This window comes from Gadus morhua, chromosome 23 (assembly GCF_902167405.1).
Source record: "Gadus morhua chromosome 23, gadMor3.0, whole genome shotgun sequence".
NCBI lineage: Eukaryota > Metazoa > Chordata > Actinopteri > Gadiformes > Gadidae > Gadus > Gadus morhua.
Window position 1 is genome coordinate 1781268 of NC_044070.1, and position 71752 is coordinate 1853019.

The following is a 71752-nucleotide window of genomic DNA, read 5'->3' on the forward strand; positions in this document are numbered from 1 at the left end:
TTCCTTGGCTTTTTGAGTCTTAATGTGCTCTGGTGACTTAGGTCGTTTTGACTGGGGTCCAGCAGGAGTACATTGATCGGGCTCCGCTCGCAGCTTCACCTTAGCCCATAAGGCGAAGCCTAGACGGCGTATCCTACATGAAATAGAACGATAGTTATGTTATTATAACTCTAGTTCTATGATTGTAGGCGTAGCCGTCTAGTTTCCCACCTGCTGTACCCTCCAAATGCTGAAAGAAAAGCGTGGAGGATGAGCGACGGTATACACCGCGTTATATAGACACGATACCGTGGGAAATGTGGGCGGTGCCCACGCTGATAGGTGCATAGTTTGAATTTTCAGCGCGCACGGGCGCGCGCACGGGACAAGCCCATAAGGCGAAGCCTAGACGGCTACGCCTACAATCATAGAACTAGAGTTATAATAACATAACTATCGTTTTCCCTCTGTGCAAGGTCATTAGCCCAAGTCCTACAAAAAAATAACGACTGTAATAGCAGATGTTGAAGTTGTTAAATCGTTAACTAACCATTTGTATGGAACAATCGGTTAAGGTAAGTTAAGTGCTTGAGTCTCGACACTTTAGAGAATGTCTAGCGCGCAACTTGAATAAGCCATGTGCGATATTACCCAGGCTCCAGCGCCACTTTCCTTACCAGGTGAAGCCTCAGGTAGCCTAGGACCATTCATACAGGAGCAAGCAAGAACGTTACCTTTTTCTGTCCTTCGGAAACGAAAAGACGGATAATCCGTTTCCACTGTAAGTGCAGTTTATCATTGCACATTTACGAGGCATTTCTTTTTTAAACTATCTTTATTTTCGAAAAATAGACAATGACAGATTAAATGATATTGAGCGGGATATTGACTGTATTATTTAAGGTGGTCATACCGTACCTACCATGTATATAACCTACGGAAGAGGATTAGGGCCACACATGTAAAAAATAATTAAGTTCTGACTTTATTCTCAGAATTCTGAGAAAAAAGTCAGAATTCTGACTTTAATCTCAGAATTCTGAGAATAAAGTCAGAATTCTGACATTAATCTCAGAATTCCGAGAAAAAAAGTCAGAATTCTGACTTTAATCTCAGAATTCTGACTTTTTTCTCAGAATTCTGAGATTAAAGTCAGAATTCTGACATTAATCTCAGAATTCTGAGAAAAAAGTCAGAATTCTGACATTAATCTCAGAATTCTGAGAAAAAAGTCAGAATTCTGACTTTAAAGTCAGAACTACGGGTATCTGTAAGGACCAACCTCCGTGGGAGAGACACTTTGCTTTATGCAGTAGGAGGAAACCTATGGAAAGACTGAATGGCGCGGTAAAAGTGCAAAACCTGTGCGGTTTGGCAAGAATTCCGTACGGTTTTGAATGACTAATAGCCGCGGCTATTAGTCATTCACTCCGGCTATTAGTTATTAACTCCGGCTATTAGTTATTCACTCCGGCTATTAGGTATGCAGAAGGAGCCCTCCCTCTTCTTTGCTTGACCACTAAGTTTGAAGGCTATGGAAAGCCAAGAAGGCCACAATCCGGACCTAGATTGGCGCGGTAAAAGTGCAAAACCGTACGGAAACCGTACGGTTTCCGTACGGATTCCGTACGGATTCCGTACGGTTTCCGTACGGATTCCGTACGGTTTTGCAAGAATTCCGTACGGAATCCGTACGGAATCCGTACGGTTTCCGTACGGTTTCCGTACGGATTCCGTACGGATTCCGTACGGTTTCCGTACGGATTCCGTACGGAAACCGTACGGTTTTGAATGACTAATAGCCGCGGCTATTAGTCATTCACTCCGGCTATTAGTTATTCACTCCGGCTATTAGGTATGCAGAACGAGCCCCTCCCCTTCTTTGCTTGACCACTAAGTTTGAAGGCTGTCTAACCAATCAGTGAAGAGAAAGACCAGACTAAAGTAACGCATTGTCGAAACTAGAGCGGCAGTCAGTGCCTCCATGTTTCGCCGTAACATAAGGCTGTGTTGTCTTTACTAGTTTCACTACAATGTAATGACCACCACTAGCTAGTGGAAAATATATTTGTGTCTAGTACCCCAGCTAACAAAATGACGTCCCTAGGACGTCCCCTGAACGTCCCCGAAAGTTATAAGGACGTCGCAAGGGAACGTCCCCACAACGTCTTTTTGTAGGGTTCCCTAAAGGTCCCGGGGACGTCGCAAACAAACGTCCCCGGGACGTCCCCGGTACGTCCCCATGACGTCCTTTTGTATGGTTCCCTAAAGGTCCCGGGGACGTCGCAAACAAACGTCCCCGGGACGTCTATGTAACGTCCTCACAACATTTAGGGGACGTTCAGGGGACATCCCCAGATTTTGGTAGCAGGTCATGCTTTGGACCTTCATATATGCAGGATCAATTTCTCAACCTAGTCACATGCATTTAATGGATATTTTTCTGTATACAAAGCATATATGCATATTAACTAGTAAAATGTAGCCTATAGTGAAAAACTAAACTAAATGTGTTCACTCAACAATGTTATTTAACTTCTTTATTTAAAATAAATCTACTTACAGTATAACAGGCTGTATTGTGTATGTAACTTATTATGTATATGCTTATAGAAGAAAAAACACTTTTTAAAGTATAAACAAATTCTTTATTTATGGGTTAAAGCCTGGATTGACTCCTCTCCCTCCTCCTCCTCCTATTCCTCCACTTCGTCCTCCCCCTCCTCCTCCTCCTCGTCCTCCACCAGGTCGTCCGGAATCAATACCTGCAACAATTAGCTACAGTTAGACAACAGAGCAATTTTACCTGCTTTTAGTGAGAATTATGATGTAATGTAATGCATTAGTATATTAACATAAAAACATCCGATAATGGAGGATTCACATGGAGTAACTGCAGAGCAAATGCGAACATTAAGGCTTCAAGAACATTATTATGAAGAGTTTGCCTGATCTGATCTGCTATCATTTTATCCCATTGTAACGACCTAGCCGGTGACATAATCATGTCGAGCCATTAGTTGAAGGTAGTTTTAATGAACCAAAAACCAGGTCACTGAAACCCGTAACGTTGTAACAACATTGTCACCAACAGCTGGAAAACCGGACCAAAACAAACCCCAGTTACCCCGGCAACCCCCAACACGGTCTCACTCGGTGATTATTCCTTACTTATATCACTGCTCTTTTCATCACAAAAATGCCATTACATCTTTATTACAGGCAGCATTACATAGGAGCAACACGACTGGCGCTCCACTCGGCTCTCCACTCTGTTCGACGTAGCAACAGTAACTCAGAGAGCATGCGCGTCTGAGTCCGTAACCAGGACAACAATGTCAAATGGCAAAGGCAGCCAACTGTCATTCTGATGCTTTTCTCGCTTAACGTCTTGTGGCTCTTGTCAAAAAGTAACTAGCTTTTGAGCTACTAGACTATAGCAGTAGTCTTCACCTGTCCAAAAGTAGCCAATTCAGCTGTTTTTGTATTTTATATATCCTTAATGGGGCAACACAACTGACGTGTAGGCATATTCCTACTTAGTGCTATCGATAACATTGTTTATACGCGTGTGTCGCGACATCTCAATTTAGCCGTCTTCTCTTCAGTTTGAGCTAGTTGTACAGTTATTAATATCGATATTCATAGCTATGGCATTTTCACGTTAGATAAACATACAAATACATAGATACAGGTAGAACGTAAGTTTGTATTAAAATGTATTTACCTCAAATGATGTCCTTCGGGTGTCTGTCCTTCCCACCTTCACAAAAAACTAATCTAAACTATTCAACTATAACACTATACACTATACTAATAATACTATACACTCAACTACACTATAACATAACACAATAACAACTAAATAACTAAACTATCAATACTAAAACTTAAGTTAAATATATATTTACACAAAATGATTATAAAACGGTACTTTTACTAGCTGGATGTGGGATCAAAAAATTGGTGTCTCTCTCTCTCTCTCTCTCGACGTCTCACTCTACAACAGGGTTCACGAGCGTTGATAGGGACCCAACCAAGTAACCAGGCAGGTCCACGAGACGTCATGTCAGATGTCACGAGCAGCCAGGGAAGTTTCTGGAACGTCCGAGTGTCCCTCGAAAACTTCTAACATAATGTAATTTCATAACCAACCAGGGACGTTGCTGGAACGTCCCGAATGTCACCCGAAAGTTTTTAATATAATGTCATTTCATAACCAAACAGGGACGTTGCTGGAACGTCCCGAATGTCCCCCGAAAGTTTTTAATTTAATGTCATTTTCTTAACCAACCAGGGACGTTGCTGGAACGTCCCGAATGTCCCCCGAAAGTTTTTAAAATAATGTAATATCATAACCAACTAGGGACGTTCCTGGAACGTCCCCTGAAAGTTTAAAATTAAATTACTAATTGTGACATTTTAGGAACTTAAATAACGTCTAAACAACGTCCTAAGGACGTCCTAAGGATAACGTCACGGTATAACCTATAGGGGACCAAACAGGGACGTCCCCGAACGTCCCCAGGACGTCCCTTGTTAGCTGGGACAGTGATATATTTGTATATGTTAGGCTATATATTGAGATGGCAGTGTGCGAAATACCCATCATTATTCGGGGATGCCCTCATCCCCAGATTGTTCGCGATATGCAGTAGCCAGCTCGGCCATAACATTACAATATTTCATGGATGCAAGCAAGCCAAGACAATCGATCTATATCTATAGCCTACATGACAACACGCAGACACACACACGCAGACACACACACACACACACACACACACACACACACACACACACACACACACACACACACACACACACACACACACACACACACACACACACACACACACACACACACACACACACATTAAGCACACATTAAGCACACTGGTAAAGCAATAGGAGCCTGCATTGGCTGAAGTTGTTGGGATGCACCTTATTTTATAACAGGGAGGGGCAAAGTTGTGCATTACAATGCAAACACGACAATAATTGGCACCGTTCTTGCGCACTCAGAAGAACATGCAGTAGGACCGATCTTGTGACATTATTTAACCATCCATCTACAGCTAATACGATCAGACAGATACATCATCGATCACATAAAAGCCCACAACAAGCCCAACATCACCACGGCAGGTGCGATCTCTCTCGCACATTCACACAATCACTCCAACTTCTCCAACTCCAAGGCAAGGCTGTTTCACTAAGACCACAAACAACCACAACTAACCAGCCTACATATCCACAATAATGCACAACAATCAGTTCTATACATTGCGTCTATCTTCTGTTTGGTGCACATGGCTAATTTGCATAGTTTGCACCGGACTCTCGGCTCCGCTTGTCAAAAAAATGGAACGTATTTGTGAATAAATGCTTTGAATTCTGAATACTGGACTTGGTGAGCTTGAATAGGCTAAATCTAAGTGACCTTTAGTGAGATGGCCTAAAACGGAATACAAATGAATTATTCTAGGACATATAGGCTTTCAGGATCAATTCAGAGGTTCAACTGTTCGTGATTAATTTTGCTTAGCCAGTGAAAGTGACCAGCTGTAGATTCCGCACTGTTAAAAATACTTCACTACAAGTAGGCTATAAGTCCTCCAAATAATTCAGCAGAATTGCATTACTGCCACACGCATAGGCAGCAGTAGTCATTATGCGCTGAAATGGTCCCTGCCAGTGTTTTTCTATTCTGATGTTTGTGGATGAATCTTTCAGCTACAGCTTTGTTACATTTCCTTGCGATGGTTTGCTGGTTTAACTATACAGCAATAAATCAAATGATGCAAGATGATGTGTCCGTTGCGTGGCTGTCATGTGAGAGCCGTATACGCATTTTAAAAACACCTGTAATCAGCGTGACTATGACTTTCCGAGCGGATCATGGGGGGCTCTTCAATCATTTATTTTTCAGGATTTTCTCCCGTCATCCTCCAGTTTATTGCAAACATCTGGAGATAAGTCGGTTTAATTAAATACTCAAGTGAAATACAAGTGTACCTCCAAATTGCACTTATTGTACAGTACTTCGGTAAGGGCATTTACAATCCATCACTAAAGTTTTAATAGAATATTCTGATTCAGCGGATTTAAAATGTATTTGTATAATCTTCACAAATCTTGCAGCAATGCAATGTTAATATATCATCATGGGAAATGAGTATTCTGATTCAGCACATTTACTATTTATTTGTATAATCTTCACAACTCACAGCAATGAAATGTTAATTTATCATCATGGGAAATAGCATATAAACAAGCTTCATAAAAATTCATTTCTAAGCAGTAGGCCTACTACATATTTCTCAACGTAAGCATCATGACCATAAGCTATCCCAACGTTTCACACCTTTCACACAGTAGGGCAGCATTAGTCATACATGATTAACAACACATCAAATAAACGTTATTGAGGGATAACAGTGAATAAAACATCTGCGTCTTGGGTAAAGATGGGCTATGCTTAATGTGAGGAGCAGAGCCCGATTGGAAGGAAGCCCATTCAGGACGAATTTTACCCGGAGAAGGCAGCTTCCAGGCAGATGAAGATGGGGGGGCTCTACTTCTTATTACCACAACAGGAACAGAACGCAGCCAAGCCAATGAATTCAACCAAGTCACTGAGAAGTCTGTCTTTAACATTTGGAAAATACAGTTCAACCATGTAGGACTTTTCTAATTCCCCATTGTACTTTACAGAGATAGAGCACTTTGTTGCAGTCAGACATTTGTTTTTGTTTACCTTTAACATAGTGAGGCTGGAACACAATAGTTTGACCTGGCTTGGTGGAAAGCCCACTCACCACGTCAAGGTGCAGGTCATGAAAAAAGGTGTGTGTGTGTAATTCCCTATGCAGTGCTGTATTTACAGGTATGCCTAGGTTCACAAATCAAATAGTAAATATTTTTTTACTTCTTATTACCACAACAGGAACAGAACGCAGCCATTCAGCCAAGTCACTGAGAAGTCTGTCTTTAACATTTGGAAAATACAGTTCAACCATGTAGGACTTTTCTAATTCCCCATTGTACTTTACAGAGATAGAGCACTTTGTTGCAGTCAGACATTTGTTTTTGTTTACCTTTAACATAGTGAGGCTGGAACACAATAGTTTGACCTGGCTTGGTGGAAAGCCCACTCACCACGTCAAGGTGCAGGTCATGAAAAAAGGTGTGTGTGTGTAATTCCCTATGCAGTGCTGTATTTACAGGTATGCCTAGGTTCACAAATCAAATAGTAAATATTTTTTTACTTCTTATTACCACAACAGGAACAGAACGCAGCCATTCAGCCAAGTCACTGAGAAGTCTGTCTTTAACATTTGGAAAATACAGTTCAACCATGTAGGACTTTTCTAATTCCCCACTGTACTTTACAGAGATAGAGCACTTTGTTGCAGTCAGACATTTGTTTTTGTTTACCTTTAACATAGTGAGGCTGGAACACAATAGTTTGACCTGGCTTGGTGGAAAGCCCACTCATCACGTCAAGGTGCAGGTCATGAAAAAAGGTGTGTGTGTGTGTGTGTAATTCCCTATGCAGTGCTGTATTTACAGGTATGCCTAGGTTCACAAATCAAATAGTAAATATTTTTTTACTTCTTATTACCACAACAGGAACAGAACGCAGCCATTCAGCCAAGTCACTGAGAAGTCTGTCTTTAACATTTGGAAAATACAGTTCAACCATGTAGGACTTTTCTAATTCCCCACTGTACTTTACAGAGATAGAGCACTTTGTTGCAGTCAGACATTTGTTTTTGTTTACCATTAACATAGTGAGGCTGGAACACAATTTGACCTGGCTTGGTGGAAAGCCCACTCACCACGTCAAGGTGCAGGTCATGAGTGGGAAAATAGGTGTGTGTGTGTGTGTCTGTGGGGGCACTTCAAGCGTCCTTCCCTGTGTGTGTGTGTGTGTGGGGGCACTCAAAGCGTCCTTCCACGGGGGGGAACAATTACAATGAGACAGTGTCTCATTGTAATGCCAGAAGAGACACAACCTCACGGATGAGGTCCAGTCCAAGGTCTCCTCTAGGACCAGCAAGAGGGTCAAAGGTGCTGTTTAGCTGCTCCAAAACAGCATCCCCAATGAGGTACTGATTTGAAGGTACGGTGACCCTCTCAGGCCAGTGCACCTCTCCTGCACCAGCACCGCCCTCTCTTGCTGGGTCTTCCCCTTCTCCTTCCTCAGCAGCACCTCCTTCCTCCGCAGCACCTCCTTCCTCAGCAGCACCTCCTTCTCCACCAAATACGGAAAGCATTGCAGTAGTTGTCTGTCCCTGCTGTTCCAGGCAACCTCTGACGAACATCTGCAGTGGAGTAGCATGCCTTTCCGTCCTCAGTCCATGGTTATTCCACTGTTCAATGAAGCCGCAAAGGTCACGGTTAATCCGCGGGAGGTACACGTAGTGCAGTGCCGCCATGTGCATCTCGTTGTCGATGTCCACGATACCTTCGCTCTCCAGGAAGTTGAAGAGTTGATAGTACACGTTGGACATTCCTCGCCACAAATCCCCCCAGAGCCGTTCGATGCGCTGGTTGTGGGTGCTTCTCCCCCGGAGAGCACTACCTCTGTTTGACCCTCTAAAAAGGTTCATCATGAGGCAGACCGAGTTGTTCTCACCTCCGTGGTCAGTCCTGACCCTCGAAGGCACGCCATACTTCGCCACAGCACTCAGGAAGCTCTCCATCACCGTGCTGCTCCGGTTGTTGTCGGAGGCTCGGAGGAACACAACCAACCGGCTGTATCCATCGATGGCCCCATGGATAACAATCCTCCACCTGAAACAGTGAAAATATAATTTATATGAACAATACATAGCCTACGGAGACAAATTAACCACACCTTTAAAGCGAACACCAAAGTCTGGTATGCTAATGTTAATATCTACCTTATCAACTTGTGGTTGCCATCGATGTGCCACAAGGAGTTTGGGCCAGCAACTCTATATGCCCTTCTTTGCAGAGCCTGGGACATTGTTCGCGCTGCAGCTGCTGCAGGGTTCACCCTCAGCATGCTTGAACGCACTCTGCTCCTCTGAACATTAATTTGCTGCGCACGCAGCTGCGCCCTCACAGACTCTGGGCCGATGCGGTCATTCCCAGCCACTGTCTCCCTGATGAGGTCATCCAAGGCAGCATCTGAGCAGGTGGAAAATGTCCCAGCGCGCCTCAGGTTGAACTGCCTATAACATTTGCACATAGAGGTAATGTTAGACCTACGGTATTTCGATGTGCTTTTGCACCTTTAACCAGCCCTCCAGGATGATTACAACAATTGAGACAAGAGGGAACTGCCATTATTGAAACATACCTTAAACGACGGCTCAGTGTACGAACAGAGACACCCAGAATCTGTGCCATCTGTTTCCCAGTGAAACCACAGGTCCTCAAAAAACACAGTTGCTCCTGTGATATTTTTAACTGTGGGGGACCACGACCTCCGGTCCAAATGAGAGGTGCCTGGTAGCCTGAGAAATATAACAGATTGTTGATGTTTACTCACCTGGCTAGCTAGCTACACATGTTTTAAGTTGAAATTTAAAAAAGGGCTTAAGAACTTTTTAAGACGGAATAGTCAGAAAACAAACCATAAACTGAGTAATTTAGGCGTTGATTAATAATCCTATCAGCAGCCCCATGCAAGCATACCTTGTTGTCCCGGAGTGGTAGGCACAGATCTCCGAACTTCAGCTATAATCTCCCGAACATCTCGAATTATAAGATCAGCTGAGGAGATGTCAAGCAGCCTTCCCCGTGACCACACTAGGGTCCTCTCCATGGTTTCCAACCTGAAAGTTTGAAAGGTTTCGTGAAATTAGGAAAAAAATGGTAAGTGTGAAACTGTGAAGCTACCCCACACCTAGTGGTAAGGGCGCATTAATATCTGCCTGAGCGAATTAACACGCAAGCAAATATATATATATAGGGGAATTCAGAACACCCTTTTTTCGTTTTAGGGGGAACAGTAAAGTGGTGGGATCAGTGCAGATAAGCGACAGCATGGAGCTATTATGAGCGACAACTGTCACTAAACGACGCGAGTTTTGCATGGGCAGAATTATTTCATGAATTTTGGTTTGCAATGAACATAGAAAATAATAAACTGCTTGTCACAAAATAAGTTGTTAACATTCATTCTTGGAATCCTAAAGTTCCACCCACGCCAGAAGTGACTGGATAACGATACCCATCTAAGGAACGGTTACTTTATAACTTATTAGGCCCCGTCCACACAAAAAAAAAAAAACGGCCGTGACTTTTTCCAGAAACGCTCTGCTCCATAGGAATATAATATAAAATAAACGCTGGCAGATTAAAAAAAACGCTAGATGTGAACACGGCCTTTAGTGTGGAAGGAGTAGCCTTTAGGCTAAAATTTAAATTCTTGAGCAATGTCCTTTACATGTTGGCTGGAAAATTCCCAAAACCTACCTGGTCAATGTAGATTGGACGTCTACAGCATCTGTTTCAAGCAATCTCATACAGTCATTAAATGTGCTTTTGCACCGCATTATGAACTGTCTTCTAGACATTCTTGAAGAGTTCCACCTGTCAGTCCGATGTCTACGGCTTCAACTCACTCGACTCACGACTCAACTCACGAGAAATAAAATTGGAGCAACTCGTGGACCAATTAGAAGAGCTTATTTTGAGGGGGGGGGGGGGCGGATGGTTGGCAACAACCTCACATTATGCATTATTTGAATTCAAATTCGCCAATAGGCTTGCAAGCCAGACCCATGTCAAGTTCATATTATTTGAATTCAAATGCGCCAATAGGCTGGCAAGCCAGACCCACGTCAAGATGTTGAAATTAAATTTACTGCCGCTAGGGGCGACTAACGTGTATAAATACGTTGCGATCTCGGCGGGAGTTTGAGTTGTTCAAAATGCACAGGCGACTCTCTGAAATCCGCAGACAGGTGAACGCAAACTTCGATCGAGCCATGGATCGCAGTACCGAGGAGGCCACAGACGGACTTGTGGATAGGTAATATATATAATAATGATAATACATTTAATTTAGAGGCGCCTTTCAAGACACCCAAGGTCACATATTTCATTTTGATAATAGCATCGCTGTTAACGCGCGCTAGTTGAGCTGATCGGTTGACAATTCCAAAATGCCTTGCATTCGTTTAATAAAGACTTGCTTTCACGGTGTAAACGTGTCATTACTAGTGTGAGAAAAAATTGACTTTAACTGTCGGGCAAGCTAGAACAAATATCAACCAAATATCATTACATTCAGAAATCTCAAAATGCTACACGCAGACAAATAGCCTACAGCAGTGGTTTTCAAACGGTGGGGCGCGCCAGAGTTCTTCAAGGGGGGCGCGACGTGAGAAAAAAATAAACCCGAAAAAAACCTGAAAGTCGATGATTCAAATCATCAGTCGTCGTACTTCAACGTCGCCTTGTCCGGGAAAACGTTTGCCCGCCAACGGTGCTACTTTGACAATTCATTCTCAACCATGGCCGACATAATCACCATTGCATGTCTTTACCTGTTGTGGAAGAGGGAGAGACTTCGGAGAACCCGATGCAGTCTATTCGTAATATTGCAATGACCCCGGAAGAGGCAGTAAATTAAATATTGGTTAGACAGCGATTTATTAGATACCTAATAAACCGTTGGAACGCACAAGACCGGTGTTGTGTCGAGATCTGTTTCCCCGTCGAGATGTGTTTCCCCTAGTCCCAGATAATGACTGTCAGGATGCGTTCCCCCTGTTCTAAATGGTCAAATTGAATGATTTAAGCCTGAAAATCACAGCACTTATCTCTTGTGGGGAAATAAGTCAGCAGTATGAATTTGAAAGATGTGTGAGCATCCTTTCCTATGGAACAGAGGGCCTTTTCGGGTAATTTCGGACGGGGGCGGGGACTAGGGGAAACACATCTCGACGGGGAAACACATCTCGACACAACACCGGTAACCATAGCAGCGCCGGTAAATAAACCCCGCTAAACCCAATCCCTACGAAAGCTCCCCGCGCTTTAGGCCGTGATATTATATATGTAAGGGATAATGTATAGAACGACGGTCATTATCGAGAAAATATCGATTGTGTTTGTGTATGTGTTTGCATATGCATGTGTGTGTGTTTAGGTATGCGTATATATATGTATATGCATCACCCATCTTGATGTTGGTTCTGTTTGTCTTGTTTTTGTCCTTATTTTAACTATAAGCGTCTAAATGCATTAGCACTTTGTAATTATTGTATTTATTGCATTGTTAATTTATCCTGTGTCCTTCAACTGCTGCTGGGCTGTTCTGCAACAAACAAATTTCTCCTACGGGAGATTAATAAAGTATTATCTTATCTTATCTTATCTTATACATATCCCGCAAATTACATTGACAAGTTACCGGACTTGCGGATTGATACTAAAAACGTTGTTAGAGGCAAAAAAAATAATTTGTTATCAAAATGAACACTTTCCTAGGTTTGCACTGTTTCGAAGGGAGGAAGGAGCAGGACCCGCACAAAGCAGCAGGAGGAGAAGACCACGGAGGACACAACTTTTGATAAAGGTCTCCGTCCTTAAGCAGGACATTGCGGTGTACCGCTGTACACAAGGTGAGCAGGGTTGAAGAAGACTTTCCCTGAAAAGAAAAGGGGACGTTTGTTTGATGATTTCATTATTGAACACGTGTACAATTATATTCTACCAAAGAAAGTAGCCACTGAGTATAGTACTACTACTACTAAATAATTGTTCTCATGTTTTTTTAGAAATCTTAGTCACCTGCACAGTGGTACTGCAGGACACAATGTCCCGCGAGGAGTTCCTGCACGCCCTCAGGGATAAAGTGCCGTACATGCCAGAGGCCTTCGACCTCTGCAGGCTCATTGGCCGTAGATTCATCGTTCTGGTCGATGTCTGCCCGAGAGACCTTCGGGGACGTGGCATGATGGGCCGGTCCAATCTGTACATCCGACCAAAGGTAGATGAACATTAACAAATAAGCACAACAGGTCAAATAAAATAAACATCGACCACTGTACCTGGCATTAACAATTTATTTTACAGGGTGCTGCGGCTGCCATTCCCTCAACCAATGAGGTCCGGCACCCTCTAAATGCACCGGTCTATGTTGACAGTATTCATGTTATAAACTGCTTCAAAACGGTTATTTTCACAATATAAGTGAATACTTTGACTGAGTACTCATTCAAGGTTTGTAGGTGTCTAAGAAGGAAGAGCAAATGTGGAAAAGATAACCACTCTTGCACTAGCAAGAATTTTTTTGAAAACATTAATTCCAAGTCTGTCGTCTGTTCATTGAGAAACTACTTTTTCAGGGTTACCATATAAGATCCCAGGCTCATCTTCAGCCAGCCAGTGGCCTGAAGTTGTTAGCTTTTGTAATAGGGCTTTATTTAGACCGAGCCAGTACAGAATATCTGCATAGGTAAAGAATACTGATGGTCTTCACTTTTCAGGTACCTCTGCCACCTGCTGGCCAACCCCAACCTGCCGGCCCAGAAACCCTGCACACCCTGCCCGGCCCTTCTCTACCTCCCAGCACTTCTCCACCTCCCAGCCGTTCTCCACCTCCCAGCCGTTCTCCACCTCCCAGCCGTTCTCCACCTGACAGCATTTCTCCACCTCCCAGCCGTTCTCCACCTCCCAGCCGTTCTCCACCTCCCAGCCGTTCTCCACCTGACAGCCCTTCTCCACCTCCCAGCCGTTCTCCACCTGACAGCCCTTCTCCACCTCCCAGCCGTTCTCCACCTTCCAGCCCTTCTCCACCTCCCAGCCCAATCCCATCTGCCAATAGTCTGTGAGTAGTGAACCGTGTTTCCCATTAATAACTTAGAGTCTGGTGCCCTGTCAGAATCCCAATTTTTCCCTCCATAATTTAAGAATAAACTGAAATTATCTTTAAACTTGTGACAGTATCAAAATAACTGCATCTTGCCCTGTTGCTTAAGCAAAGCTTATCCAAGTAGGGAAAATGTTTTAAATCAATCCCCCTTGCAATGAGCGTCGAGTCTTCCAACCGAAATCAATGGATTTACAAAATGCCAAATAAAACATGACAGAAACTGAATTTCGCTACCATACTTGATGAAAAAAAAGAAGATGAGGATGTCTGCATTGCCTTTGGAGAGTGTGGACTCTAAACTCTCCCCAGGCAATGCAGATATCCTGAGTTTAAAGTTGTAAATCCAGGGTTAGGGATTATTTACCATCAGTTAAAACGAAGGAATAATGCCTCATATTAAAAATAATAATAATATTGACTGTGCTTAAAGGAAGCAGGAATTTTACCAAATTGTTCACTTTATTTTGTTTTGTTTTTACACATTTGAAGATTCTACTTAAAGTCACATTTGTCTTGTTATCTTATTTGCTGTTGTTGATCCGAAAATGATCCGACCCGTGACTCAAAAACCAATGCACGATCCGAACCTTCCGTTTTGTGATCCGTTGCACCCCTAATTTTAAGTAGTGTTCTTTAATCCTGTCCTGGGGGACTGCTTATCCTGTACAATTTAACCCTCTCCCTGCATCTACACATCTGATAATCAGGGATTGCTAAAATGACTAACAGGATAAGTGGTACTCCAGGAGTGGTCTGAGAAACAATGCTGTAAGGCATATCTGGTGATATAGATTTTATTAAAACCTGAATTGTTATTCTTTGTTTTTCCAGACCTCTGGATGTGAAGGACATCCTTCTGCCACTGCAGGACCTGGTCTTGAGGATGGGTCAGGGAAGCCGGGTGAACTGCTTAAGAGGGGAGGAGTTTCAATGTGCAGCTAGGGCCTTCAACAGGTCGAGTTTTGACCCCTACGCAAAGTTGGATGTGGTGTTTGTGGATGGCGATGGGGTGGCAGAAGGCGCAGTGGATGAGGGGGGACCGACCAGAGAGTTCTGTACCCTCCTCATCCACCAAATACAGAATCATTTAGTATTCGAAGGTCCTGAGGGCAACAAAACCCTGGCCCTGAACAGTGTTGGTAAGCTTTGAATTTAATTTATGGTATTGGGCGTTGCAATTTTGAGTTTTTAACATGCATTTAAAATGAGCAACAAACTTTAATAACCTTGTGCTTTTCCCCTTATCACAGCATTGCAGAAAGGACAGTACAGGCTGGTGGGGCAGATGATTGCCGTCTGCCTGGTGCAGGGGCAGGTCTCTCCCAGATTTTTATCTGAGCGCCTCTACAGACAGGTGTGTAATCTGTCCCCTCTTCCTGCCACTTTGGAAGAGGTGACAGATTACAATTTGAGGACCAAGCTCCGAAAGGCAAGTAAATGGTTAATGTTAATTGAAACCACTTTTTGGATTTTTTTTTTTTTTGTCAGTGTTTTTGTGTCAAGATACTGTGTGGTGTGCTCTATAGTGTACTGATGTTGAATTTCAATATATGATTGATGCCATACAGATATGTCAATGCATTCTTCACTGTTAGAAGATAATTTGTGCCATGAAAGTGCTTAGAAATCCCAAATAATTATTGTTCCTAATGTATGATATTAGATTGCAGATGCCACACATGTGGAAGGTGCCAGGGAGGCTATGGAGGAGGCCACAGACGAGCTCTCCCTCATGGGCTCCTTCTCCTTTGTGAGGAGCCTCCCGCAGAGGGATGAGCTGCTGGGGGCAGCCCTCAACTTCCTCACAGAGGGCCGTATTTTGACTGCTCTGAATCAGTAAGTGGAGCTGGGAATTGACTATTTAATGGACTGAGACCTTTGTGTTGGAGTGAAAAGTTATCATGGGTTCCAAAATAATCTAAATTTCAATTAATTGAAAGGATTTCTTGTCTAATTGATTTTTATCTTCACATTATGTACAATGGAGTAGGCTAGAACAGGCTTCAGAGCAACAGACTTGGATATTCTATCACCTTATATTTTCTCTGATCTATTATCTCATTGATTTTAAAGATTCAAAGAAGGGTTGGAGACCTTCGGGATTCAAGCCCTTTTGAGGTTCCACCCTGAGGAGCTCAAGGGGGTCTTCATGGACACACCTGAGCCGCTGCTGGCCTCCCGGTTGGAGTCCACATTCAGCACGTCTTACCTGTCTGAGCCGGGCTCCAATCGGAGGAGGAAGGAGGCCAGGACCCTTGTATATTGGAGGGACTGGCTGATCGAGGTGGAGGGTAAGGAAGTGTTTCTATCTACAACCCTTATCTATCTAATTGTTCTTTGTTAATATATGCTTATTCTGAATTTGATGCCAGCAACACAATTCAAAACAGGGGACCACCAAAGACTAGGAAAGCTGTAGAATGCTCAAAAAACAACAATGTTCAACTGTTTCAACATTAGTAACTGGTAACAGGTGATATTATCATGAATGGATATAAAAGGGGCATCCCGTAGAAGTTAAGTCTTCACAAACAATAATTGGTCACAATACACAAAGGAAAAATACAATACTGTTTACAGCTCTGCATGAATGAACAAATGCACACATGAAAAATATTTACTATTTGATTTGTGAACCTAGGCATACCTGTAAATACAGCACTGCATAGGGAATTATAGTGAACCAATGCCTAGATTGTGACAGAACCAGCATAACACATTTTATTTATTTTTTTGAAAGAATGACACATTGATTTATTAGTGCACACTTAGGGTAAAACAAGGACTTTTGAACATTTCTATTGTGATCTGAGAAATGCAACACAAACCAACATAAAACAACCTACATTTCTCATTGCTGAGATTAATAAAGTATATATTATCTTAACTAAGGACGACGAAAGATTGGCACATGTCAGGCAGTGTAAAATTCCTGTTAATGTTCACATGCGGTCGTTCCTACAAGTTATCTCTTATGTAATAACAGATGGAGATACGAGTCTCACCCTGGGGGCGGTTTTGGCATTTGCCACAGGCCTTCAAAGAATTCCTGCCGTGGGTTTTCCCATCGGACCCCGGCTTGAATTCCTCCATGAGGAAGATGGACCGGCCCTTTTCCCCACGGCCAATACGTGTTCCCTGGTCCTCAGGCTACCGGTTTATCCGGAGTACACTGGATTTAAGGAGGCCATGGAGGAAGGAATAACCTCCGGTGGGAGTACCTTCGGCGTGGCCTAATTTGGTGCCCAACCCCGTGGAAGGACGCTTGAAGCGCCCCACACACACACAGGGAAGGACGCTTGGAGTGCCCCCACACACACACACACACACACACACACACACACAGGGAAGGACGCTTGGAGTGCCCCCACACACACACACAGGGAAGGACGCTTTGAGTGCCCCCACACACACACACACACACACACACAGGGAAGGACGCTTGGAGTGCCCCCACACACACACACACACAGGGAAGGACGCTTGGAGTGCCCCCCCACACACACACAGGGAAGGACGCTTGGAGTGCCCCCACACACACACACACACACACAGGGAAGGACGCTTGGAGTGCCCCCACACACACACACAGGGAAGGACGCTTTGAGTGCCCCCCCCCACACACACACACACACACAGGGAAGGACGCTTGAAGTGCCCCCACAGACACACACACACACACCTATTTTCCCACTCATGACCTGCACCTTGACGTGGTGAGTGGGCTTTCCACCAAGCCAGGTCAAATTGTGTTCCAGCCTCACTATGTTAATGGTAAACAAAAACAAATGTCTGACTGCAACAAAGTGCTCTATCTCTGTAAAGTACAGTGGGGAATTAGAAAAGTCCTACATGGTTGAACTGTATTTTCCAAATGTTAAAGACAGACTTCTCAGTGACTTGGCTGAATGGCTGCGTTCTGTTCCTGTTGTGGTAATAAGAAGTAAAAAAATATTTACTATTTGATTTGTGAACCTAGGCATACCTGTAAATACAGCACTGCATAGGGAATTACACACACACACACACACACCTTTTTTCATGACCTGCACCTTGACGTGATGAGTGGGCTTTCCACCAAGCCAGGTCAAACTATTGTGTTCCAGCCTCACTATGTTAAAGGTAAACAAAAACAAATGTCTGACTGCAACAAAGTGCTCTATCTCTGTAAAGTACAGTGGGGAATTAGAAAAGTCCTACATGGTTGAACTGTATTTTCCAAATGTTAAAGACAGACTTCTCAGTGACTTGGCTGAATGGCTGCGTTCTGTTCCTGTTGTGGTAATAAGAAGTAAAAAAATATTTACTATTTGATTTGTGAACCTAGGCATACCTGTAAATACAGCACTGCATAGGGAATTACACACACACACCTTTTTTCATGACCTGCACCTTGACGTGGTGAGTGGGCTTTCCACCAAGCCAGGTCAAACTATTGTGTTCCAGCCTCACTATGTTAAAGGTAAACAAAAACAAATGTCTGACTGCAACAAAGTGCTCTATCTCTGTAAAGTACAATGGGGAATTAGAAAAGTCCTACATGGTTGAACTGTATTTTCCAAATGTTAAAGACAGACTTCTCAGTGACTTGGCTGAATGGCTGCGTTCTGTTCCTGTTGTGGTAATAAGAAGTAAAAAAATATTTACTATTTGATTTGTGAACCTAGGCATACCTGTAAATACAGCACTGCATAGGGAATTACACACACACACCTTTTTTCATGACCTGCACCTTGACGTGGTGAGTGGGCTTTCCACCAAGCCAGGTCAAACTATTGTGTTCCAGCCTCACTATGTTAAAGGTAAACAAAAACAAATGTCTGACTGCAACAAAGTGCTCTATCTCTGTAAAGTACAATGGGGAATTAGAAAAGTCCTACATGGTTGAACTGTATTTTCCAAATGTTAAAGACAGACTTCTCAGTGACTTGGTTGAATTCATTGGCTTGGCTGCGTTCTGTTCCTGTTGTGGTAATAAGAAGTAGAGCCCCCCCATCTTCATCTGCCTGGAAGCTGCCTTCTCCGGGTAAAATTCGTCCTGAATGGGCTTCCTTCCAATCGGGCTCTGCTCCTCACATTAAGCATAGCCCATCTTTACCCAAGACGCAGATGTTTTATTCACTGTTATCCCTCAATAACGTTTATTTGATGTGTTGTTAATCATGTATGACTAATGCTGCCCTACTGTGTGAAAGGTGTGAAACGTTGGGATAGCTTATGGTCATGATGCTTACGTTGAGAAATATGTAGTAGGCCTACTGCTTAGAAATGAATTTTTATGAAGCTTGTTTATATGCTATTTCCCATGATGATAAATTAACATTTCATTGCTGTGAGTTGTGAAGATTATACAAATAAATAGTAAATGTGCTGAATCAGAATACTCATTTCCCATGATGATATATTAACATTGCATTGCTGCAAGATTTGTGAAGATTATACAAATACATTTTAAATCCGCTGAATCAGAATATTCTATTAAAACTTTAGTGATGGATTGTAAATGCCCTTACCGAAGTACTGTACAATAAGTGCAATTTGGAGGTACACTTGTATTTCACTTGAGTATTTAATTAAACCGACTTATCTCCAGATGTTTGCAATAAACTGGAGGATGACGGGAGAAAATCCTGAAAAATAAATGATTGAAGAGCCCCCCATGATCCGCTCGGAAAGTCATAGTCACGCTGATTACAGGTGTTTTTAAAATGCGTATACGGCTCTCACATGACAGCCACGCAACGGACACATCATCTTGCATCATTTGATTTATTGCTGTATAGTTAAACCAGCAAACCATCGCAAGGAAATGTAACAAAGCTGTAGCTGAAAGATTCATCCACAAACATCAGAATAGAAAAACACTGGCAGGGACCATTTCAGCGCATAATGACTACTGCTGCCTATGCGTGTGGCAGTAATGCAATTCTGCTGAATTATTTGGAGGACTTATAGCCTACTTGTAGTGAAGTATTTTTAACAGTGCGGAATCTACAGCTGGTCACTTTCACTGGCTAAGCAAAATTAATCACGAACAGTTGAACCTCTGAATTGATCCTGAAAGCCTATATGTCCTAGAATAATTCATTTGTATTCCGTTTTAGGCCATCTCACTAAAGGTCACTTAGATTTAGCCTATTCAAGCTCACCAAGTCCAGTATTCAGAATTCAAAGCATTTATTCACAAATACGTTCCATTTTTTTGACAAGCGGAGCCGAGAGTCCGGTGCAAACTATGCAAATTAGCCATGTGCACCAAACAGAAGATAGACGCAATGTATAGAACTGATTGTTGTGCATTATTGTGGATATGTAGGCTGGTTAGTTGTGGTTGTTTGTGGTCTTAGTGAAACAGCCTTGCCTTGGAGTTGGAGAAGTTGGAGTGATTGTGTGAATGTGCGAGAGAGATCGCACCTGCCGTGGTGATGTTGGGCTTGTTGTGGGCTTTTATGTGATCGATGATGTATCTGTCTGATCGTATTAGCTGTAGATGGATGGTTAAATAATGTCACAAGATCGGTCCTACTGCATGTTCTTCTGAGTGCGCAAGAACGGTGCCAATTATTGTCGTGTTTGCATTGTAATGCACAACTTTGCCCCTCCCTGTTATAAAATAAGGTGCATCCCAACAACTTCAGCCAATGCAGGCTCCTATTGCTTTACCAGTGTGCTTAATGTGTGCTTAATGTGTGTGTGTGTGTGTGTGTGTGTGTGTGTGTGTGTGTGTGTGTGTGTGTGTGTGTGTGTGTGTGTGTGTGTGTGTGTGTGTGTGTGTCTGCGTGTGTGTGTCTGCGTGTTGTCATGTAGGCTATAGATATAGATCGATTGTCTTGGCTTGCTTGCATCCATGAAATATTGTAATGTTATGGCCGAGCTGGCTACTGCATATCGCGAACAATCTGGGGATGAGGGCATCCCCGAATAATGATGGGTATTTCGCACACTGCCATCTCAATATATAGCCTAACATATACAAATATATCACTGTACTAGACACAAATATATTTTCCACTAGCTAGTGGTGGTCATTACATTGTAGTGAAACTAGTAAAGACAACACAGCCTTATGTTACGGCGAAACATGGAGGCACTGACTGCCGCTCTAGTTTCGACAATGCGTTACTTTAGTCTGGTCTTTCTCTTCACTGATTGGTTAGACAGCCTTCAAACTTAGTGGTCAAGCAAAGAAGGGGAGGGGCTCGTTCTGCATACCTAATAGCCGGAGTGAATAACTAATAGCCGGAGTGAATGACTAATAGCCGCGGCTATTAGTCATTCAAAACCGTACGGAATCCGTACGGAATCCGTACGGAAACCGTACGGAATCCGTACGGAATCCGTACGGAAACCGTACGGAAACCGTACGGATTCCGTACGGATTCCGTACGGAATTCTTGCAAAACCGTACGGAATCCGTACGGAAACCGTACGGAATCCGTACGGAATCCGTACGGAATCCGTACGGAAACCGTACGGTTTCCGTACGGTTTTGCACTTTTACCGCGCCAATCTAGGTCCGGATTGTGGCCTTCTTGGCTTTCCATAGAAGGCTGTCTAACCAATCAGTGAAGAGAAATACCAGACTAAAGTAACGCATTGTCGAGACTAGAGCTGCAGTGCCTCCATGTTTCGCCGTAACATAAAGCTGTGTTGTCTTTACTAGTTTCACTACAATGTAATGACCACCACTAGCTAGTGGAAAATACATTTGTGTCTAGTACACTGATATATTTGTATATGTTAGGCTATATATTGAGATGGCAGTGTTCGAAATACCCGTCAATATTCGGGGATGCCCTCATCCCCAGATTGTTCTCGATATGCAGTAGCCAGCTAGGCCATAACATTACAATATTTCATGGATGCAAGCAAGCCAAGACAATAAATCTATATCCATAGCCTACATGACAACACACACACACACGCACACACACACACACACACACAGACACACACACGCACACACGTTAAACACACTGGTATAGCAATAGGAGCCTGCATTGGCTAAAGTTGTTGGGATGCACGTTATTTTATAACAGGGAGGGGCAAAGTTGTGCATTACAATGCAAACACGACAATAATTGGCACAGTTCTTGCGCACTCAGAAGAACATGAACTGAATAAATGCCAGGTATATAGCACATCGGAGACAGGCACACAATCAGTGCATTTGCAAATAAGAGCCTGCAGTATGACCGTTCTTGTGACATTATTTAACCATCCATCTACAGCTAATACGATCAGACAGATACATCATTGATCACATATAAGCCAACAACAAGCCCAACATCACCACGGCAGGTGCGCTCTCTCTCGCACATTCACACAATCACTCCAACTTCTCCAACTCAAAGGCAAAGCTGTTTCACTAAGACCACAAACAACCACAACTAACCAGCCTACATATCCACAACAATGCACAACAATCAGTTCTATACATTGCGTCTATCTTCTGTTTGGCGCACATGGCTAATGTGCATACTTGCACAGGACTGTCGGCTCCGCTTGTCAAAAAAATAGAACGTATTTGTGAATAAATGCTTTGAATTCTGAATACTGGACTTGGTGAGCTTGGTGAGTTGGCTATGGGACGTGCACTTTTACCGCGCCATTCTAGGGCCGGATTGTGGCTTTCTTGGACTTCCATAGGTTTCCTCCTACTGCATAAAGCAAAGTGTCTCTCCCACGGAGGTTGGTCCTTACAGATACCCGTAGTTCTGACTTTAAAGTCAGAATTCTGACTTTTTTCTCAGAATTCTGAGATTAATGTCAGAATTCTGAGATTAATGTCAGAATTCTGACTTTTTATCTCAGAATTCTGAGATTAAAGTCAGAATTCTGACTTTAATCTCAGAATTCTGAGATGAATGTCAGAATTCTGACTTTTTATCTCAGAATTCTGAGATTAATGTCAGAATTCTGAGATTAATGTCAGAATTCTGACTTTATTCTCAGAATTCTGAGATTAAAGTCAGAATTCTGACTTTTTTCTCAGAATTCTGAGAATAAAGTCAGAACTTAATTTTTTTTTACATGTGTGGCCCTAATCCTCTTCCGTAATATAACACATTGAACATTGAACACAAGAAATTCCATTTATGCCCATGTACTTTCACACCTTTTTTGACTAATGTACGGCCAACAATGTTTCTAATGTGAAGCTTCAGCTTGACGCTCCGTATTCCCTTCGTCGCATACCTCATCCACTATCCACGACGTGATGTTTTTAAAGGGTTTACTTGTCCAACGCAAAATACAAAAAACAATCATTTTCCACAATGAGGTTCTTATTAGAGGTACGAGAACGAGAGAGAAATTGAGAGAGGTTATCTAAAAAAATAAAAGGGCCTGCAGGAAAATATAAATACAGTACGCAAAAATTGAGTTTACACGTTTCTGAATGCTCTTCAGCTTCAGATGCCGTCAAGAGGGGTCTCTGGTCGTAATCAGTCGCAAGTCCGTCCCTGACCAATCAGCGTTCATTAGCAGAATGCTAGCGTGTATGGCCAACAACGGCCCAAACTGTCAGAAATCGAAAGGACATAAGTACTCACTCATTTGACTTTTGAACCATAATCTATATTGAACTTGCGGAATCTGCAATAAAATTTGCGATATTTCAACGACAAGCAGGTGAAAGAGGCATAATTAGCCGTTTAGCCCCATAGACTCCCATTCAATCTGGACTCGCCCGCGATCACCCCCAGTGGATGTCTCATGGAACTACAACCAAAATCGGTACAATGGGGCGTATAGGGAGTGCCCAGGCTCTTCGTAGACGGGCTCTGGTACAACCTGCGCGTGATTCCCGGCGCATGACATACGTCACAACCAAACGTTAGCGATTGGTTATGGCAGATCCAGAGTGGCACTGGGCAGATCCAATCATTTTAAACTTCAACAGACACCCGCCTTCAAGTGAGTTAACGTTTGTCAATTGATTAGGTCCAGACTCTCTGTACAAATGAAATGAAATGAAGTGAAATACGAGAGTCTGGTAGAACCAGGCTACTTCAGCTTCAGATGCCATCAAGAGGTGTCTCCGGTCGTAATCGGTCGCAAGTCCGTTCCTGACCAATCAGCATTCATTAGCAGAATGCTAGCGTTTACGGCCAACAACGGCCCAAACTGTAAGAAATCGAAAGGACATAAGTACTCATTCATTTGACTTTTGAACTATAATCTATATTGAACTTGCGGAACCTACAATAACATTTGCGATATTTCAATGACAAGCAGGTGAAAGAGATATATTTATCTCCCATTCAATCTGGACTCGCAGGCGATCACCCCCAGTGGATGTCTAATGGAACTACAAGTGCCTAGGCTCTTCGTAGACGGGCTCTGGTATTACTACATCATGGCTGCTGTAGCTAAATCAAACTATACATTTAAGTAATATGGATTGGGCTTTATATTCAATCAGTTCATAAATGTAAGTACAACTCACTAGTACTGTATATCAGTTAAGTCAACTTATAAATTTAAGTAATCTTGATTGCAGTTTATATTCAATCTGTTCATAAATGTAAATACAAATTATGCTTTTGTAGTTGCATCAACAAAAAAATGTGTGTTACTTATAATGCTATTTAAGTTTAATCAACTATTGAATTCATGTAGTATTGACTCAAGGTTAAGTTATGTCACCTAACGCTTTCATGTAATATGGACTGAAGATGGAGTTGAGTGAAATAGCAATATCTATTTCAGTTAACTTATTGTCTTAGTTGTCTTGACATACAATTTCAAGGCAGCATGGACACTCAAATTTTTAAGTTGAAACACCAAGTTTGGTTGTGTGGTGTGATCTGGAAATTGTTAGAGACCTATTGTATGTTTATTTCTTTGCATGTGCATTTTTTATGGTCAAATTGTTGTTAGTTTCCTATTGTTCTGAGTTAATGAAATTGAAGAAAACACTATTTTTATTTGACTGCAATTGTTGTAATACAGTTTATGTGAATTTGCTACATGAAATCATACATGTTTTCTCAAATTAACTTGGACAGCTACTCCTCAATGCTTGTTCATTGTGTGTGATATACAAGTTGTGAAAGAGACTTTTTTCTTCTAGCATTTGTTATTGTCAAATTGAAGTCTATTGCAGACTATTGCAGATCGTTAAATAAAAATGAAGAAATGCAATTAATTTGTATGTGACTTTATTATGGTCCAAAAGATATGACGGGAGAGGCATTCGGCTCTCGAGGTATTTAAATTTTTCAAATATGGCCCCCTTTGAAAAAGGTTGGACACCCCTGATCTAAACATTAGTGCAAAATAGCGGTTAAGGTGCAGTTTGAACATGTTTGTCATATAGTGCAATATAAGTACAGTATAGTTAAATAATGGTGTGGGATAGTGCAGGAGTGAATACAAGAAAAGTAAAGTGACGATGTATGAGCAGCATGTATATAACAGATATAACGGGTAAGCGAAGCATAGATGGACAGTAGGCCTACGCTAAGTATTAACAGTATGATAATATCATATATAATATGATAATATGTAGGGGTGTAATACACATATTTGTACCGAACCGTCACGGTACAGGCACTTCGGTGCGGTTACAGAGGTGTACCGCAGTTCGTAAATGTGGTGTAGCGTTAATATGGTGAATGTGAAGGCTTGTTTTGGGATGCAGAATTTAAAACTTGAAGTCGGAGTTCCACCCGGACCGTTTACGCCTCGTTTCCACACACGCATGTTTTTCGTATCCGTGCTTCCGTAAATTTACGGAAGGGGTCGCTAGTGTTTTACGTACGGACATGAATTTATTTACGCCAGCCAAAAAGATGGGGGAACGTATGATAATGGCCGTTTTTAGGAGACCGGTACTTTGGAACATGAGGATCGACATACATGTCATATACAGAGATAAAAACAAAACCAACCAGGCTTGGAAAGAGGTCGGCGAGGAGTTTGGCCTGCCAGGTACTCTCATAAAAACTCTCATAAAACGACGGCGAAAGTAAAAAAAAATTAACGGATATTACGGACATACCGGACAGAAATTTTACGGAGGGGAGGACTCTCGGAGGAAAAACTGACATTACGGAGAATCACATAGGAACGAATGGACTTTCGGTCGGAGACGGTTGGATCGCATACGAGAATGTACGTATGTGGAAACGAGGCGTTACGCCTCGTTTCCGTAATGTCCGTTTTTCCTCCGAGACTCCTCCCCTCCGTAAAATTTCTGTATGTCCGTAATATACGTTCAAAAAATTTAACTTCCGCCGTCGTTTTACGGAGATACCGTATGAAAGTTTTTATGTTTTTCACAAAACACCTGGCAGGCCTAACTCCTAGACGATCTCTTTCCAAGCCAGGTTGGTTTTGTTTTTATGTCGATCCTCATGTTCCAAAGTACCGGTCTCCTACAAACGGCCATTATCATACGTTTCCCCATCTTTTTGGCTGTCCGTAAATAAATTCATGTCCGTACGTAAAACACTAGCGACCCCTCAGTAAATTTACGGAAGCACGGATACGAATAACATACGTACATTCTCGTATGCGATCCAACCGTCTCCGACCGAAAATCCATTCATTCCTATGTGATTCTCCGTAATGTCCGTTTTTCCTCCGAGACTCCTCCCCTCCGTAAAATTTCTGTCCGGTATGTCCGTAATATACGTTCAAAAAATTTAACTTTCTCCGTCGTTTTACGGAGATACCGTATGAAAGTTTTTATGTTTTTCACAAAACTTGTAGGCTAAGTACCTTGCAGGCCAAACTCCTCAGCGATCTCTTTCCAAGCCTGTTGGTTTTGTTTTTATCTCTGTATATGTCGATCCTCATGTTCCAAAGTACCGGTCTCCTATCCGCTTATCCGGGGTCGGGTCGCGGGGGGAGCAGCTCATGCAGGGGGCCCCAGACTTCCCTTTCCCGGGCCACATTGACCAACTCTGACGGGGGGATCCCGAGGCGTTCCCAGGCCAGTGTTGAGATATAATCTCTCCAACTAGTCCTGGGTCTTCCCCGAGGTCTCCTCCCCACTGGACGTGCCTGAAACACCTCCCAAGGAAGGCGCCCAGTGGGCATCCTTACCAGATACCCGATCCACCTCAGCTGACTCCTTTCTAAGTAAAGGAGCAGCGGCTCTAATCCGAGCTAGGGAGACGCCAGCCACCCTTCTGAGAAAACTCATCTCGGCCGCTTGTACCCGCGATCTCGTCCTTTCGGTCATCACCCAGCCCTCATGACCATAGGTGAGGATAGGAACGAAGATCGACCGGTAGATCGAGAGCTTTGCCTTGCGGCTCAGCTCTCTTTTCGTCACAACGGTGCGGTAAAGCGAACGCAATACCGCCCCCGCTGCTCCGATTCTCCGGCCAATCTCACGCTCCATAGTACCCTCACTCGCGAACAAGACCCCGAGGTACTTGAACTCCTTCATTTGGGCACTCCTTTCCTACCCGGAGTAAACAATCCGCTGATTTCTCCTAACATCTTTTGTCCGTAAATAAATTCATGCCCGTACGTAAAACACTAGCGACTCCTTCCGTAAATTTACGGAAGCACGGACACGAAAAACATACGTATGTGGAAACGAGGCGTGCCTCGTTTCCACATACGTACATTCTCGTATGCGATCCAACCGTCTCCGACCGAAAGTCCATTCATTCCTATGTGATTCTCCGTAATGTCCGTTTTCCCTCCGAGACTCCTCCCCTCCGTAAAATTTCTGTCCGGTATGTCCGTAATATACGTTCAAAAAATTTAACTTTCGCCGTCGTTTTACGGAGATACCGTATGAAAGTTTTTATGTTTTTCACAAAACATGTAAGTACCTGGCAGGCCAAACTCCTCACCGATCTCTTTCCAAGCCTGGTTGGTTTTGTTTTTATCTCTGTATATGTCGATCCTCATGTTCCAAAGTAACGGTCTCCTAAAAACGGCCATTATCATACGCTCCCCCATCTTTTGTCCGTAAATAAATTCATGTCCGTACGTAAAACACTAGCGACTCCTTCTGTCAATTTACGGAAGCCCGGATACGAAAAACATACGTATGTGGAAACGAGGCGTTAGCCAAAGTATACTACTCCGACTCCGTAATCCTCTCAGCCGCTCTCCGTCGGGATGTCGGTTACGCAATGCAATTCGCCGCCCCTATCTTATATGTTGACTACAAACTATGCAAGCAGTGTTGTAAATAAACTTCGAAAGCTTTTCAAATCTTATTTGGTGTTTTATTGGTTCTTAAGGTGCAAAGTAAACAATGTACAAAGTAATTAAGGTGCAAAGTCAAACCGGTGAAGTGATTCAGGAAATGATTTTGTTAGACGACCAGCCCTTGCCGTCTCCGTTTCGTCGACCAATAGGTCCATGGCGTCGACGGACAGTTAAAAAATATTGGATGCGCTCTCCGGCTATGGAGAGGGTTCTCCGTGTCTACGTACAGCACTTTAACATGCACACACATTTGAAGAGGCCAGGTGTTACTATCACGTTGCTGTGAAAAAAACAACGAGCTGTGCAAACCCAGCTCACAACACTATTTCAACAACCCCTGTCTGGGAATTCAGAAATGCAAATGCCATAACCAAGTTTATTCGTGTTTTTTAAGTGGTATTAAATCCTGCCCTCTGTGGGCGTATTCGTTGCACATTGTTCTTGTTTTGTGTACGCGCCACACCTAGACCAGCTGCTTGCTAGCTTCGCAACGCCAAGGCCTAACCACCTACCCTGTATACGCCTAGAATACATTGAAACCTCAACTGTGAGGCCCTTGCTTGGTTTTCAGTTGGTGAAAATGTGTTTCCTTTATGCATCAAGATGAGACAATAGAGGACAACCAGAGAAAAATAATCAACCATTAAAAAGTACATCAGAAGAGGACCTCACCGTTGGAACTTTGATATCAGCTGCCATCGAAGGCCTAACTGGGAGCTAGTGAGGGGCTGAGGACCACTATGAAGGCCACTGGTGGGCCTAACTGGTGGGCCTAACTGGGAGCTAGTGAGGGGCTGAGGACCACTATGAAGGCCACTGGTGGGCCTTACTGGGAGCTAGTGAGGGGCTGAGGACCACTATGAAGGTCTGTTACGGTTGCGGATTAACGCCCCGCCCTCATGGGTAAAATCCTCAGTTTGTCGATGCTCATGCTAATGATCATATGTTTTCCCCGCGTGTGATTTGTTGACCATTATGCTAATTTTGATGTGCCTTTCCCCGGACGTGATTGGCTGCTGCATCGGAGGGCCGAGGATCCTGGAGGACAAAGCACGGGCGAGCTCAACATTCACGGCAGCTGGCCTTGGATATGCAGCTTGCCATATTGGGTCTTGGAATGATTATTTGTTGCTCGATTGAGGCTCTAGTTTGCTACACGGGAACTGGGCCGGAGTTTTGTTTAGAGGTTATCGAACACCGACTCGCAGCTATGCTTTTGTTAAAAACACTAGACGTAGGGGTGCTGTTCCACTCATGTATTTTGGGAGCTTCTTCTTGGTTATATTTGTTTCTTTGATTTGGACAGCACCCAATGGTCCTTTTCCTTTTGTAGTTTTGCCTCCTCTGTTTGTGTTAAATTGATTATCCCATGCTCTGGGCTAAATAAACAACTTCCAGTTAAACCAAAAACATCTGGTTATATGTTGCCACCCCTTCCCCTAGCGGGGGACATAACAAGGTCACTGGTGGGCCTAACTGGTGGGCCTAACTGGGAGCTATTGAGGGGCTGAGGACCACTATGAAGGCCACTGGTGGGCCTATCTGGGAGCTACTGAGGGGCTGAGGACCACTATGAAGGCCACTTGTGGGCCTTACTGGTGGCCCGAACTGGTGGGCCTAACTGGGAGCTAGGGAGCGGCGGTTGAGCACCAGACCTTGGCTTCTTGAGTTGAGAGTAGAAAGCCCTTCATAATAGTGAGTAGTGTTTTAAATGGACAGCACTGATGTTATAGGCTGTTGATGAACATCTTCAGCATTACACAGAGTGAAGAATTGGATTTTAAAGCATTGCTAACTAATAATACAAACACATCTTTATTGATACTAAATTTAACTACAATTTTTCATGAGGGATAAAATATATGCAAATCTCTTCCATAACGTTTAGATTTTTAAAAGCTGTAGAATACAGTGGCTTCCATAGAAACCCCTCCTTCTTAAGAATGAAGCTTGCAGCATGCCGACATATATGTTTACTCCTTCTTTATGGTCTCTTGACCTCCGAAGACGGGGTACTTTCTCTCCACCTCGGCCCAGGTCAGCCGGCCGTTGGCCAGGTCTCTCACCAGGCCTGGCAGCTCCGTCACCTGTGGAGAGAAGAAACATCCCGTGTGATGAAGATGTACTCATACTCGTACTGTACCATTTAGTCATTCAGAGTTCACACCTGGGGATCCAGGTGACCTGAGGGATCCAGATGACCTCAGGGCTAGAATATCATAGCCTAGGGCCCCTGAACACTGGGGGCTGAGGGGCCCCACTTGAGGACTTAGATATTTTATGTTTTGTTTTTGTTTAAAGAACTAAATTAGTGTGTGAACAGTTTGAAAGGCCTCATAATTGTCCTGTTTGTAAAAGTGTCTACCAACAGAGAGAGAGAGAGAGAGAGAGAGAGAGAGAGAGAGAGAGAGAGACTGTGCTCACAAGAGAGAGAGAGAGAGACTGTGCTCACAAGAGAGAGAGTGAGAGACTGTGCTCAACCTCAACAGAACCAGGAAGCGCATGGATCTCAACCGTTATTTAGTTTTGGAGCCTGTCTTAAGTTTGCGTTATTGATGAAAAGAGCTCCCAACAAAGGGACAAAGGAAACTGGTCTCCCCGCGCTCATTACCTTGTTACAATGATAACAGTGGATAGATACAGTCAGATATTAGATATTAGATACATGATTTATTCATTCAAGCAGTATAGGTAGTGCGGTGTCAAATATATCAGTGCAGGGCACTTTTACTAGCAGAGACGAACCCATGCAGACCTTTTAACATGGAAAGTGAAAAGGCTCAAATCAATCATTTAACACCTGAGAGTTGTCAAATTAAATTAGCATAGACCGTTTACATACTTTGCTCAGTTATGGCCCATTATGTGAAAATAGATCTACATTAGTTGATGAGTTAATTGCAGCACCAAGTAATCTACTGGTGCGGCCCATTCCTCTTAAGGTTTAGTTTTCTGACACAAACATAAAGTATACCATTAGCGTGTGACTTTATTGTGAGGTGGTGCTATAATATGTTTTAATAAAGATTCAAAGTCTGAAATAGCAAAGTAATTTCGCAAGTCAGATCTGTTCAATGTAAGTAACTAAACCAGTTTTAATTTGAAAGTCTTAAAGCAAATAAAGAACAAGGTTCAAGAGTACCACACCATTTAACAACATTGCTGAGAAGCGGATGTTTCCTATAGGCTGAGGAGGCTGTGGTCCACCTCAGTAACCACACAGGGGTGCTTGGTTAACCTCATCGGGCCCTACCAGGTTGAGCTGAATGGAGAGGGGCTCTGCCCGGGATCCTGTTCAATAAAGATGCTCCTGAATGTTTATTGGTTCATTATTGATTGCAATTGTATAATGTAAACACAATGCGGTAGCGTTGTAACGATGTGACCGACAGATATGTTGAGCTACGGAGAGGTACAATTTGAATACTTTAAGGCACACCTTAATGATGAGGGATGGTAAGGGTAAACTCGTTTTTAGGACAGGGCTTAGTTTATTTGGTGGTTGATTACTGCTGGTTTATTTTGCTGTGTGATGGTTTAAGTGGTATTAAATCCTGCCCTCTGTGGGCGTATTCGTTGCACATTGTTCTTGTTTTGTGTACGCGCCACACCTAGACCAGCTGCTTGCTAGCTTCGCAACGCCAAGGCCTAACCACCTACCCTGTATACGCCTAGAATAAATTGAAACCTCAACTGTGAGGCCCTTGCTTGGTTTTCAGTTGGTGAAAATGTGTTTCCTTTATGCAGCAAGATGAGACAATAGAGGACAACCAGAGAAAAATAATCAACCATTAAAAAGTACATCAGAAGAGGACCTCACCGTTGGAACTTTGATATCAGCTGCCATCGAAGGCCTAACTGGGAGCTAGTGAGGGGCTGAGGACCACTATGAAGGCCACTGGTGGGCCTAACTGGTGGGCCTAACTGGGAGCTAGTGAGGGGCTGAGGACCACTATGAAGGCCACTGGTGGGCCTTACTGGGAGCTAGTGAGGGGCTGAGGACCACTATGAAGGTCTGTTACGGTTGCGGATTAACGCCCCGCCCTCATGGGTAAAATCCTCAGTTTGTCGATGCTCATGCTAATGATCATGTGTTTTCCCCGCGTGTGATTTGTTGACCATTATGCTAATTTTGATGTGCCTTTCCCCGGACGTGATTGGCTGCTGCATCGGAGGGCCGAGGATCCTGGAGGATAAAGCACGGGCGAGCTCAACATTCACGGCAGCTGGCCTTGGATATGCAGCTTGCCATATTGGGTCTTGGAATGATTATTTGTTGCTCGATTGAGGCTCTAGTTTGCTACACGGGAACTGGGCCGGAGTTTTGTTTAGAGGTTATCGAACACCGACTCGCAGCTATGCTTTTGTTAAAAACACTAGACGTAGGGGTGCTGTTCCACTCATGTATTTTGGGAGCTTCTTCTTGGTTATATTTGTTTCTTTGATTTGGACAGCACCCAATGGTCCTTTTCCTTTTGTAGTTTTGCCTCCTCTGTTTGTGTTAAATTGATTATCCCATGCTCTGGGCTAAATAAACAACTTCCAGTTAAACCAAAAACATCTGGTTATATGTTGCCACCCCTTCCCCTAGCGGGGGACATAACAAGGTCACTGGTGGGCCTAACTGGTGGGCCTAACTGGGAGCTATTGAGGGGCTGAGGACCACTATGAAGGCCACTGGTGGGCCTATCTGGGAGCTACTGAGGGGCTGAGGACCACTATGAAGGCCACTTGTGGGCCTTACTGGTGGCCCGAACTGGTGGGCCTAACTGGGAGCTAGGGAGCGGCGGTTGAGCACCAGACCTTGGCTTCTTGAGTTGAGAGTAGAAAGCCCTTCATAATAGTGAGTAGTGTTTTAAATGGACAGCACTGATGTTATAGGCTGTTGATGAACATCTTCAGCATTACACAGAGTGAAGAATTGGATTTTAAAGCATTGCTAACTAATAATACAAACACATCTTTATTGATACTAAATTTAACTACAATTTTTCATGAGGGATAAAATATATGCAAATCTCTTCCATAACGTTTAGATTTTTAAAAGCTGTAGAATACAGTGGCTTCCATAGAAACCCCTCCTTCTTAAGAATGAAGCTTGCAGCATGCCGACATATATGTTTACTCCTTCTTTATGGTCTCTTGACCTCCGAAGACGGGGTACTTTCTCTCCACCTCGGCCCAGGTCAGCCGGCCGTTGGCCAGGTCTCTCACCAGGCCTGGCAGCTCCGTCACCTGTGGAGAGAAGAAACATCCCGTGTGATGAAGATGTACTCATACTCGTACTGTACCATTTAGTCATTCAGAGTTCACACCTGGGGATCCAGGTGACCTGAGGGATCCAGATGACCTCAGGGCTAGAATATCATAGCCTAGGGCCCCTGAACACTGGGGGCTGAGGGGCCCCACTTGAGGACTTAGATATTTTATGTTTTGTTTTTGTTTAAAGAACTAAATTAGTGTGTGAACAGTTTGAAAGGCCTCATAATTGTCCTGTTTGTAAAAGTGTCTACCAACAGAGAGAGAGAGAGAGAGAGAGAGAGAGAGAGAGAGAGAGAGAGAGAGACTGTGCTCACAAGAGAGAGAGAGAGAGACTGTGCTCACAAGAGAGAGAGTGAGAGACTGTGCTCAACCTCAACAGAACCAGGAAGCGCATGGATCTCAACCGTTATTTAGTTTTGGAGCCTGTCTTAAGTTTGCGTTATTGATGAAAAGAGCTCCCAACAAAGGGACAAAGGAAACTGGTCTCCCCGCGCTCATTACCTTGTTACAATGATAACAGTGGATAGATACAGTCAGATATTAGATATTAGATACATGATTTATTCATTCAAGCAGTATAGGTAGTGCGGTGTCAAATATATCAGTGCAGGGCACTTTTACTAGCAGAGACGAACCCATGCAGACCTTTTAACATGGAAAGTGAAAAGGCTCAAATCAATCATTTAACACCTGAGAGTTGTCAAATTAAATTAGCATAGACCGTTTACATACTTTGCTCAGTTATGGCCCATTATGTGAAAATAGATCTACATTAGTTGATGAGTTAATTGCAGCACCAAGTAATCTACTGGTGCGGCCCATTCCTCTTAAGGTTTAGTTTTCTGACACAAACATAAAGTATACCATTAGCGTGTGACTTTATTGTGAGGTGGTGCTATAATATGTTTTAATAAAGATTCAAAGTCTGAAATAGCAAAGTAATTTCGCAAGTCAGATCTGTTCAATGTAAGTAACTAAACCAGTTTTAATTTGAAAGTCTTAAAGCAAATAAAGAACAAGGTTCAAGAGTACCACACCATTTAACAACATTGCTGAGAAGCGGATGTTTCCTATAGGCTGAGGAGGCTGTGGTCCACCTCAGTAACCACACAGGGGTGCTTGGTTAACCTCATCGGGCCCTACCAGGTTGAGCTGAATGGAGAGGGGCTCTGCCCGGGATCCTGTTCAATAAAGATGCTCCTGAATGTTTATTGGTTCATTATTGATTGCAATTGTATAATGTAAACACAATGCGGTAGCGTTGTAACGATGTGACCGACAGATATGTTGAGCTACGGAGAGGTACAATTTGAATACTTTAAGGCACACCTTAATGATGAGGGATGGTAAGGGTAAACTCGTTTTTAGGACAGGGCTTAGTTTATTTGGTGGTTGATTACTGCTGGTTTATTTTGCTGTGTGATGGTTTAAGTGGTATTAAATCCTGCCCTCTGTGGGCGTATTCGTTGCACATTGTTCTTGTTTTGTGTACGCGCCACACCTAGACCAGCTGCTTGCTAGCTTCGCAACGCCAAGGCCTAACCACCTACCCTGTATACGCCTAGAATAAATTGAAACCTCAACTGTGAGGCCCTTGCTTGGTTTTCAGTTGGTGAAAATGTGTTTCCTTTATGCAGCAAGATGAGACAATAGAGGACAACCAGAGAAAAATAATCAACCATTAAAAAGTACATCAGAAGAGGACCTCACCGTTGGAACTTTGATATCAGCTGCCATCGAAGGCCTAACTGGGAGCTAGTGAGGGGCTGAGGACCACTATGAAGGCCACTGGTGGGCCTAACTGGTGGGCCTAACTGGGAGCTAGTGAGGGGCTGAGGACCACTATGAAGGCCACTGGTGGGCCTTACTGGGAGCTAGTGAGGGGCTGAGGACCACTATGAAGGTCTGTTACGGTTGCGGATTAACGCCCCGCCCTCATGGGTAAAATCCTCAGTTTGTCGATGCTCATGCTAATGATCATGTGTTTTCCCCGCGTGTGATTTGTTGACCATTATGCTAATTTTGATGTGCCTTTCCCCGGACGTGATTGGCTGCTGCATCGGAGGGCCGAGGATCCTGGAGGATAAAGCACGGGCGAGCTCAACATTCACGGCAGCTGGCCTTGGATATGCAGCTTGCCATATTGGGTCTTGGAATGATTATTTGTTGCTCGATTGAGGCTCTAGTTTGCTACACGGGAACTGGGCCAGAGTTTTGTTTAGAGGTTATCGAACACCGACTCGCAGCTATGCTTTTGTTAAAAACACTAGACGTAGGGGTGCTGTTCCACTCATGTATTTTGGGAGCTTCTTCTTGGTTATATTTGTTTCTTTGATTTGGACAGCACCCAATGGTCCTTTTCCTTTTGTAGTTTTGCCTCCTCTGTTTGTGTTAAATTGATTATCCCATGCTCTGGGCTAAATAAACAACTTCCAGTTAAACCAAAAACATCTGGTTATATGTTGTCACCCCTTCCCCTAGCGGGGGACATAACAAGGTCACTGGTGGGCCTAACTGGTGGGCCTAACTGGGAGCTATTGAGGGGCTGAGGACCACTATGAAGGCCACTGGTGGGCCTATCTGGGAGCTACTGAGGGGCTGAGGACCACTATGAAGGCCACTTGTGGGCCTTACTGGTGGCCCGAACTGGTGGGCCTAACTGGGAGCTAGGGAGCGGCGGTTGAGCACCAGACCTTGGCTTCTTGAGTTGAGAGTAGAAAGCCCTTCATAATAGTGAGTAGTGTTTTAAATGGACAGTACTGATGTTATAGGCTGTTGATGAACATCTTGAGCATTACACAGAGTGAAGAATTGGATTTTAAAGCATTGCTAACTAATAATACAAACACATCTTTATTGATACTAAATTTAACTACAATTTTTCATGAGGGATAAAATATATGCAAATCTCTTCCATAACGTTTAGATTTTTAAAAGCTGTAGAATACAGTGGCTTCCATAGAAACCCCTCCTTCTTAAGAATGAAGCTTGCAGCATGCCGACATATATGTTTACTCCTTCTTTATGGTCTCTTGACCTCCGAAGACGGGGTACTTTCTCTCCACCTCGGCCCAGGTCAGCCGGCCGTTGGCCAGGTCTCTCACCAGGCCTGGCAGCTCCGTCACCTGTGGAGAGAAGAAACATCCCGTGTGATGAAGATGTACTCATACTCGTACTGTACCATTTAGTCATTCAGAGTTCACACCTGGGGATCCAGGTGACCTGAGGGATCCAGATGACCTCAGGGCTAGAATATCATAGCCTAGGGTCCCTGAACACTGGGGGCTGAGGGGCCCCACTTGAGGACTTAGATATTTTATGGTTTGTTTTTGTTTAAAGAACTAAATGAGTGTGTGTGAACAGTTTGAAAGGCCTCATAATTGTCCTGTTTGTAAAAGTGTCTACCAACAGACTAATGATTCTCAGCTACAAAACAACTATTGATCCTCACTGTTGCCCATGCTGAGCCTGTCCTTCAGAGTGGGGGCACACCCAGCAAGGTTTTACTGATGTCGGTGGAGGCAGCGGCTCAGAGAGGTCAGAAGTGGATTTATAGACCCAATACTGGGCCCAAAGAGTGAGCGGTAGTTTTTTGTTTTCGGTGCCCCAAACACGGGATACCACTGAGACACAAGAGGCGGTACCTGGGCCCTGATCTGGGTCATAGAGTCGCGGTCCCGCAGCGTGGCGGTGTGGGGCGTCTTGTTCACGGTGTCAAAGTCCACGGTGATGCCGAAGGCCACGCCGATCTCGTCGGTGCGGGCGTAGCGCCGGCCGATGGACCCGGAGGAGTCGTCCACCTTGTGGGACACGCCCTGTTCGGTCATGGCCTCCGCTGAGGACAAGGAGGAAGGGGAAGAAGAAAGAAGTTCTTCAGAAAAATGTCAGAAATATGAGGAAATTGCTTAAGTGTATCTGAATACGATACGATGCAACTTTATTAATCCCCCGTCGAAGATATTAGTTTGTTGCAATAGCCCAGCAGCAGTAGAAAAACACAGGATAAATATACAATACAAGAACAATACAAAGCACCAATACAAAAGTAGACGCAGCGCAGTTAATGCAAAACACATTCGCACACCCGTGTTTCATAATCTGAGAACATGCTCAAAAGGTGTGCATTCGTAAACCCAAATTTGAACTAATGCATCAGAAGTTGCACATCTGTGAAAAATTTCCTCACAAATAAAATGATAAAGAACGCTATGTTAGTTCAGCATTTAAATGAGCGAGCACAAATCCATTTTACAACTGCTCGAATCTGCTCCTGCAAGTCTCAGCTGTGGGTTTTTTAGCAGGTAGTTTTGCAACACGTCTAGGTGGTAAATGTGTAGCAAAAGTATTTCGTATCCGTAGATGCCAGAGCGTCCGTGGGCGGGACAAAATAGTTCCGCCCATAATTTCCTAATCCAATGAAAATCGCCAGCAGGGATGCATTTCCGCGTGCCAGCCATGGAGCTATAAAGATCGCAGCATACTCTCGCAGGTCTCCTACATTATGTTAAATTAAATGACTTAGTTCAAGTGAATTCTGAGTATTGCATTAACATTTCTGAATTTATGTTATGGCGACCCTTAAAATACATTGAGGTACATTTGCGGCATGTTAATGAAATACTTTGGGAGGAATTCACTTGAACTAAGTCATTTCTTTTATCATAATGTAGGATACCCACCTCCGTTCAGTAGGACGCCCTCTTCACTTCTCCAGAAAGAAACGTATCCCGCGCAAAGAGTATGCTGCGATCTTTATAGCTCCATGGCTGGCACGCGCTGGGTCCCAGTGTAATTTGAGGAATGCATCCCTGCCGGCGATTTTCATTGGATTAGGAAATTATGGGCGGAACTATTTTGTCCCGCCCACGGACGCTCTGGCATCTACGGATACGAATAATTTTGCTACACATTTACCACCTAGACGTGTTGCAAAAAAAACCCACAGCTGAGACTTGCAGGAGCAGATTCGAACAGTTGTAAAATGGATTTGTGCTCGCTCATTAAAATGCTGAATTAACATAGCGTTCTTTATCATTTTATTTGTGAGGAATTTTTTCACAGATGTGCAACTTCTGATGCATTAATTCAAATTTGGGTTTACGAATGCACACCTTTAGGGCATGTTCTCGGATTATGAAACACGGGTGTGCGAATGTGTTTTGCACCAACTGCGCTGCAATAATTGTAGCACAAGGATTTGTGCACCTGTAACATAGATTTGCGTACTCGTAGACCCTATTTTGTGTTTACAATGGTATAAAAAATATTTACGACTATAAATGTACTGTTACACATTTTGTGACTTTAGAGTACACATGCAAAATAAATACATACGACTTCAAATGAACTGTGACTTTAGTGTACGCATTCAAATTCTGCAGTTACAGGTGCTAAAGACTTTTGCTACAATAATACCTTCATAAACCAGGTCAACGATTAGGGAAGAATGTAGAATCCCACAATGCAAAATCACATTTGGAAAGTCGTCCTTCTCTTTTTTATAGGGATAAAACAATGGAACAGTCTCCCAACAGATCTAATAACCATAATGATTTTCAGACCTTCTCCCTGCTGACAAAGGTTTGGCTGCTCATGCAACAGACCTGCACACACTTGTGCTAGTAGGATAGGGGTATGTGATTTTATAAAATTTGTAATGTAGTGCTTTTCGTAAACTTTTTTATCCTATCTTTTTATTATATTATTGTATCTTGTTATCCTTTTAATGTTTAATCCCATGTTTTTATATTATTGTGTCTTGTTTACTTTTGTAGTATTTATTGTTCTTACCTGCCCAGGGACTACAGGTGGAAAATAGCAGTTTGCTAAAACCTGGTACAATGCATCTCTCCTTGCTCTATACAAGGTTAATGTTTATTTTGTACATTGTCCCTGTTCAAATAAAGTTACATTACATTACAAGGAGAAGACAAGACAAAAACAACAAACAACAACAAATAATTAGACTCACACAGCTCTTTGACGAAAGGAACAAACTCCTGGTTCTGGCTCAGAGGAAGGACGGAACATTTGTAGGGAGCCACTGTTGCAGGGAAGCTGAAGAACTGCAGAGGAAGAGATCAGGGTCTGAGCTGCAGGTCTCACATCCCAGAAGAACAGGAGAACCCTAGGAAGTACCTCAGACCCAGAGACTGAGCAAACCTCAATACTGAGGGACGCAACATGAAGTACTACAGACCCAGAGACTGAGCAAACCTCAACGCTGAGGAACGCAACATGAGGTACTACAGACCCAGACTGAGCAAACCTCAAAACTGAGGGACGCAACATTCTACACTGTCGCAGGGAAACTGAATAACTGCAATGGAGACATTTTGTGGTCAAACTGAGACCAGTTTTACCTCAGAAAGAATTAACATCCTGACTTATTTGACTACATTTATACAAACGCTGAATACAGGCAATAATAACCATTACTGCTCAATGATTTGTGTTGAATTCTGTCCTTCACATTAGTAGATTACTTTGTACTGCTGGGATGGTTTTGTCTCACCGTCCTCTGCTCGTCCCCCTCCCTGGTTCGGAAGGAGTGCTCGAATATTGCGTACATGATTCTGCCAATGCCAAAGGAGGGCTCGATGACGTTGGGAACAATCTCTTCCACTGTTGGAGACACACAGCGGTCCCACCCAGGTCAGATCAAGTCGGACAATCTCAAACTTGGTAGACGTATCATTTCCAGCACAATGGTCAATCAAACAATTAAATCTTATACTTCACATTCAATTAAAATTTGAAATCTGATTATAAAAACCTAGTACCGACCATGTGCACCGTCATTTGTCAGTGTCTTCTCCCTAGTACCTACCATGTGCACGTCTTTATGTTAGTGTCTTCTACCTAGTACCTACCATGGGAGGTCTTCTGGAACCTCTTGACAGAAGCCATGTCCTTGGTGATCTTGAAGGCCTTCCCCTCGGTCTGGATGGTGAACTCTCTGGAAACACGCACACATTGGTGAAGGCTTGAACCAACACATTCTCAAGGTGGTCTCCCAGTGGTGGAGGCATCATAACAGGGATAACATACCCGCTGGTGTCCAGTGTGCTTTCCTGAGCGGTGATGTAGCCTTCGTCACAGGCAGCGAGGTAGTCCAGGATGGACCTGGCATCCCTCTTGTAGGCCATGCCGATGGCACCCTTGTTGGGTTCGAACTGGACGACGCTCACAGTCTTGTTCGACCGAGTTAGGGAGAACGACTGAAAACATGGGATGGACTGAGACCTCTGCAACATTTTGAACAATGAAAAGACTATTGAACACATCCAATCCTAGATAAAGACTGTGTGTTAACCCTAGTTGAAATATTTTCACAAATTTTTCACCCTCTACCCAGAAGGCCTGGTCAAATATATAAATATAAGAAACCACTCAACCATAATTTTTTTACATTTTTAAGCTGAGCAAACATCTAACTAACGTGGTGAAATTAGTTGTATACTCTTGTATACGGTCTAAAAGTATAGCCCGTCTACAAGTAAAAATATAAGCATTTGTGTTGAAGAATAGTGCATTGTGGGTTTCTTAAGGATATTGGCTCCTTGAGGATCTTCTCTGCCACCAGAGGGACCTTGGTCGCTCTGGAGTGGCACGTCAGGTCGTAGCAGGAGCGGTCCGCACAGCCCACGATCTCGATCCAGCCCTGCAGAACACAGACATGCTAGAGCTACACAGCCAAGGTCAAAGTTAAATCTGGAGGATGGCCCTTGACGTACGTAGGAGGTCTTGGTCTCTGCGTCCCAGCAGTCACAGGCATAGTGGGCCATCTCGTTGTCCATGTGCTGGCGGAAGCGCAGCTTGTCTTTGGACAGACCCACTTTGGTCAAGTACAGGTAGATCCTGCCGATGAAGTAGCCCAGGACCGAGTTGTTGATGACCCCCTGTCACAGGACACACAGAGACACCAACTGTTGGACCAGGACTGGAGCTGGAGGTGATTGGTCCGTAACTGCTCAACATAAGCCTTCCTCCTCCCCAGACATCCTTAAGAGGGGGGGGGGGGGGGGGGGGGTACTAGGTGTTGTGTCAATATGAAACTGAAAGTTTCAACAAAATAAACACACTGAAATAATTTTGTGATCACCCCATGTTCACCTGCTCATGCTTTGTTTTTTTAGTCAATGCACTTCTACTTGGACAACATCCTAGAAACGACCTTGTTGTGGAAGAGTTTCACAGACAGAAGTTAGACACCACGTTAGTTCGATGTTTGCTCAGCTTCAAAAGCTTTGTGAATCTCCCGTACCTGCTCCACCGCATCTCCCAGCCTCATGATGTGGGCGGACTGCCCACTGGTCTGGGCCTTGGAGGAGTACAGCGTGATGTTCAGGTCGGCCACGTTGGAGAACTTGGGGTGGACCTTCTCCATGGGGTCCACAAAGTGCTCTATCTCGGCCATGGTGAACTCTCTGGGGGAGAGAGGTGTAGTGGCACAGGGTCATGCTGTGCCGTACATGGGTGACATGTTAACGGTGAGAAAACCAAAGGGCTTTACCGAACTCGGATGAGCCCGGAGCGAGGGGAAATCTCGTTCCTGAAGGAGTTGCCAATCTGGGCGGCGCCAAAAGGCAGTTTGCCCTGGTTGAACTCCAGCAGGCGCTTGAAGTTCAGGAACATTCCCTGAGCGGTCTCAGGCCGCAGATAGCTGTGGAAAAAGTAGTCACACTGTATTCATACCGTATAGTGTGTGTGTGTGTGTGTGTGTGTGTGTGTGTGTGTGTGTGTGTGTGTGTGTGTGTGTGTGTGTGTGTGTGTGTGTGTGTGTGTGTGTGTCTAGATAGATAAGCCGTACCCTGGCATGTTTCCTGCTGGACCGATGGAAGTCTTGAACATGAGGTTGAAGGAGGTGGGCGCTGTGAGGTCATTTCCTGTTGAGGGAGACCTGACGTTGTATTTCCCAAAGAGAGCGGCCAGGTCCTGCTGGGAGTAGTTGTCCATCTGAGAAGGAAGAAAGGAATCAGCTGTTTGTGTGTGTGTGTGTGTGTGTGTGTGTGTGTGTGTGTGTGTGTGTGTGTGTGTGTGTGTGTGTGTGTGTGTGTGTGTGTGTGTGTGTGTGTGTGTGTGTGTGTGTTCATCTGAAAACGCCTCATTACACACACACACACCTGTGTTATGACGTCCTCCATCTCTTCTGAGGTCTCAGCTGAGCACTTTTCGGCCAACATGAGCTTTTTCAGATGAGCTGTGGAGAAGCAAATCCCCTTTCTGTTACAGAAGACCACAGACTTTTTTATCCATACTAAAAGGCTGATCAACAGACCAGCAATTCTCCGAGAAGGAAGACATTTTGCAAAAGGTCCAAGGCAATCTTTCTCTTTCAAACATTTGATCCAGAATGAGTTGGTTGCAGCCGCTTTCCACTCTGTCTGAACCCTGTTGAGGTTTCCCAGCCCGGACAAACCAGTCCCCCAACCCTACGGCAGCAGTGGCTGGCCTCGCCCCTGCTGAGGGCTAAAGGCAGGGGCTCGCACCATTCCCGGGCAATTAAATACCCATTCAACTTGTTACAAAACCTGCTCTGCAAAGTATAAAGGACACATGAAATAGTATAACTGTACAAGAGCGATACAGTAGAATGAAAGTCTTTAAACAAAGTGTCTAGGATTGGATTTGTAATAATTTGAATGATACAATTAATAATCAGAAAAATTATTATTTTAAACACAGACGCAGGAGGCCAGCGACGCAGACGATTTGAGAGACACAGGAAAAGAAAAATGCTAATGCTAATTCCCGTTGAGGTCACACGCTGCATTCAGGTTTGAAAGCCCCCAGTAGTAAATGTAGCTCCCACACCTTTGAGGAGGTGGTCGGCACGGAAACACTCGCCCGTCTTGGCGTCCTTCACCATGTAATCAGCGAACTTGTCTACATGTCCTGAAGTCCTGCAAACAACATACACTAAATCATTTCCAGGTAGAAAAGGAAGGTGCTTGCATGGATGACGTTCCACAATACGGTACAGTTGAAAGGTTTCCGTGTGAGTGGGTTGTAGCAGTGTCTCTGTTTTGCCCAGTGCATGTGTTTTTTTTCACTGGAAAGTGAGTACAGAATGCAACGGGACAGCTTAACTTACTCATCAGCTATCTAAAACGTACTTTCTAAACTTTCCTCTTGGTTGGTCAAACCAAACCAACTATAATATAAATAATGATTTGTAATAACTAAATGATATCTGAACCTTAGCATGTAAAAATGTTCCACAATCATTTTTTGACCACCAATCATCTACCGTTAATGTGTTCATGTACAGTAAACATTTACGCAGTAGCAAAGAATTCCTTCTGGTGTAGGACAAATACAAATCCATTAAGATAGTTTTTTATTTCATTTTCATTTTTATATAGTAATACAAATAAAAAAATCTTTAGGCCTATTTGATAAAAAAAAAAAAAAGTTTGTCTTTGCACTGTTTTCTTTTTCATGTGTCTTTTTCACCTAATAGATAGGATCGGGGGATCGGATCGCTGGCCGAATTCGGTCCATCCCTAGTTATTACGGAACTAAACCAATATTTGAAGCGAACTTGTGAGAGGCGGGAGGAGACCTACTTGAGCACGGGCTCCGGGGTCAGCATGGTGCAGTCGATCTCCAGGATCTGCTCCTCCTGGATGAAGTGCTGTCTCCACACCTGCAGGATGTTGTTCTTCAGGGCACAACCCACAGGGCCGAAGTCGTACAGGCCGCTCACGCCTGACCCCACACAATACGTTTCTTTAGTCTTCAGCATGGTACATGTTCAATCACGTTCTCATCCTGCTCAACCTTTAGGTACTGCACGTTATTGTTTCACATGACTTAGGCCTACCTCCATAGATGGCAAACGCCTGATCGTAGAAGAATCTCCTCTTTAATGTGTCCTCCATCTTCGCCCTGTCCACTACGTCATCTTTGGGTTGCAACGAAAGCTCCTACAAGTGGGGGGTACGTACATGGCCCCCACATCCCCATCAACCACGGTCGCTTCCGTTCAAAGCGCGTTGGAGTCAAACGAATTCAATTGAAATGCAACTTGAAGCGTCAAAGTCGACAGGGCATCGGCTATTTAATGCCAATCAGCGGGGAAACAATAGACCATGACGGGGTCTCACCTTGGCCTCCAGGGTCCTCTTGCGGGCTCTCAGTTCGGCCACCGCCTGATTGACGGCCTGCTCGGCGGCTCCTTGCTCTTTCATCTGCCGCACCACCTCGCCCTTTGAAGGACATTTCCTTAACATGATTTCCGCGCACATGTTATTTAGGACGGGATGCACTCAGTACCGCGGGAAGTAGGGGTGCTGGGGGTGCTGCACCCCCTGTCTGAGGCCCTGCCTTATCACAGAAAACGAATATTTTTAAGAACCAAAGTGGAGATTTCTGAAAACGCCGGTTATGTGTTGTCGTGTCAACGGGGAGAAACGGGATTTTAGGTTCTGAAGCGTCACATTATGCACCAGGAAATGCTTAACGTCATGTGAGCGCCCGCTGTACCGTATGGGTCCGAATATAAACACAAACCCCATTGTAAGACGACCTATATTTGGAAAAAATGTTTTTATAAATAAATAAATAAATTGTATTCATTGAAATAATATACGAAAATAAAAAGGCATAGAATAGGCTAAAACACTGCATTGCCACTAAACAGTAGTGCAAATAGGCCGTACTGATGTGTACACCAAAGACTATTCCTGACACTCCTCTGCCCCGCTGTGTTCGCTCTGGCTGTGGTCGCTCCGCACTGTTTCGGCCCGTGGCAAAGCGGGTCATCGTCGCTGCTGTCCAAGGCATTTTGAGACGCAGCATTTATTTAATGCTCATATGACCTAGTGCTGAAAAAAAGTTAGGCCAATATGAAAAAGTGTGAGGGGAGCAGTGGATGTGAACCATGGTCTGAACACAACGATCGATTTTCGACTGTGCGCGCATGCACTGGTGTAATTGAGCTGCGCTGCTATATATCTTTTTTTTTTATCAATGTAGCGAGTTGCGAGTTTATCTAGTGCAGGCTGAGTTTATTTTTTCCAGCACCCCCTGCTGAGAATACGTTCCCGCGGCCATGCGCTGTACATGGACTGCTATAATCTGTCGCCTAAACTATGCAAGAAGAGCTTGCATGCGGTTAGCCAAGATAAACCAAAGTCAAGATAAACCAACTCCTTTGCTTTAGTCGACTTCCGATTAGAAAACGAATCGAAAGATGTGTATTCTTTCTGTCCCAGTTTACGCACCTGTTGCCTCACAGCTTCTCTCAGAGGAGCCAGGACTTCTTCCATCATGACACGTAGGCTCCGAGCGGGAAGGTCCGTGCTGGGCTGTCAGTCTCCTGTTGAGATGCTGGTTCCAGTCCGAGCGGCTCACTGTTACTGTTGTTGCATCAGCTCAGAACATGAGAAGGGGCGGGTCATATACACTGTCATAGGTGCGTTTGTGTGTGTGTGTGTGTGTGTGTGTGTGTGTGTGTGTGTGTGTGTGTGTGTGTGTGTGTGTGTGTGTGTGTGTGTGTGTGTGTGTGTGTGTGTGTGTGTGTGTGTGTGTGTGTGTGTGTGTGTGTGTGTGTGTCCGTCTGTCTGTCGGTCTGTGTGTAAAATAAGTGAAACTGAAAGCAAAGTACAAAACGGTAGCCAACCGTCTTTCCTCCAACGAACATATAGCTTCTAAAAAACGATGCTTCTTAACTTTTTAAACGTCCTCAGTCTCGGCTGTTGAGCAGTAGGCTATGTTATATCTGTTTATTTATAAACAGGTATTAAAGTAGCCTAGTTGAACTAAAGTTTGCAGTTGTTTGCTGGTATTTCAACTACATTCATATTTACATAGTGATTTGAGTCTTTTGTATAGCCCCGCCCCCTTCCCATGATGTTCTGATTTGATGCTCTGATGTGACGTTCTGATGTTCTGACATGATGTTCTGACGTGATGTTCTGATCTGTTCTAATCTGATGTTCTGATCTGAATCTTCTTTGCTCCGACCTGATGTTCTGATGTGATGTTCTGATCTGATGTTCTGCTCTGATCTGATGTTCTGATTCGATGTTATCTGATCAACACCCTGGTGTGTGTGCGTGAATGGTGAAGCGTTGTCTGAGCAGTGATGTGCCTCATGTCCGCGCCAGATTGAGGGATTAGCTTCCCGGACACCTATAGTATAACATGTAGTAAAACATGTAGTATAACATTTTGTATAATATATAGGCTGACGTATAACACTAGGGGTGTGGTGCATTTCATATACAACTTGACTCATTATAAAACTCATACACAATGAAAAAAGTGGGTCGCCAACTCATGATACTTTTTCTCAGATCAGATTTTAAGATCAGAACATCACTCGAGTCGGGAGTAACACGCCCCCCTCTTTCCTAAAGGTTACAGCCTCTCTTGGGATTTTGAGGTATCTCGTTCATTCAGAACAGAGTAGATTTTTTTATTTGCCATGAATACCTAGGCCTAACTCGTTCATTCAGTAAAAGGATTTATTTTCTCGAGTGACGCTTCCGTAGAATCCAGATGTTTACAACAGAAATATAACATTCCTTTCAACTGATTCCTTCTGAAAAGCCCAGGGGCCTCATGTACTAAGGTTGCGTACGCACAAAAACGTGGCGTACGTCCTTTTCCACGCTCACGTTCAGATGTACAAAACGTGAAATGACCGTAAAAATGTGCGGTCCCCACGCCAGCTCCAGAGCTGTCGTACGCACGTTTCTACCAACACAGTCTCACTCCGAGAACGTCAAATACCGACTGTTGGCAAAGGCCCTTTAGCGTCGGTGACTGACGGGAAAGGTACCCTTTTTATTCGGTCGGTGACGGTAAAGGTACCCTTCGGCGTCTTCTGCATACGGAATGGGGGGTGCCTCACTACGTCTCTAATAGACGATGTGAGCATCTTTCCTATTGGATAGTTTTTTAGGATATTCTTCTGTGAAAATGGCGGACATACTTTTTATCCTGGGTGGAAAATATGATATTTTAGAATAGTTACACCATTAAAAGTGTTTATGTAAACATTTTTAGCGAGAAATGTGCATTTTACTTTCATAATCGTCGTTCGGCGAATGTGAAGGATGTTTGGTTTGATAGATATGACGAAGAATATTTCATCGGGCGATAATGGCCGGCGTACAGGCATCCCGGGCTCACGAAAATAGGTGACACTGTCACGTTATTTAATCTATTGAAACGTGATCAGGTACACGTATTTTCTAAATGTTCGTGTCAAAAAGCAAAATTTTCAAACTCATACATATCAATTGGAAGTATTTGTCGTGATTTGTCACTAAGCACGACTTCCATCTAAGGTTCTGTCCGGGAGCTTTCTCCCTATTGTCCCTTAAGGAGCTCCGTACAGAACATTTATTGTTAAAAATTGTCTGTGATAACTAAGAATATGACAGCTTTTCCAGTCTCACCAATATGCGCACAGATCGCACGGTTTGACACTTTCAAGATGCGTGCAGTAGCCTACATACGCCAAATGACCATTTCGTGTGCATACGATACGCAAAACCCAGCATTAACTACTGCGGAGGGCGGATACGTCCATTTCGCGTGCATATGATACGAAAAAACCCAGCATTAACTGAATGGGAGATGCAATATTTTAGGACAGATTCACCATTTAACGTGTTTCTAATGACATTTCTAGCGAGAAATGTACTTTTCCCTTGAATAATCCTCAGTCAGTGAATGTGTATGATCTTTATTAATCTTTATTATCTGAATGGGAAATGCAGCTCACGTGTTTCCTGCTTTTGTGTTATTAAACCGTTACTTTATGTAACTTTTAATGATATCATCTTGTTAGAAACACGTACGTTTTCGTGAACACTGGATTACGTCGCATTTCAACATAAAATAGCGTGTTATACACACACACACACACACACACACACACACACACACACACACACACACACACACACACACACACACACACACACACACACTGCATTTCGCTGCCAAATAAATAAATACTAAGGCAGAATAAAGAATAAATTAATTCATTATCATTCAACTTCAACATGCGTTATTACAGTATAGTGGTGGAGGGATGACGTGTGTTGGCCAACCCGGAAGTGAGCGTCGCCCTGGGTTCCCTTGACAAAAAGCCAACGGGTTTTTCCATTTGATTTTGGATTATTGCAGAAAAATTAGCAAATTTGAAGCACCTCCTCAAAAACTGAAAATAAATAAAAATAACTGTGCTCCAAAGAAAGAAATGTAAACCAATGCATTCCGAATGGGAGTGTTTCTCCGATTTTTCCATGCTACACAGAACGAAATGTAAACCCATGCAAATAAAGACTTCATGGTCATAATCATTTAAATATCATTAATCTCCTGAGGGTGGTATTCTATTTTTTTCAACGGGGCTGAATCCAGTCACTTGACCGTCATGGTTGCTATGGTGGTTGCTATCCACCAGCCCCTCTAATCCTTACATGGCTCTAAAAACCACGCGGCAAATGAGCTGCCGTGATTTGTGTTGTTTTTGTCGTAAACTAGTGTCCGATGGTTAAAAAATAGACGGATATTCCAAGGTATCCTTAAAAGGCAGCTTGGATGTTTTTATTTTCTGCAGTTTAGACTTCTTCTATAACCTATTTTTGAAAGCAAAACACCAAGCTCATTGATTTAACGAGGCAGGGTTATTTGTTTTATTTATTAAATAAATATTTATGAGAGGTCATTCCTTCTCCTGAGTTTTCTTCCTATTTATGTCTAGTGTACAACCCTACTGTCCACAAGCATCACCCCCCCCTCCCCATATGGATTTGGAGAATTGTTGCCACGTCCCAGTGGTGGAGGTATCATATATATGAAAGAGGGCATTCAATTATACTACAATGATCAATTAGGAGGCCGAAGCCCTAAAGGAAGTGATGCAATAGATGACTGGGTCGACGACATTTAAGTAAGCTTTACTTTGAGGTCTCTTATATATCAAAGGGGGTCTCAAAGGACGCATACGCTTCAACCTGTGGCTCCGGTCCTACAGGAAATGACTCAGCAAGTGCTCCATCTCGTTGCACCTGCACCCAGCGGCTCGCTTGCAAGATTTTGGCCTGAAGTTATTCCCAGACCTACACCGTAGCCATCCAACCTGCATATCTGAGAATCAGGCCTCTCTTTAATAATGACAAAATGTATGAGAGAAATACACATTAACTTTTGACTCATAAGCGGCGTGGTGCCGGCTCCTTTTGACCTTTTGACCCCAGACTTCTGGGGGAATAGCTGAATCAATTCATTAGTCAATCAAAAGCATGTAAATATCTTCCCGGTGACGTAAGAGGGAGAACAAGGTGTCCTTCAACATCTACGCTTCCAGGCGATTGCAACGGTGCCACACATGAGCATATTCGAACATGTTTAATGGTAGTAATTAGCTGTCGAAATTGGAGGCCTTAATCAATAATGAGCAGCTATTGATTTGCTTCCCGATAGAAATTTGTGACAAATTACATGTTATTTAGCCTCTACACGTTGAGTTGAGTCCAATGACACCAAGCATGACACTCTAGAAAATGGTAACATGTATTTTACATGGTACACCTAGGTCTAGGACATTATCTCGGTGTAGCAAGAGGGCGAGCTTGATCTCATTGGACTCAGCTTAACGTGTAGATGCTAAATAACATGTAATTTGTCAAAAATCTCCATCGGGAAGCAAATCTATAGCTGGTCATTATTGATAAAGGCCTCCAAAATCGACAGCTAATTACTACCCGAAACATATTCAAATATGATCATGTGTGGCACTGTTGCAATCGCCTCGAAACGTAGATGTCAAAGGACACCTTGTTTGCCCCGTTACGTAACCGGGAAGATATTTTCATACTTCTAATGAATTGATTCATATTTTAAGGTTCTCGGAGTGATACTTTAAGCGGCTGCAGCAGAAGTGTTGAGACGAAAGATGATATCAAGACATTTATAGAATATTCACATTCACATTATGATTCTTCGTCATAACATCCGACCAAACATCCTTTACAGTCACCAAGCGAGGATTATGAAAGTCCAGGCCCCCCCTTCCGGCACTCAAGGTCCGACTGGGCCAAGTTTAGGGCAGGAAGGGCCCCCCATTCCGGCCCTCGGGGTCCGACCGGGCCAAGTTTCGGTGCGGGGGTCCCAGTTAGGCCTTAGAATAAGGTATTCAAATTTCAGGGCGGTAGGACCTTCCTATCTCAAAAACTGTTTTTCCACCACATTCTGAACCATTAGGTCTTGCAGGTAACACTTCTGAGGGGCTTTGTCCAAATGACAGTCCATTTGGGAAAACTTTTTTTCTCTAAGGGCTAGAACTCCAAATCTCGGATATGTCGTTCTCGGGGCCCCGGGAAATGTGTGTAAACATTTTAGCATCCCTAGCTATCTCGAAAAGGCCGGAAAAGGGGCGTGACCTCCCACAGTACGGTAAATGTACATAAGACAGAGGTTAGTTTCTAGTCCCCATTTTTTGTGGGATGGAGGTGTACATTTGTGGCTTAAGGTGTGTAGTCACAGCTGGCCTGTGGCCACGTTTTTGAAGTCTGGGGTCAAAAGGTCAAAAGGAGCCGGCACCACGCCGCTTATGAGATAACAAAAAGTGAATGTGTATTTCTCTAATAGCTTTTTGTCATTATTAAAGAGAAGCCTGATTCTAAGATATGTGTGTTGGATGGCTAGGGTGTAGGTCTGGGAAGAACTTCAGGCCAAAATCTTGCAAGTGAGCCGCTGGGTGCAGGTGCAACGAGATGGAGCACTTGCTGAGTCATTTCCTGTAGGGCTGGAGCCACAGGTTGAAGCGTATGCGTCCTTTGAGACCCCCTTTGATATATATGAGACCTCAAAGTAAAGCATACTTAAATGTTGTCGACCCAGTCACCTATTGCATCACTTCCTTTAGGGCTTCGGCCTAAAGGACAAAGCCCCTCAGATGTGTTACCTGCAAGACCTAATGGTTCAGAATGTGGTGGAAAAACAGTTTTTGAGATAGGAAGGTCCTACCGCCCTGAAATTTGAATACCTTTCTGCCCCTTCCTGCCCTAAACTTGGCCCAGTCGGATCTTGAGTGCCGGAAGGGGGGGCCTGGACTTTCATAATCCTCGCTTGGTGACTGTAAAGGATGTTTGGTCGGATGTTATGACGAAGAATCATAATGTGAATGTGAATATTCTATAAATGTCTTGATATCATCTTTCGTCTCAACACTTCTGCTGCAGCCGCTTAAAGTCTCACTCCGAGAACCTTAAAATATGAATCAATTCATTAGAAGTATGAAAATATCTTCCCGGTTACGTAACGGGGCAAACAAGGTGTCCTTTGACATCTACGTTTCGAGGCGATTGCAACAGTGCCACACATGATCATATTTGAATATGTTTCGGGGTAGTAATTAGCTGTCGATTTTGGAGGCCTTTATCAATAATGACCAGCTATAGATTTGCTTCCCGATGGAGATTTTTGACAAATTACATGTTATTTAGCATCTACACGTTAAGCTGAGTCCAATGAGATCAAGCTCGCCCTCTTGCTACACCGAGATCATGTCCTAGACCTAGGTGTACCATGTAAAATACATGTTACCATTTTCTAGAGTGTCATGCTTGGTGTCATTGGACTCAACTCAACGTGTAGAGGCTAAATAACATGTCATTTGTCACAAATTTCTATCGGGAAGCAAATCAATAGCTGCTCATTATTGATTAAGGCCTCCAATTTCGACAGCTAATTACTACCATTAAACATGTTCGAATATGCTCATGTGTGGCACCGTTGCAATCGCCTGGAAGCGTAGATGTTGAAGGACACCTTGTTCTCCCTCTTACGTCACCGGGAAGATATTTACATGCTTTTGATTGACTAATGAATTGATTCAGCTATTCCCCCAGAAGTCTGGGGTCAAAAGGTCAAAAGGAGCCGGCACCACGCCGCTTATGAGTCAAAAGTTAATGTGTATTTCTCTCATACATTTTGTCATTATTAAAGAGAGGCCTGATTCTCAGATATGCAGGTTGGATGGCTACGGTGTAGGTCTGGGAATAACTTCAGGCCAAAATCTTGCAAGCGAGCCGCTGGGTGCAGGTGCAACGAGATGGAGCACTTGCTGAGTCATTTCCTGTAGGACCGGAGCCACAGGTTGAAGCGTATGCGTCCTTTGAGACCCCCTTTGATATATAAGAGACCTCAAAGAAAAGCTTACTTAAATGTCGTCGACCCAGTCACCTATTGCATCACTTCCTTTAGGGCTTCGGCCTCCTAATTGATCATTGTAGTATAATTGAATGCCCTCTTTCATATATATGATACCTCCACCACTGGGACGTGGCAACAATTCTCCAAATCCATATGGGGAGGGGGGGGTGATGCTTGTGGACAGTAGGGTTGTACACTAGACATAAATAGGAAGAAAACTCAGGAGAAGGAATGACCTCTCATAAATATTTATTTAATAAATAAAACAAATAACCCTGCCTCGTTAAAAATAGGTTATAGAAGAAGTCTAAACTGCAGAAAATAAAAACATCCAAGCTGCCTTTTAAGGATACCTTGGAATATCCGTCTATTTTTTAACCATCGGACACTAGTTTACGACAAAAACAACACAAATCACGGCAGCTCATTTGCCGCGTGGTTTTTAGAGCCATGTAAGGATTAGAGGGGCTGGTGGATAGCAACCACCATAGCAACCATGACGGTCAAGTGACTGGATTCAGCCCCGTTGAAAAAAATAGAATACCACCCTCAGGAGATTAATGATATTTAAATGATTATGACCATGAAGTCTTTATTTGCATGGGTTTACATTTCGTTCTGTGTAGCATGGAAAAATCGGAGAAACACTCCCATTCGGAATGCATTGGTTTACATTTCTTTCTTTGGAGCACAGTTATTTTTATTTATTTTCAGTTTTTGAGGAGGTGCTTCAAAGATGCTAATTTTTCTGCAATAATCCAAAATCAAATGGAAAAAACCCGTTGGCTTTTTGTCAAGGGAACCCAGGGCGACGCTCACTTCCGGGTTGGCCAACACACGTCATCCCTCCACCACTATACTGTAATAACGCATGTTGAAGTTGAATGATAATGAATTAATTTATTCTTTATTCTGCCTTAGTATTTATATATTTGGCAGCGAAATGCAGTGTGTGTGTGTGTGTGTGTGTGTGTGTGTGTGTGTGTGTGTGTGTGTGTGTGTGTGTGTGTGTGTGTGTGTGTGTGTGTGTGTGTGTGTGTGTGTGTGTGTGTGTGTGTGCGTGTGTGTGTATAACACGCTATTTTATGTTGAAATGCGACGTAATCCAGTGTTCACGAAAACGTACGTGTTTCTAACAAGATGATATCATTAAAAGTTACATAAAGTAACGGTTTAATAACACAAAAGCAGGAAACACGTGAGCTGCATTTCCCATTCAGATAATAAAGATTAATAAAGATCATACACATTCACTGACTGAGGATTATTCAAGGGAAAAGTACATTTCTCGCTAGAAATGTCATTAGAAACACGTTAAATGGTGAATCTGTCCTAAAATATTGCATCTCCCATTCAGTTAATGCTGGGTTTTTCGTATCATATGCACGCGAAATGGACGTATCCGCCCTCCACAGTAGTTAATGCTGGGTTTTGCGTATCGTATGCACACGAAATGGTCATTTGGCGTATGTAGGCTACTGCACGCATCTTGAAAGTGTCAAACCGTGCGATCTGTGCGCATATTGGTGAGACTGGAAAAGCTGTCATATTCTTAGTTATCACAGACAATTTTTAACAATAAATGTTCTGTACGGAGCTCCTTAAGGGACAATAGGGAGAAAGCTCCCGGACAGAACCTTAGATGGAAGTCGTGCTTAGTGACAAATCACGACAAATACTTCCAATTGATATGCATGAGTTTGAAAATTTTGCTTTTTGACACGAACATTTAGAAAATACGTGTACCTGATCACGTTTCAATAGATTAAATAACGTGACAGTGTCACCTATTTTCGTGAGCCCGGGATGCCTGTACGCCGGCCATTATCGCCCGATGAAATATTCTTCGTCATATCTATCAAACCAAACATCCTTCACATTCGCCGAACGACGATTATGAAAGTAAAATGCACATTTCTCGCTAAAAATGTTTACATAAACACTTTTAATGGTGTAACTATTCTAAAATATCATATTTTCCACCCAGGATAAAAAGTATGTCCGCCATTTTCACAGAAGAATATCCTAAAAAACTATCCAATAGGAAAGATGCTCACATCGTCTATTAGAGACGTAGTGAGGCACCCCCCATTCCGTATGCAGAAGACGCCGAAGGGTACCTTTACCGTCACCGACCGAATAAAAAGGGTACCTTTCCCGTCAGTCACCGACGCTAAAGGGCCTTTGCCAACAGTCGGTATTTGACGTTCTCGGAGTGAGACTGTGTTGTTTCTACAGCTATTGTTCCTTTGGCGACACTTAGAGGTGACGCTGGGAAACTGGGAAAAAAGGTGAAAACAATGACTCAGAGTGATTTGCACATCAGAGACACATTAATGAACAATTAACACGCCTTGCAATTATATGGGTGGCTATAAAAGCATGCGCAATGGATGAAGAAAATTGTTTTAAAAATGGCTGCGTTAGCGTTGTTAGAGGACATCGCAAATGGTCAAATCCGAATCCGTGCCCTCTCCTTGCTTGTCTATTCAAAAATAAAAAATTTAAGTTAATAAACACGAGTCAAAGTCTTTAATATCCTGGCATCTTTACGCGCGACTTATGTGTATTGCAAGCAACCAATTGTATGACCACGTATAATTACAGCATTTATGACTTCAGCATATTTACCTTGGGGATGATCGGCGTCCCCTTCATGGGCTCCCACCACTCCGGTGAGAGCTGTGTCACCGATCAAAGCGGCCACTCTCAAATCGAAGGGGGAGAGTTCCCCCACTCCCGTCCCCCCACCTGTTGCGGTCACGCTTCGGCTGTGGGCAGAAACCCTCCGCTTCACCTCCACCTTGAGGTCTGACCACTTTTTTTTAATTTCAGAGTGTGTGCGCTGCTGAGACCCCACTGCATTGATGGCCTCGCAAACACACTCCCACTCACTTCTCTTTTGTTTTGCATTTATCCCTGTTGACAGGGTTCCAATAGCATATGCTTGTGCATTTCTACCTCGTGGAGCAAAATCTCGAGCTCAGACTCCGTGAAGTTTCGTTGTTTGCCTCTGTTCATGGTGCCAGGTGATCGGATTAAGAGGTGAATCTCAGGTCCAGAGGCCTATTTAAATGAAATTGCATATTTAAATGAGGGCGTGGACAGGGAGGAGTTTGGCACCTCGGCATGTGCGCTCAATTCCACGTTGATCGAGATGTACGAAAGAAACGTGCTTGGATCCATGCGTTCGCACACTTTGATACATCTGAATTTATTTGTGCGTAAGACAGTTTCTGGGTTTTGGCGTACGCCAAGTTTCAGTATGAAATCCACGCAAGTCTTAGTACATGAGGCCCCAGATGTTTGGTTTTGTTCTCAGGGTTGTCAGCTTCCCTGTTAACATATCGGGCTACTGGTTTTAATGTTTTGAATCAGAATGTGTAAAACTTAACATAGGTCAGTAAATAAGCAGTATTGATGATTGCCATTTATTAACAGACGTTCAGAGAAGGTTGTTTCTTGAGAAACCCGTGGCTGGTGATCCAGCTGGTTCCTGACTGACGTTCCAGACCCGAAGCTGGCCTTCCTAGCGCTCTCCCATCAATAGTGGGCTATTACTTAAAACGTATTTGAATTATAGTCTGATCTCATTTCAAAAACACATGCACATTGTCAATTTGATATTTTATAATACGCGTATGTTTTAGGCGTAAGATGTAATAAACCCGTGAGAGTGCCATCTCCCATCCCACCCACCCCTTTAAGAGCCAGGAGCGCATTTGAACCTCACGAGTTGATATTTTGACAGCGCGTTTGCATTCTCCGATGGGACAGATGCATGACCACATGAATTTAAAACTTCAAATGGCTCAGTTTATGGCCAAATAATATGGCCTAATAATTGACACATGGAACAGAGTTTTCTTCTACAACTTCAGGAATACTGAGTCGTCATGTAAATTTCGGCAAAGAAAACTTAACACACATAGTCGATATGCGGTCCTGTGGCCGCAACTTTGGGTCTATTTAATGATATGCTGCGGAAATTCAAAAACAAACGTTTCTTACAAATATTGTATACATTATCGTTATCGACTTGTGTTCTTAATATGCATGCGTCCCCTTGTTAATATACATTGCCATGGATGGAGTGTATAATGCGTTACGTCTTTAGTTTGCGTACGTGTTTAAACAGATGGGTGGACACACGCGCGCCCGCATTCATTCATTATTTTAAACACTCGCGCGGTAAAACAATGTTTTCTCACGATCAAATGCTCCTTAATCCTAAAAGTTATGGGCTTGTGCACGATGTCTGTGTCAAGAAAATATGCTGTACGGTGTTTGCAGATGCATTGATTTAAAAGTACAACTTACCGCTGTGTTACGAGAGTAGCGTATGTGTGTGCGCGAGAATGTGTGTGTGTGTGTGTGTGTGTGTGTGTGTGTGTGTGTGTGTGTGTGTGTGTGTGTGTGTGTGTGTGTGTGTGTGTGTGTGCGTGCGTGCGTGCGTGCGTGCGTGCGTGCGTGCGTGCGTGCGTGTGTGTGTGTGTGTGTATGACGTCAGCGAATGAGTCAACAAATGAGTGAACGAGCGAGTGAGCGAGTGTCAGTCTAGGGAGGAACTAAACAAGTCCGGTTATGTATTGGAGCACACGAATAAAGTACCCAGCCGCCAAGAATCAGTGCCCGTGTCTTCCGACCTATGAACAGACCCACTGCCGGTCATAGTGAAGGGTGTTACCCCAGTAAGAACAATGGCGACCACGAAGGGACCCTCTCACGCAAACGTAAAGGCAATGGTGAGCAGTGTTGGGAACGTTACTTTAAAAAAAGTAATTAGTTATCGTTACTCACTACTTGTTCCAAAAAGTAACTCAGTTAGTAACTGAATTACTCTTTAATAAAAGTAATTAGTTACAAGGGAAAGTTACTATTTTCGTTCCTGTAAAAGAAAGAAAGTTGCTATATGTCGAAGAATTTGGATTTTTCTGAGCAGTTTTCACTTGGCCTTAATGTGTTAAATGGTTGAACTGGCATATGATATGCTTCAGGCCCCGTTTACACGAAGGGAAAACGCAGATATTTCCACGCGGTTTGGCCTCTCATTTACACGAAAACACTGTTTTTATCACAGAAAACGATCATTTCTAAAAACTCCGGCCAAAGTGGAGATTTCTGAAAACGCTGGTTAAGTGTTGTCGTGTCAACGGGGAGAAACTTGGTTTTAGGTTCTGAAGCGTCACATTATGCGCCAGGAAATGCTTAACGTCATATGAGCGCCCTATGTTTACAGTTTGTTTGTTACAGGAAGACGCTTGTGTTATTCGTTGTTGTTGATTCTGAGGATTCTGATTGGCTTGCATGGCCTTATCCTTCTCCCTACACTGCCCCCCATAGGTTTGGCATAGTTATAATGGCGTTCAACGGCGTATTTATGCGTTTTGATGTCAACGACAACTTTTTTGAAAACGATGTTGTCTGCACAATGTTATTTTTGAAAACGGAGGGGGGGAAATATTCGTTACTATAAATACCCTGCTACGTACTAACGTGGCCTCAGACTGAGGCCCCGTCCACACTAACCCGGGTAAATCTACAAACGCATAAATATTTATCTGTTTAGCCCTTCTGTCCACACTAAAACTGAGAATTCCGACACTGAAAACGATCCTTTTCGAAAACGATCGCTGAGGTGGATAAATGTGAAAACGCTTGGTTCGCGTTGTAGTGTGGACAGGGTAGCCGGAGGCTTTCAGAATCCATGACGTTCGGTTGCCATGACACTGCCATGACACTGCCACAAGCTTGCGCTCGAGACCGAGACGCTCATCAAAAAAATGGCAGGTGAAATGCAAATGATGATCTCTCTGTACAATGTACTGATTTATCTCCCGAAACAACTCGACATATTAGCTCAAACATATTCGTTGCTCCAACGCCGGAGGTAAAAAAAAAAGAAAGACGACAGTTCAAACCGTACTTGGAGCGGCGTTTCTGGACAAGACCGGGTCGAAATGATTAACCAGCTGATCAACTGTAAATATCAGCTGATTTCACGCCTGTAATTTAAACAGAAAGGCGTGGCAGAGTTACGTAACCATGACAACAACTGTTTATCAAAATAATTTCAGTGTGGAACGTGGATGCAAAACATTCTGAAAACGATATGAAAACGATAGTGTGGACGGAGATCATTTTCATTGCTGATGTGCGTTTTTACATTTATCCGGGTTAGTGTGGATGCACTGAATTTCAATTTGCCTGGTTGCAAAGGCTGTGGAACAACTGCCTAAGGGTGCATTCACACTAGGCCATCTGGCCGTGGCCGTTGGCCGTTTTCACACCTAACCGTGCTCAAATGGCCCCATTGTTCTCTGGCCTGCACTCACACTAGGCCATCTGGCCGTGGCCGTTGGCCGTCGCAACTGTTGCCTGGCCACTGTAGGCTCTGTACATACGTCATCACGTCGTAAGTAACACGTCATCACCAAGCGTCCGCTGCATTGACCATGATAATGTCTTCCGCCAGTCAGAGTTTTAACAACAATGGACAACAACACAGAGAACACAGTTCGCACTTTGCTGAGTCTGTTGCTTATTTGGATATAAGTTTACCGTTTACTGGGAAAGAAGGCTCGTCCCCTTTATTATGTCCGTGGTCGTCGCATGGACTATACGTCATCCAGCTCAGGTTGCGTAGCGGTGCGTGTGTCGGCTCATTAGCATCTGTACCATAGCGGCCCGTACCGTAGCAGCACACCTCTCCCAAGTGGCCAAATTGGCCTGGCCTGGCCAGACTGGCCACACTCACACTGGCAGATTTGAGCACGGTTAGGTGTGAAAACGGCCACGGCCACGGCCAGATGGCCTAGTGTGAGTGCACCCTAATACTACAGAAAATGCCAACTTCTCATCGGATTGCTCCGGACTCGCCATTTCTGCTGCTTCATCGAATCTGTTTGGTGTGTGCGTTTGCGTGTGTGTGGCTTGTGTGTAAAAACACTGGCTCAGATTGAATACCATGAAATATGACTCTGCCTTAGCCAATCATAATCATCTCGTTGTTAACCCACCCGGTCTCCTCACTAGCAGTTTGTGTTTGGAGCCAGGGGTGCGTCCGGATTACTCAGTTTATTCATTCAATTCATAGTAATGCACTGCATTTATCGTATAGTAACGGTAACAGCGTTGTTACGACGGAAATAGTAATTAGTTAGATTACCACGTTACTGAAAAAATAACGGCGTTACATAGCGCCGTTCTTTTACATAACGCCGGAGAAGTTAGAAGAGACAAAAGAATAAGCGGGAAAGCATTGTTTAGCTGTTTCAGCTAAGCGAAGATGGCGGACGCTAACCACCGTAGCCCGTGCAATTTCGGCTACTCAAAGTCCAACCCGTTCGTAACGATAAACGACGGTGATGTGGAAGAGACCATAGACAATATGAGTGAAGGAAATACAAGTTATTATGGACTTTCTAACGTGTTCCACTGTGAAGTGGAGCCTATTAAAATTAGGCATGTGGCGGCGCCACGTGAGCTCATTCAACCCAAGTTCTCGAGCAGGAACCCCTTGATTAATTCTAAGGAGGACAGTTATGTTTTCAACGTGGTGTTGCCAACAGAAAAAGTGATTCGTGTTCTCACGTGCACAACCACCAACCCCACGTACCACCATTAAAGCTGCACAACTTTATTCCACAACCTGCTGCTATTGCAACGCCACATTCACCCCCTTTTCCTCAGACCAGGGGAGTTACATCCACAGCACCCTCAAGATCGATTGCCCCCCAGCCCCCACATGCCCATGCCTGTGCACCACCTGCCCTTCTTCATCAAAATATATTAACTATCATAATTTGCCAGAGCCAAGGCACAGTCAGACTATGAAGTTAAAGGGCTATTTTCGCAAAGGTGAGCAGCCAAAGTCACAGGGAGCCAAGCCGTGCTCTGCACTGTATCAGCCCTTCTCCGAGAATGAGGATGACTATGATCATCGAGAAAGAGTCCCCACTTTGAGACCCGGACAGTATGATGGCACCACACCCTGGATAGAGTTCCTGCATAGGTTTGAGAGTTCTGCTAAAGCTAACCACTGGTCCGCAAAGACAATGGCTGTCCAGTTGAAGTTCTGCATGGTGGGTGCAGCCGGAGCCATCATCCACAGAAATCTGCCCAGTGGGACTACGTCCACCTGGTGGAGGAGATAGAAACTGCATATGGCCCTTCCTCACAGCATGCAGCTGTTTTGGACAGTGGGGCTCGGAAAAGTGTTTTTCCTCTGTGTCATTACAACGCCATTCATCCAGATGTCAGGCCTCCACTTCAGTCATCCATCGTAGAGACTCTGATCGGTGCCGGGCCTGGCGACATACCTGTGCTCGGCGAAGCTCACATCCCTGTCCAGATCAATTCAAATCCATTCCTGAGCCAGGCCCAGGCACGTCTTGATTTTGGGAATCGGATTGTGCTGTATGGAGAAGAGGTGCCGTATATCGATTCCAAAAACAAACCAAAGGCGCACGCAGCGAGAGTGGCCCTGACAGTTGTGCTGGAGGCTGGACAGGAGTATGTGGTAAGAGGCAACATCCACCTTAAAGATCCAGTTAAAGGGGAAGTGAGTGGCCCGAGTTTTAGTGGGAGCTCAGCCACATAAAACCATGCCCTCCGCATCTTCAATCCGGGCAACAGTGCCGTAACCATTAAAAAGGGGGCTGTCATGGGACTCCTCCAGCTGGCAAAGGTTCTGCAGCCTGCAAACGTGGTTTCCCACAACCAGCCTGAACAGACTGCCTGCAGCCCCCCTTCGGTCCCCCAGCACCTACAGGAGCTCTATGCCCAGAGCTCTCCTGAGCTTAACCAAGAGGAGCAGCTGCAGCTAGTTCAGCTGCAGCTAGCTCAGCTGCTGTGCACCTTTGAAAATGTGTTCTCCACAGGACCCACTGACCTCGGCAGGACCACCCTGGTTCAGCATGACATCGTAACCATGCCAGGCCTCCCAGTCAAGCAACCACCACGCCGGATGGTGTTGGAGAAACAACAGGATGCTGACGAACAGATACAACAGAGCCTGGGGGCAGGGCTGGCCCGCCGCAGCAACAGCAGTTGGGCATCACCAATAGTGATGGTAAAAAAAAAAGATGGAACATACCGCCTCTGCATAGACTATAGAGCCCTGAATGACTGCACGATTAAGGACGCATATCCTCTGCCCCGCATCCAGGATACGCTGGACACCATCCCTGATGCCAAGTGGTTCAGCACCCTTGACCTCGCGGCCGGCTACTGGCAAGTCGAGCTGACCCCAAGAGTACGAAAGCAGCAGGATTCTGCACCAGAAATGGACTGTTTCAATGGAATGTCATGCCATTTGGACTGTGTAATGGCGACATTCCAGCGCTTGATGGAACAGGTGTTGGCCGGCATGCAGTGGGAGACCTGCCTAGTGTACCTGGACGACATCATTGTTCTCGGCAGCGACGTTCCGCAAATGCTGCAGTGGCTGGGCCAGGTTTTCAGTTGTTCTCCACCAGGCCAAACTGAAACTAAAACCATCTAACTGCAGCCGCTTCCGCCGCCAAGTAGCCTACCTGGGTCACATTGTTTCCGAGAGCGGTGTGGCCTCTGACCCCAACAAAGTCCAGAAATTGCAGGACTGGCCAACACCGATGTCACTCCATGATGTCTGGCGCTTTGTGGACCTTGCATCTTACTATCGGTGGTTCGTTAAAGACTTTTCTTCCATTGCAGAACCTCTCCATGCCCTGACCAAGAAAGATGCCAAGATTCGTTGGTCTGAGGAATGCCAGGCGGCATTTAAAGAACTCAAATGCCTGCTAACAACCGCACCAATCCTGGGCTACCCACTCGACCAAGGCAACATGATACTGGACACAGACGCCAGCGACGTCGGTATCGGCGCTGTTCTCTCACAAGTTCAAGCAGGGTGTGAAACGTGTGCTAGCCTATGGAAGCCACAAGCTGTCCACAACTGAACAGAATTACTGTACCACACGGCGAGAACTGCTAGCTGTGGTTGACTTCACGTCACACTTTCGCCAGTATCTCCTGGGGCGGCGCTTCACGGTGCGCACCGACCACAGAAGCCTTCGGTGGCTAACAAGGATGAAGGAGCCTGAGGGACGGCTTGCCAGGTGGCTTGAGAGACTTGGCGAACATAACTTCGAGATCATCCATCGCCCTGGGCAGCTTCACGGCCACGCAGACAGCCTCTCCCGGCGACCCTGCCGTCAGTCCTGTCCTTGTAAGCTCCCCAGCCCATCTCCTCCTCAGTTGAACATCAGTCACCAGGCTGTACAGTACAATATGGACTCTGACATCAACCAGGCGATGCTGAGACCAGTGTGGGGTGGTTGGTCCCTGGAGGAGCTGCGACAAGCCCAGGAAGACGACGCAGACATTGCACCCATCAGCACCTGGTTGGAAACCAGCGGAGAATGTCCTGCATGGGTAACAGTCTCACCATGAAGCCAAGCCACAAAGACATATTGGAGCCCGTGGAAACGCCTCTACATCAGAGATGGAGTGCTGGTTAGACGTTTCTACTGCCTGGACGATTCTATCCACAAGTTGGGCTGCCCCGCACCCTCCGGCCAGACATCATGAGACAGATGCATGAGGGACAAGTTGGTGGACATTTTGGTGTAGACTGTAGCTCAGCTGCAAACCCGATACTTCTGGTACAGAATGAGGGAGGACGTTGCCCTGTGGTGTAACACCTGCACCAGCTGTGCATCAAAAGCCAGGCCACGGAAAACACCACAAGCCCTCATTGGGCACTGTTCGAGTTGGAGCGCCTATGGAGCACATCACTTGGATATTATGGGGCCCCTGAATGAGACTGAGCGTAACAACAGATATGTGCTGGTAATACAGGGACTATTTCACAAAATGTGTTTGAAGCTTTTCCCCTACCTAACGAACAAGCTCTAAACTGTGGCTGAAGTGCTCGCCTCAGTGTGGGTGTGTCGCTATGGAGCCCCGCAGACACTGCACAGCGACCAAGGCCGGAACTTCGAGTCTGAGGTGTTCCAGACAATGTACATGCTGTTCGGGATCGACAAAACACATACCACACCCTTCCGTCCTCAGTCCGGTAGGCAAGTTGAAAGGTTCAATGCCACTCTGCAAAATATCCTGGCCACGACAGCCGAGCGTTGCCACTGGATTGGGACCTCATGATTCCCTACGCTGTCATGGCCTACAGAGCAACAAAGCACAGTTCAACTGGTTTTCACCCCAAACTACATGATGTTTGGGCCGGGAAGTGAGTGAGCCAGTAGACCTGGTATCCGGCCTGCCGGCGGACCCTGAAATAGCTCCCTCAGCCCCCTGAGTATGTCCAGCTCCTTGACAAGAACTGTTTGCCGCACACATTACAACGTTGGTGATGCTGTGTGGTACTTCGTTCTGGGTCAGTTGGACGACCTTGGTTTATCGAATCCAGAAAGGAGTCTAAAGTAAGGTGTTTTCACCACGATCAGCTAAAGACTTATCGCTGCCGAGACCCACTGGAAAACACTTGGGGCCTGGAGCAAGCCCAGAGCTGGACCACCAATGGAGGTGTCACCCCCAGATGACGTGGATCCTGCTGACACTCTACTTGGTCTGCCCCAGCTCTTCTCCGACGCCGACGCTGATGACAGCTCCAGCTTTTCCCTCATCAGATCCAGCTGTGGACATTCCTGTAGCTGCTGCTTCTCACCCCTCCACCACTCACCTGGACCTTTTACATATAGTTAGTATATGCTACACGTGAACCTCCCTAAGATGGCACAATTTGATTGGTTCGCTATATCAGGATATTGGGCAATATCCCATGATTGACATCTCAAACTCAATATTGTTTTCATCGCAACATGTCCGCTAACAACAACAAATAAACCTAAACCTTCGGTCCCAACTATTCACTTGCCTTCAGGCAAATAATTGTTGATTAATAGCCTAGATAGATAGATAGCCTAGTCAAGTCTTTATTAATACCAAACTACACAAATCGTCGGGAATTCATTGAGGTGATTCGGCTCACTCAGTATAGCCTACAAAACCACACAGAACAAGGGAGACAATAAGTCTGACTGGACATACACAAAATACATCACATTAAAACTAAAAAAAAAAAATGGATGGATGGATGGATGGATGGATGGATGGATGGATGGATGGATGGATGGATGGATGGATGGATGGAATGATAGATAGATGGATAGATGGACAGATAGAAAGATAATTAAATATGTTATATTATTTGCCTTGCGGAGCCAGCCAATCCTGTGCGCGTATGCAAATTCATGTGCGCCTAACACAAGAAAGATGTAATGTTGAGAAGTCATACGAAAAATGGTTACCAAGCGAAAGCTAAACCAGACTGTATCAATCCCATACTTTGGGTCCATTCTAACTTATGCAAGACGCTAGTCTTCAAATCTTTGCAGGCACTGAATGTTGATGATAAAACGGATTGTTTTACATAAGATGAGTGTGTGCGACTGTGCGTCTGTCCCTTCCGGCTTCGGCATACTGCATGGTTATGAAGGCCTTGTGTTAGTTGTGGTCTTAGTGAATCAGCCTAGCCTTGGAGTTGTATAAGTTGGAATGATTGTGTACGGGCGTGCAGAGTGAGAGAGAGCGCACCCGCCGTGGTGATGTTTGGCTTGTTGTGGCTGTCTGTCAGCATCCGCCGGGTTTGGACAATGTGCTTTGTGTATATGTTCAATGTACATCTGGTCTGGTCGTATTTGCGGTAGATTGATGGTTAAATAATGTCACACCACGATCGGTTATACTTGCAGGCACTCATTTGCAAGTGCACTGATTGCGTGTCCGATAGGCTAAGTTAGCCCATAGCTAGGATTATGCCTTCTATTCTAGATCTTCTGACTAAGTTTACCGGTACTTACGACATAATCGCTGTCACTAGATATAAAGAAAACGTTGACTTTCACTCAGTGCTATTCACCGACAGTAAAAATAAATAAAAGTGTCATTATCGTATGCACTGCTGTTCATTGACTAGCTCCAGCGCTCGTTGCTGCGTTTGCTAAATGATAGCAACTCTCCATTCATTCTCCTCTGACCATGCTTGACCGCCATCAGTTCTCGGCAATTCCTAATTTGCCCTCTCATGTCTGACAGGTTAGAAATTATAACTGCTGTGGGCCATCATACATGTTATTTGTGGTTCTTGCCACCTCTTAGACGCCATAGTTTTTAGTACTGGGCTGAGGCTACCTTCCAGCGCGTCTAACACCCGATACTGCCAAAAACGCCAAAAACTGGACTTTAACACTATTTTGGAGACATTTTATGAATGATACACATGTTTTTGAGTGCTTTATGTACCCATTTATCAAAAACGTCCGGTTAACCTGCACGTAGGGCCTTTAAAGGGCAATGTTTATAATGAAAAAAATAAAGAAGTTGCTTATGCCCCGTTTACACCATCCCGCTAATGGCCGCTAATGGCCGATGGACCACCGATGTGGAAGTCGGGGTGTGATTCGGGTGACATCGGGCTAAAAATGTATGATCGGGTCAATTTATCGGGGTAGCATTTACACGTACCCGATGTTATAACAATAACAAACGATTTATGACAGGGAAGACACCCGAAGTGACCCGATGTTACCACGTGTTGGTGAAAAGACCCGATGTTAGTCTCGATTCCAGCCGATTGTGAGCCGAATAATGGGAAACAATCGGGTGATGACTCGATCAGACCACGATTTCCGGCCGAATTCCGGCCGATGTAGACCCGAATATAGCGGAAGAGACCTGAAGCGTAACGATAAGATACCCGATCCCCACGGAATAGACTCGTCCGAGACCCGAATGTGCATGACCAGTCGGGCGTCCGCGCGATGGTTTTATAACCCCCCGATTTTTTAAGCCGATTCATTTAATATTTCTAAATTCCAACCAGTGCACATCTCGTTATTCTCTTCTACATTTGGATTATCTAATTACAACGTTTATTCATAACTACTACCAGAATGGTACCAAAGAGGATTATCTCCCAGAGTAAGGCCAGGAGGGGTAGAGCCAAGGGTCCCAGGGAAGCCTCCACCTCATCTCCATCACCCAGAGGGCCGAGCCCAGCAGCATCTCCCAAACCAGCATCGCCACCACCAGCCATCACCACCTAGCTCTGAGTCTGAGGCCAGCCTGAGGCCACTCATGTCCAAACCATGAAGAGGAGGCGTGAAAAGCCGGTGTACCTTACTGATGATTAGCAGCAGTTGCTGGCTGACTGGTTGAAGGACCACCAGAGATTTATACAAAGGGCTCTAGGGATTTTTAGAACACGGAGAGGAGGAAGAGGAGGTGGGAGGACATGGCCAAGGACCTTGGAGTTAGCTATGAGGAGCTCATTAGGTTGGTACCAGTCTACCAAGGACTCGGGTTGGGAAACTCCTCCACACAGTCTCAGGGCAGGAGGTTGACATGAGCAAGACGGACAGGGACAGGTACCTGGTGGCCACCTTTCGATTCCACCTGGATCACATCGTCCCGTCAGCCAACCAGAGTGTCTCATAGTGTAAGTATCACATGTAATAAGATTGGTATTTCCACATAAATAACATGTGATTGCATTTATATTCCATTTATATACTCCTGATGAAAATTACTCCATGAAAATTTGTTTACATGTCTCTTAATGTTTTTTTGCAAATTTGTCTTTCCCAGTTCAAGGAGAAGATAGCAGCTTCTCAGCCCTCTGCTACTTTGTCCAGAGCACCAAGGTCCTCGGATGGGTCCTCAGATGAAGGTCACATGTCGGAGCCGATGGACATACTGACACAGCTAGAACCAGAGGGAGACACAGGTGGCCCTTCGACCTCCACCGACCGTTCCACTAAGGGGAAGGGGAAGGGCAAGACTACCCAGCCTCCATGTTTTCTGGATTTGGTGGCCCCAGCTGCAGGAACAACAGGATGCCAACGAATCCCTCCAGAGGCAGGTCCGGTCTGTTCTGGAACAACCAGTGAACATTCCCACTAGCTCCATGTTTGGCTCGTTCATTGCTTCTATGGTGGAGACACGTGTCCGGTCTCATTTACAGCCACGTTTCTATCAGGAGTGTTTTTGCACTCCTGATGAACTTTATTGACCAGCCAGCCCAGGTGACCACCCCTGTTCCACAGCCCATGCCGCAGCCCATCACGCAGCCGATGCAACAGACATCGTTCCAACTCATGCAGAATCCGTTTAACCTCGATCCCAGATTTGTAGCCCAGCAGGAGGGACGTTGGGCTGACTACACTGGCATGGCACCTCCCAGGAGTACTAGTGTAGATTATATGTGGGGGGGACCAGGGCCTTCTGGACCTGAGGCCAGTCTGGTATGTTCAGCTGTATTCGCTGAACATTTCCGGACTGTCCTCCCTGTCCTTTATGGCCCAGTTGGCATTTGAGAGGTCGAATTTGGAGACCCCCAGTGACCCCCCGGAGCAGGAGTATCAGGGCTAGGGTTATTATAATGTGATCATTCTATTATAATGTGATAATTTATGTTGCATATATGTTAGTGTGAAATGACGCGTTTGGCGCCATTTGACGTCATTTCGATGACGCCAAACACGTCAAATTACGCATTTGGCATCATTTGACGTCATTTCGGGAGAAGGCCAAGGGGAGACTGGTTTAGACTGATATTTATTTATATATTTATTTATATTACAAAAGCGATTTTATAATGATAGAACGCCGGTTCTAAATGGTGGCAGTATCCCTTTAATTATAAAATTGTTCATTCCTTCAAAATAAATGTATCTATAAATAAGAAATTAAAAATTCTGAAACATATTCATGGAAGCAAAACATATTTTTTTCTAACTTTGCGTTGTATAAAAAAATTGTATGGGTCAAATTAATTACTGATATTATATAATGATTAATCTAAGAATATGACTATTAACTTTAAAAATTAATTTAATTGTTAGTACCAGGAGTAATATTAATTTCTTTTTTATTAACCAATTCATGGTACATATATTCACTTCAACACAAATTTGACACAAAGCACCAAATGTCACAAAATGCACTCAAACTAATCAGGTCACAGTTCATATACAAACACAATGTCCTTCGTTCACACAATGTTCTGCATTTTAACACAATGTCATGGATCACTTCATATCATGTCTATCATATCTGCCATGGTACACCACCCCTGGGTGACCAATAGTAAGCGTTAAAATAATCCCTCTGGAACTTCGCTTCCTCAGACTCCCTCCCCCTTCTTGGGCCACGGATTGGCAAGAGTTGCCTCACGTCATCCCTCCAGGCTCCATCAACCATCTGTTGATCGTCACGTTCCTGGTCAGCATACTGGGGACCTTCAATGGGATGTCTGATCCGGATCAGGTTATGTAAACACACACAGGTCAGGACTATGGATTCCACATTACTAGGAACCTGCTGGATGGTTGTTAACAAGCACTGGAATCTATGCGACAAGATTCCAAAACCGTTCTCCACAATTCTACGAGCCCTGGAAAGCCTGTAATTAAAGATGCGTATAGTTGAGGGTCAAACAGGACACCAAGATCTTTGACAGACGCACTCTGTGGGATGGCGAGGCCATCCAACCACAGTGAGGTCTCATTAAGCGTAATTTGCAGTGCTTTGATTCTGAACCCTCATGAAGCACAATTTGGGTTCTATCTGTGAGGTACTATTCAAGCCAACCAAGAGCCGTACCCCCGAAACCAACATAGTGCTCAAGAGGGTGAAGAAGAGTGCTGTGGTCGATCGTGTCGAACGCAGCGCTCAGGTCCAGCAGCACAAGCATTGAGCTTATATTTTTAACCAAAGCAAGAAGGATGTAATTTACAACTCTTGTAAAGTGGAGATTGGAGTGGAAATTCCTGAACCCCGACTGGAAAGGGTCGAAGAGATTGTTCCTCGTCAGATAATCAACGATTTGCTTTGCTACAATCCTTTCCTGTACCTTGGACAGGAAGGTCAGATTCGATATAGGCCGATAGTTCCTGACTAATTCAGGATCTAGGCCAGGCTTTTTGAGTAGCGGTTTTATCACCGCAGCCTTGAAATTGGAGGGAACAATTCCTGTTGAAAACGAGAGATTCATAAGCGAGAGGATTGCATGCCCCACCGTGGGAAGAAGTTCCTTGAGAACCCTGGAAGGGAGAGGATCCAACATACAAGTTGTTGGCTTTGATGCCTTTATCACCCTTTCAAGTTCCACCAAAGGAATTGCCTTGAACTCCAGGAGAGTTGCGTCAGAGTTCCCCATCCTACTTGGCAGGACCCCATCCTGCCCCACAGGATGTGTAGGACAAGCCGCGCAGCAAGCATCAATTTCCTCTCTTTCCTCTCTCCCCTCTCCAACTGGGAATTTCGAGTGTGGGCAAAAATGATGAAGTTTTAATGTCTCCAAAACATTCACAAAAAATAGAGCAACGTTTCAAATGAAAAGGAAATGACTGCATCCGTCAGCAAACATAAACTAAGAAAACATAACATAGCATAGCCTAACCTAACCATACGTCTCTCGTACTGGCCTCACGTCAAGCCAGCACCACCTTCCGCCTCAAACACCAAATGAGAAAGCCCTTAAATAGGGAAATGGCAATTGGACCAATCACGGCCGTATGGGCCAGACCATTAGTTGGGGAACATTATTTACCTAAAGCTACCCATCCAACATAACTGAACATAAAGTACATTGTGTGAATACTAAATAAACATGACACTAAATAAACAATCACCAAATACATATATACCCACACCCTGTGCACAACCTAAAGATATTTACAAAACAGCTGTTTCTATCAACACCCCCCTGGGCTATTCCCTGATACTCTGATCCTAAGCTCCCTTAGCATACTGCCCCCTACCGGGCCGGAAGACCAATCTAACACCAGCCCAATATAATATATACACACACAATATAATAATAACTAGAACTGCAAGCAGTTATGCAGGGTTCCAAGAAGTGTGCATTTCGCCGGCACAACGCGACAAGAAATGTGCGTTTCGCCGGCACAACGCGAATCATGTGTTCAAAACGCCACCCTGAACCTGTGGATACAAAGGATTTGACTGTGGTAGGAGTAGCGAGAAGTCAGTGTAGCGTTTTCGCGGCGAGATTTTGTAGAAGATATACAATTTCCTCGTTTATGGCGCCCCCTAATGGCGAAATCTTCCGAAATTTTTATGGAACGACATTAAGGTTAGCACCAACATGTGTGTAAAATTTGAACTCGATCCGATGTCTAATTTTTTATTTTTTGGGATTTTTTATTTTCCACGTCTAATTTAGCTAATAAACCAATATTCAAAACGCTACTGTTTCGTCATCGACGGTCGGATCAAAAAAGTGTATAAGATTCCTTTTCGTGTGTGTCTGAAGATGTCGTGTGCAAAGTTTAGTGTTGATCGGGCGAGAAATGTGGGAGGAGTTTTGCGGTTTTCGCGATTTAGCGAAAAATATTCATAGACGCAAATGGGCGTGGCCTAGGCCAAAAGATGCAGCAGACTCCAGTGCATCTGTGGGTATAAGGTTTTGGACTGTGGGAGGTTCGGTGTGGGAGTTATAGCCCCAAACGCGTATTCCTTGGTATAGCGCCACCTAGTGGCCGGCATGTCTGGATTTTGTCGTCTGCCGTCACCTCACGGACCTGGATCTAGTCATGCAATTGGCGTGTCGGCACCATTTACGGTTTGGGCTGTGGGCACACTTTTAGGTGCTGGAATAAAAATCCTTACAAAAACAATAGGGATCCAACCTGGTGGCTTGGACCCCTAATAATTTCTCTAATGTGAGACAGTGAGAAGGGGGAGGATTTCACCTTCTCACACTTATTCTCAAAGAAATCCATGAATTCACCTGCCACGATCGAGGAGCCTACGGTCTGAGTCTGTTTCTGAGTCAGACTCCTCACCGTGTCAAAAAGAAACTTGGGATTGTTTCTATTCAAGTTGATGATACTGGAAAAGTAGGCGTTCCTGGCAGTAGTCAGCGCACCCGTATAGGTGAGCAGACTGTTATTCCATGCAAGAGGAAAGACCTCAAGTTTAGTCGAGCGCCATTTGCGTTCATGGATCCTGCAGCTTCGCTTCAGAGTGAGCGTTTCTGCATTAAACCAGGGGGCTGGTTTTTTTAATGTTCGTTTTTTTGTTACAATCGGGGCAACTGAATCAATGGCAGCAGACAAGGCAATGTTGAGGTCTTCAGTAAGGCACTCCACAGAACCACTATAGTTACAAAGAGGTGCAAGTGAACCAGATAACTTATCTGCCATAGCTGTAATGGTTGCAGGTGTGATGCGGCGACAGCTGAAAGTA

General features: G+C 44.3%; 4 protein-coding genes across 5 annotated transcripts; 2 read left to right on the forward strand and 2 right to left on the reverse strand.

Annotated features, from left to right (window-relative positions):
• Window positions 1-7884: 7884 nt before the first annotated feature.
• LOC115537426 (uncharacterized) lies at window positions 7885-10242 on the reverse strand. The gene is made up of 2 exons (XM_030349356.1): window positions 8892-10242; window positions 7885-8781 (listed from the first exon to the last, which is right to left on the reverse strand). Exons 1-2 carry the CDS (start codon window positions 9200-9202, stop codon window positions 7974-7976), a joined length of 1119 nt encoding a protein of 372 aa, XP_030205216.1. The 5' UTR covers window positions 9203-10242; the 3' UTR covers window positions 7885-7973.
• A 448-nt stretch (window positions 10243-10690) lies between these two features.
• LOC115537627 (uncharacterized) lies at window positions 10691-15377 on the forward strand. The gene is made up of 6 exons (XM_030349673.1): window positions 10691-10993; window positions 12457-12590; window positions 12747-12958; window positions 13458-13632; window positions 15094-15276; window positions 15370-15377. The coding sequence occupies exons 1-6, from the start codon at window positions 10893-10895 to the stop codon at window positions 15375-15377; spliced, it is 813 nt and encodes a 270-aa protein (XP_030205533.1). The 5' UTR covers window positions 10691-10892.
• On the forward strand, window positions 13704-17203 carry LOC115536875 (G2/M phase-specific E3 ubiquitin-protein ligase-like). Of its 2 annotated transcripts, XM_030348326.1 has the most exons (5): window positions 13704-13798; window positions 14675-14982; window positions 15094-15679; window positions 15917-16134; window positions 16830-17203. In XM_030348326.1, the coding sequence occupies exons 3-5, from the start codon at window positions 15546-15548 to the stop codon at window positions 17078-17080; spliced, it is 603 nt and encodes a 200-aa protein (XP_030204186.1). In that variant the 5' UTR covers window positions 13704-13798; window positions 14675-14982; window positions 15094-15545; the 3' UTR covers window positions 17081-17203. The 2 variants fall into 2 exon arrangements, with proteins under 2 accessions (XP_030204186.1, XP_030204187.1); XM_030348327.1 differs by lacking the exon at window positions 13704-13798 and having other exon boundaries at window positions 14405-14982.
• Window positions 17204-36119: 18916 nt separating this feature from the next.
• LOC115537393 (glycine--tRNA ligase) lies at window positions 36120-45723 on the reverse strand. Its single transcript, XM_030349299.1, has 17 exons — window positions 45520-45723; window positions 44401-44502; window positions 44118-44220; window positions 43861-44002; window positions 43106-43194; window positions 42415-42491; window positions 42102-42247; window positions 41805-41954; window positions 41556-41718; window positions 41026-41190; window positions 40845-40952; window positions 40340-40485; window positions 40162-40247; window positions 39804-39913; window positions 39261-39354; window positions 36934-37124; window positions 36120-36414 (listed from the first exon to the last, which is right to left on the reverse strand). The coding sequence occupies exons 1-17, from the start codon at window positions 45565-45567 to the stop codon at window positions 36301-36303; spliced, it is 2034 nt and encodes a 677-aa protein (XP_030205159.1). The 5' UTR covers window positions 45568-45723; the 3' UTR covers window positions 36120-36300.
• Between the last annotated feature and the right edge of the window lie 26029 nt (window positions 45724-71752).

Excerpts from the sequence above, each read along its gene's own strand:
- LOC115537426 (XM_030349356.1), bottom strand. The coding sequence starts at position 9,202 with ATGTGCAAATGTTATAGGCAGTTCAACCTGAGGCGCGCTGGGACATTT. Across the intron at positions 8,782-8,891 it reads GGCAACCACAAGTTGATAAG|GTGGAGGATTGTTATCCATG; the intron begins GTAGATATTAAC and ends TCACTGTTTCAG.
- LOC115537627 (XM_030349673.1), top strand. The coding sequence starts at position 10,893 with ATGCACAGGCGACTCTCTGAAATCCGCAGACAGGTGAACGCAAACTTC. Across the intron at positions 12,959-13,457 it reads ATCTGTACATCCGACCAAAG|GTACCTCTGCCACCTGCTGG; the intron begins GTAGATGAACAT and ends TTCACTTTTCAG. Across the intron at positions 13,633-15,093 it reads CATTTCTCCACCTCCCAGCC|CATTGCAGAAAGGACAGTAC; the intron begins GTTCTCCACCTC and ends CCCTTATCACAG.
- LOC115536875 (XM_030348326.1), top strand. The coding sequence starts at position 15,546 with ATGGAGGAGGCCACAGACGAGCTCTCCCTCATGGGCTCCTTCTCCTTT. Across the intron at positions 15,680-15,916 it reads ATTTTGACTGCTCTGAATCA|ATTCAAAGAAGGGTTGGAGA; the intron begins GTAAGTGGAGCT and ends TTGATTTTAAAG. Across the intron at positions 16,135-16,829 it reads CTGGCTGATCGAGGTGGAGG|ATGGAGATACGAGTCTCACC; the intron begins GTAAGGAAGTGT and ends ATGTAATAACAG.
- LOC115537393 (XM_030349299.1), bottom strand. The coding sequence starts at position 45,567 with ATGATGGAAGAAGTCCTGGCTCCTCTGAGAGAAGCTGTGAGGCAACAG. Across the intron at positions 42,248-42,414 it reads TGGAGGACGTCATAACACAG|ATGGACAACTACTCCCAGCA; the intron begins GTGTGTGTGTGT and ends CTTCCTTCTCAG. Across the intron at positions 39,914-40,161 it reads GTTCCAGAAGACCTCCCATG|TGGAAGAGATTGTTCCCAAC; the intron begins GTAGGTACTAGG and ends TGTCTCCAACAG.